General features: G+C 48.5%; 2 protein-coding genes, 1 long non-coding RNA gene and 3 pseudogenes across 3 annotated transcripts; 2 read left to right on the forward strand and 4 right to left on the reverse strand.

Moving 5' to 3' along the window:
• Nucleotides 1-5,220: 5,220 nt before the first annotated feature.
• On the reverse strand, nt 5,221-6,014 carry LOC147961881 (uncharacterized). Its single transcript, XR_015612401.1, has 3 exons — nt 5,678-6,014; nt 5,513-5,570; nt 5,221-5,427 (listed from the first exon to the last, which is right to left on the reverse strand). It is a non-coding gene; the product is annotated as an uncharacterized LOC147961881 (long non-coding RNA).
• An 11,974-nt stretch (nt 6,015-17,988) lies between these two features.
• Nucleotides 17,989-19,345, forward strand: LOC147961882 (uncharacterized; annotated as a pseudogene).
• Nucleotides 19,346-22,726: 3,381 nt separating this feature from the next.
• Nucleotides 22,727-25,340, reverse strand: LOC125519425 (uncharacterized). The gene is made up of 2 exons (XM_048684235.2): nt 24,071-25,340; nt 22,727-23,000 (listed from the first exon to the last, which is right to left on the reverse strand). Exon 1 carries the CDS (start codon nt 25,221-25,223, stop codon nt 24,075-24,077), a length of 1,149 nt encoding a protein of 382 aa, XP_048540192.1. The 5' UTR covers nt 25,224-25,340; the 3' UTR covers nt 22,727-23,000; nt 24,071-24,074.
• A 3,763-nt stretch (nt 25,341-29,103) lies between these two features.
• On the reverse strand, nt 29,104-33,547 carry LOC147961883 (uncharacterized; annotated as a pseudogene).
• A 20,208-nt stretch (nt 33,548-53,755) lies between these two features.
• On the forward strand, nt 53,756-56,370 carry LOC125522596 (hydroquinone glucosyltransferase-like; annotated as a pseudogene).
• Nucleotides 56,371-56,951: 581 nt separating this feature from the next.
• Nucleotides 56,952-58,348, reverse strand: LOC147961884 (zinc finger BED domain-containing protein RICESLEEPER 2-like). The gene is made up of 2 exons (XM_087537954.1): nt 57,127-58,348; nt 56,952-57,029 (listed from the first exon to the last, which is right to left on the reverse strand). Exons 1-2 carry the CDS (start codon nt 58,246-58,248, stop codon nt 56,952-56,954), a joined length of 1,200 nt encoding a protein of 399 aa, XP_087394080.1. The 5' UTR covers nt 58,249-58,348.
• Nucleotides 58,349-72,089: the final 13,741 nt, after the last annotated feature.

Genomic DNA, 72,089 nt, shown 5'->3' on the forward strand with positions numbered 1-72,089 from the left:
CATTTCTATATAACTAACATTTCTATAACATTTGACATTATATATATTATAACTAACATTTCTACATACTATTTGACATTAATCTAATCTAATTAATTAATTCATCTAAAACTTTGTATGAAAAACAGAAAAACAGAAAAAACTAAAAGCTAAAAACAGAAAAATTGTGTGTGTGTGCGCGTCTAGTGTGTGTGTAGTGTGTGTGTGTGTGTGTGCATGCATGTAGTGTGTGTGTGCGCGCGCGTGTGTGTGCGCACGGTCGGCGCCGGCGCCGGCGCCGGTGTGCGCTACGATCGATTGGAGGGAGGAGAGGGGCCGGGGGAGGGGCTCACAGCGCGCGCGGGCAAGGTCGAGGCGACGGCGACAGCGAGGGCGAGGTCGATCCAAAGGCGACGGCGACGGCGAAGCGAGGGGATCGGCGACCGGGACGGTGACGGGGGTGCCGCGGAGTCGACGGGGATAACGCGACGAGGACGGGGGCGTCGCGGAGTCGACGGGGACGGCGCGACGGGGGCGGCGACGGCGCCGGACGGGGCGGCGGCAGAGAGAAGTGGGAGATGAGAAACTGAAAATTTTCGAAGTGTTTCTTATATAGGGGACACCTTTAGTACCGGTTGGAGCCACCAACCGGTACTAAAAGCCTGTTTTGGCCAGGCCAAGCAGGGGGGAGCACCCCCCTTTAGTACCGGTTCCTGGCTCCAACCGGTACTAAAGGCCCCCCCTTTAGTACCGGTTGGCGCCATGACCCGGTACTAAAGGGGTTGCGCTGCCAGGCGAGGGGCGCAGAAGTTTAGTCCCACCTCGCTAGCCGAAGGGCGCTCACACCTGCTTATAAGCCCCGCCGCCGCTGCTGTCTCGAGCTCCTCTCTAAAGCAGGCCTTCTGGGCCTACCTCTGCTACTCTGCCCTGTGGGGCCTATTGGGCTTGCGGGCCTGCATCCTGGCCCAACAACAGGTTGGGTTTCTAGTCGTATGCAGGCCGCTGTGGCCCGGTAGGTGGGCTTTTTTCATTTAGTTTTTTCTTTTCTGCTTTATTTATTTTGTTTTATTTATTTTTAGTTGTTTTTTGCTGTATTTAGAGTTTCTTTGTGAATATTTTTGATAGTTTTTAGAAACTTTCAGTTAGTGCCGGTAGTTTTTAAATTTGAATAGTTTAAATTTTGAATTATTTGAAATTTGTGTGAATCACTAGTTTGTGAATAACTTAACTTTAAAAATACATTTTCCAGTGATTCTTTTTTATTATGTTTAATATTAGTGTGTTTTATCATTATATTCAATTTGGTAATGCTTAAGTTATTTAAAAATGAAATGCCTTTGTAACGGATGAGTTTTCGTCCGAAACCCTGATACTTCGAAACAGATTGTCCATTTTGTACACGAAGTGTATCCAGTTTTTGCGGTAACCCTCTCTACTTTTTTGCACATGCTATGTGGGTGAAATTATGATACCATGGCAACTTTCATCCTTTTCTGAGTTCATTTGAAATGCTTTTCAATTTCAGGGTCATTTAGCTGAAAAAATCAATAAATGCATGAAAGAATTTGCTTGCACATAAAATTTCTTCGCGTTTCAAATGCCAAAACACGTAACTAGCTACCCTAACTATTACAGAGATTCCCTCCTGGGTGTGAAACACAGAAGAAAGTGATGATAGCTAAGCCGATCACATCCCAGATCTTTGGGTGTGAAACTTTTTCTTCGCGTGTGTCCCTTTGCGTCATAGCCATGGAAAATCTTCATCATTTAACGGGATGCTCGGGTCAATATTCACTGTGAATGGAGCAATTTCATCAAACTTTTCATAATCTTCTGACTTGTCTGTCTTGTCATCCACTCCCACGATGTTTCTCTTCCCAGAAAGAACTATGTGCCGCTTTGACTCATCGTACGATGCATTCACTTCCTTATCTTTTCTTTTTCTTGGCTTGGTAGACATGTCCTTCACATAGAAAACCCGTGCCACATCATTGGCTAGGACGAATGGTTCGTCTGCATACGCAAGATTGTTGAGATCCACTGTTGTCATTCCGTACTGCGGGTCTTCCGTTACCCCGCCTCGTGTCATATTGACCCATTTGCACCGAAACAAAGGGACCTTCAAACCACGTCGATAGTCAAGTTCCCATATGTCCTGTATATAACCATAATATGTTTCCTTTCCCGTCCTGGTTTCTGCATCAAAGCGGACACCACTGTTTTGGTTGGTGCTCTTCTTATCTTGGGCGATCGTGTAAAATGTATTACCATTTATCTCGTACCCTTTGAAAGTCATTATATTCGAAGATGGTAACTGGGACAGCAAGTACAGGTCATCTTCAATAGAGGTGTCACGCATGGTACGTGCTTGCAACCAGCTGGCGAAACTCCTGGTTTGTTCACGTGTAATCCAGTCATCAGACCGCTCCGGGTGTTTGGAGCGTAGCAAATTCTTGTGTTCATCCATATACGGAGCCACCAAGGCGGAATTCTGTAGAACTGTGTAGTGTGCTTCAGTGAGAGAATGTCCGTCCATACATATTATTTGTTCCCCTCCTAGCGTGCCTTTTCCATCCAGTCTGCCCTTATGCCGCGATTCAAGAACACCAATCGGCTTAAGGTCAGGAATAAAGTCAATACAAAACTCAATTACCTCCTCATTTTGACGGCCCTTGGAGATGCTTCCTTCTGGCCTAGCACGGTTATGAACATATTTCTTTAAGACTCCCATGAACCTCTCAAAGGGGAACATATTGTGTAGAAATACAGGACCCAAAACGTTAATCTCTTCGCATAGGTGAACTAGGACGTGCGTCATGATGTTGAAGAAGGATGGTGGGAACACCAACTCGAAACTGACAAGACATTGCACCAAATCATTCTGTAACCTTGGTATGATTTCTGGATCGATTACCTTCTGAGAGATTGCATTGAGAAATGCACATAGCTTCACAATGGCTAATCGAACATTTTCCGGTAGAAGCCCCCTCAATGCAACCGGAAGCAGTTGCATCATAATCACGTGGCAGTCATGAGACTTTAGGTTCTGGAACTTTTTCTCTGCCATGTTTATAATTCCCTTTATATTCGACGAGAAGCCAGACGGTACCTTAATACTGAGCAGGCATTCAAAGAAGATTTCCTTCTCTTCTTTGGTAAGAGCGTATCTTGCATGACCCTGATGTATGCCGTCTTTTCCGTGCATACGTTGCTGGTCCTCCCGTGCCTCAAGTGTATCTTCTGTCTTCCCATACACGCCCAAGAAGCCAAGCAGGGTCACACAAAGATTCTTCGTCACGTGCATCACGTCGATTGCGGAGCGGACCTCGAGGTCTTTCCAATAGGGCAGGTCCCAAAATATAGATTTCTTCTTCCACATGGGTGCGCGTCCGTCAGCGTCATTCGGAACAGGTTGTCCACCAGGACCCTTTCCAAAGACCACCTTCAAATCCTTGGCCATATCATGTACATCAGTACCAGTACGGTGGCGAGGCTTCGTCCGGTGATCTGCCTCACCTTTGAAATGCTTGCCTTTCTTTCTTACGGGATGCCTGCTCGGAAGAAATTGACGATGTCCTAGGTACACATTCTTCTTACAATTAGCCAAATATATACTGTCGGTATCGTCCAAACAGTGCGTGCATGCGCGGTATCCCTTGTTTGTCTGTCCTGAAAGGTTACTGAGAGCAGGCCAATCATTTATGGTCACGAACAACAACGCCTTTAGGTCAAATTCTTCCCCCATGTGCTCATCCCACGCACGTACACCTGTTCCATTCCACAGTTGTAAGAGTTCTTCAACTAATGGCCTTAGGTACACATCAATGTCGTTGCCGGGTTGCTTAGGGCCTTGGATGAGCACTGGCATCATAATGAACTTCCGCTTCATGCACAACCAAGGAGGAAGCTTATACAAACATAGAGTCACAGGCCAGGTGCTATGGTTGCTGCTCTGCTCCCCAAAAGGATTAATGCCATCTGCGCTTAGACCAAACCATACGCTCCTTGCGTCATCTGCAAACTCCTTCCCGTACTTTCTTTCGATTTTTCTCCACTGCGACCCGTCAGCGGGTACTCTCAACTTTCCGTCTTTCTTACGGTCTTCTCTGTGCCATCGCATCGCCTTGGCATGCTCTTTGTTTTGGAACAAACGTTTCAACCGTGGTATTATAGGAGCATACCACATCACCTTGGCAGGAATCTTCTTCCTGGGGTGCCGGCCCTCGACATCACCAGGGTCATCGCGGCAGATCTTATAGCGCAATGCACCACATACCGGGCAAGCGTTCAAATCCTCGTACTCACCGCGGTAGAGGATGCAATCATTAGGGCATGCATGTATCTTCTGCACCTCTAACCCTAGAGGGCAGACAACCTTCTTTGCTTCGTACGTACTCTCGGGCAATTCGTTGTCCTCTGGAAGCATATCCTTTATCATTACCAGCAACTTTCCAAATCCCTTGTCAGATACACCATTCTCTGCCTTCCATTGCAGCAATTCCAGTGTGGTGCCCAGCTTTTTCTTGTCACCAACGCAATTCGGGTACAACAATTTTTTGTGATCCTCTAACATGCGCTGCAACTTCTTCTTCTCCAAATCACTTGCGCAGTTTCTCTTTGCATCGGCAATGGCCCGACCTAGATCATCAACGGGCTCATCTGATGCCTCTTCTTCAGCTTCTTCCCGCATTGCCGGCTCAGCTTCTTCCCACATTACCGGCTCAGCTTCTTCCCCCATTGTTGTATCATCGTATTCAGGGAACCCATGGCCAGGATAGCTGTCGTCGTCCTCTTCTTCTTCATTGTCTTCCATCATAACCCCTCTTTCTCCGTGCTTGGTCCAAACATTATAATGGGGCATGAAACCGGTCTTAAACAGGTGGACGTGAATGGTTCTTGACGTAGAGTAATTTTGACCATTCTTACAGCGAGCACATGGACAAGGCATAAAATCATCCGCCCGCTTGTTTGCCTCAGCCGCAAGCAGAAAAGTACGCACGCCCTCAACGAACTAGGGAGAGCATCGGTCATCGTACATCCATTGTCGGCTCATCTTCATTACACAACACCGAATAGACCAAATTAATACAAGTTCATACATAAAGTTCATACAACACTTAAATACAACAAACAAATAACTCTCTAGCTAAAGCATTTAAATGCAACAACAAATACGATCAAGATCGCAACTAAGGTAACAATGGATCCAACAGCATAATGATACCAAGCCTCATTATCGATGGCATATTTTCTAATCTTTCTAATCTTCAAGCGCATTTTCTCCATCTTGATCTTGTGATCATCGACGACATCAGCAACATGCAACTCCAATTCCATCTTCTCCCCCTCAATTCTTTTCAATTTTTCTTTCAAGTACTCGTTTTCTCTTTCAACTAAATTTAACCTCTCGGCAATAGGGTCGGTTGGAATTTCAGGTTCAGATACCTCCTAGAAAAAATTTCTATGTCAACTTGATGGGCATAATTTGTCATAAACACGAAATGCAACTAGTTTTAAAAGAGAATATACATACCACATCCGAATCATAACAAGGACTAGGGCCGACGGGGATGGATATCAAAACCATGGCACTATATGTATAACAAACAACGTACGGGTAAGATAATTATACGAGTAACTATATATCCAAATCACAAACATCAATTTTTATATAAAATTTCATGAACAAGAGGCTCACTACAAGGTGGTGCCGGCGACGGGACGGTGCGGGCGATCGACGGTGGCTACGATGGAGATTTAGAAGGCACTAAGTAAACCACACCTACATATGCAAACTAAGTGTTATTTTTGACCTCAAATTGCATATAAATCAAATACTAGCACATATATATATATATATCCTCCCAAATTACTAAACTCACAAATTAATCACTATATAAACCAATGCAAGAGCTAATCTAGCAATGAGAGATGAAAGGACAAAGTTGCTAACCTTTGTGATCATTTGAATGGATGAGGGCCTTCAAATCTTGACAAATTTTGGGCAAATTTTGTGATGAACTCGAGAGGAAGAAGGGAAGAATAGAGGAGAGGGCCGGAGAGGGGAAAGGGGGAAGAACAGAGTGCTGGTGGACGAAGGGTTTATATAGGACGACCTTTAGTACAGGTTCATGGCACGAACCGGTACTAAAGGTGCTGGAGGGGCCCCACTCTGGCAACATCCTGCCACCACTCTCATTAGTACCGGTTCGTGGCACGAACCGGTGCTAAAGGTTCTCCACAAACCGGTACTAATGAAAGCAGCCCGGCTAGCCATTGGAACCGGCACTAATGTATACATTAGTGCCGGCTCAAATACAAACCGGCACTAATGTGCTTCACGATTGACCCTTTTTCTACTAGTGACGCGCTCCCCACATACGCCATGGCTGCGATGGAGGTACCTCCGTCTGTCCTTCAGGCAATCGATGCCCTGCGGCGGTCTTTCCTGTGGACCGGTGCGGACAAAGCATCGGGGGCGCAGTGCCTTGTCGCTTGGGACCGTGTCACATGGACAAAGGAGGAGGGGGGTTGGGGGTGCGCGCCCTCCCAGTCCAGAACCAGTGCCTCCTGCTGAAGCTCCTCCATCGACTTCACTCTCGCCAGGACTCACCGTGGGCGCGTTGGGTTTGGGGCGAATTGGGTCGCTCTCTCCTAACCCCAGCGTCGGCCATGTCGCGCCCCGGACCACATTGGTCGTCCCTCGCCAAACTTATGCCTTTGTACCAGGCGCTCACCACTGTCTCCGTCGGAGACGGGCGCACGACGGCGTTCTGGCTCGACTCTTGGCTCCCTGGTGGCGCCTCTCCATCCAGATGAGCTCTCTCTTCTCCCTCGTCACCTCGCCGAACGTCTCAGTTGCCCACGTCGTCCAGCATGGGCTCGACGGGGAGCTTGTACCACGTCTAAACCACACTGGAGCGCGCAAGCGAGGAGTCCTCCTCCCCATCATCCAAGCGCTGGTTCTGTCCGAGGAGGCCGACGCTCGAGCTCTCCGCCCTGGCTGTGCCAAAGGGACCGACCTCTCCTCTGTCGGGGTTTACCAGCTATGCCACTGTGGTGGTGTGGGAGCACCTTTCGCCAACTTCATCTGGACGAGCTACGCCCCCAGCAGGGTCCGCTTCTTCGCCTGGCTCCTGGTCCAGGCTTGGATTCATACGAGAGATGTGCTTCTGCGTAAGCACATTGTTGAGGTGGCCGGGGCTGGCTGCCCTATTTGCTCGGCTCCGCTCGAGACGGCCGATCACCTCATCTTTGCTTGCCCCTTTGCCCAGCAGTTCTGGGCCTCTGTCGGGGCGTCCCCGACAGTCTCCACCGTCAAGCTGTTGCACCTTATGTCACCTCCGGGCTTGGTCCCTCCTCAGACGGAGCCAGCTTTCTTACTCCTTTGCTGCTGGCAACTTTGGAAGCACCGCAACGCGGTGGTCTTCCAGAACATGCCACCCTCGCTTCCCCGGCTACTGCAGCTTTGGATAGAGGATGCCGTGTTGTGGCGTGTCCGCCTCCCTGCGGCTCTCAAGGACGTTGCCGATGTGTGGATTCAGTGCATGACCGCCTAGTGTTGCACCCCCCCCCCCACTCCTCTATCTCCTTCCATGCTTGTAAAAAATGTAATGCTGTCCTGTTTACTCGGGCGGTCCGGCCCAGATATATGAAAATTCAGGTGGAGAAATCTCCACCCCCCCCCCCCGCCCCCGCGTGAAAATTTCAAAAAAAGTAAGCGATCCAATCAGGAGACGTACGGTGGGAAATTGCAAACCAGACGTGTACTAAGCTTAGCTTTCTCTTGTACAGAAATATTTTTTTTCAGTTTACTGTTCAAAGGCAAAGAAAAGGATTTGTTCGACTGGAAAGAAATAGTGAGCTTGCATCCAACTAATTTACTTTACCGAAAAAGGCTTTCGCCCCGCTTTATATATAAAACAAAGATCATCAACAAACCCGGTACAAACGCATGTCAACACAACACACACCCAAGGCAGGATACAAAGATGTTGAGCGCAGCAACCCCACCCTAGCACTACAAGAGTAACCGGAGATCTTAGCTGTGAACACGCCACCGCCAAGAGGTGAAGCCGCATATGGCGAACCGAGGGCTCCAAGGCGTCGCCTTCAGGAAGGGAACGACACCGGAGCGCCGCCACCGCCCGACACGAGGGTCAGGATTTCCCCTGGAGCAACCCGACGGGCAATGAAGGCCACGATGATGCCTTCAAGAAGGGAACGATTCGCCGCCGCCGCTCCGTCCGAAGATAGAGCAGGTCTTCACCCCGGTGAACAATCACCACCACCGAACGCCACACCCCGGCAACCATGCTGCCCACACGGCCATGGTCACGAGGCAGCACCAAGCCACGGGCTCTGCCCATGAGCACCACGCTACCACCTCCAGGGCCGCCGCCCTAGCATCCAAGACCTTGACACCACCTCACCCGAGACCGGCTGCTACTCCAACCAAAGAGATGAATGGAAAGATCCCGTCTTTCGCACCCCTGGGCGACCCCCATCGCCGAGACCTAAGAGGCCGGCCGAAACGGGCCTCCATCTCCTTGTCTTGCTGCACCGGGTGCTAGATGGGCTCGGTCCTGCTGCCGGGCGCGAGACGAGCTCCATCCTGCTGCCGGGTGCGAGATGAGCTCGGTCCTGCTGCCAGGCACGAGACGAGATCAGTCCCGCAGCACCGAGCGCGAGAAGGGTGATGGACTGCAGCTGGGAGAGGGCCAGCCCTTCGATGAAGGTATTGTCTGAACGACGAGGAGAGGAATCGAAGGCCAAAACAGGCCACTTTCCGACGAGCCGACGCCGGAGATGTCCGGCCGCCGCCGTGAAACGACCCAAACCACCGCTATGAGCCACCACCACGTCATGGCAGCCCACATCCGTGAAGTAACCCGACCAACCGCTACCAGCACCCCGGGCCGCCCGTCGGCACGCAGGGCCAGATCCGGCCAAATCTGACCATGCCGCAACAAGCACCAACCAGCCACGCCCTCAAGCTCCCCCTAGCCAATGAGCAGAGGAGGAATAAGGAGGGCGCCCACCTCTGTCGCGCCGCTACCCCAGCCAGCACGGGGCAACGGCAAGGGCAGCCGCTCGCGACCCGCGCCGCACACGGCCCGCACCCCTGGAGCCAGATCCGAACACCCGCCTCGACCTGCCACATCCGCCATCGGGGCTCCAGGGTAGACCACCTCGGCGTCGCCCGTCGCACCACCGCCCGGCCCCGGCGCCACTTGCACCGGCCCCGCATCATGCTGTTGCGCCCGACGCGGGCCGCAGCACCTAGGTGAGGCAGCCTCGGCCAGCGCCTCGGCCCCAAGCGCGAGGAGATGTGGAATCCCCGCCACCGTCGCCGCCGGCGGGGCTTCGCTCGGCCGCGCCCTTTGGCGACGTGATGTAGACTCGACTAGATGGCGAGTCGTCGACGGCCCGATCTTTCACGGTACTAGCAGCAGGAACAAGAAATTCCGGTTGAGCAAAGAGGCAAGACCGTAAGATCAGAAACTTGTGTCGAGTAGATTTGATCGACTCCACACGCAGCAGCAACAAAATCCCTTCGAATCAGCAACAAAGATATTTGGTGTCCCCCGACATGAGACGTTTTCTGTAGTTTTATTGAACTCACGACTAATAAAAAAATCTGCCTTTTACATCGGCCGTAGCCAGCCTTTTATATAGGCATCACACATGCGATCAAACCGGCCCACGAGCAAAGCAAAACTGATACGGACTCTCTTCCTAACCATAAACCGAACATGACTCCTAGTACTACTATGACTCCTCTAAATCTCACGCCTAAGGAAAAGTTCCTTTACCTAACAACCAAGAATTTACTAATTAACTATCCGACCACGCTGATCACTAGGAACCAAAATATACCTTAACCGTACTATAGCACCTTAGATTTAAAACGCTTCTGCACGTAAACCTCATGTGACCTGGACCGAAATAGCACCGACAATTATCCAGCTTGGCGTATGAAAATTAGGCTTGACTTCTTCAGGCTCTGGTTCTGGTGACGGTATTTTAAGTGCCATTGTACCCATCATCAAAATATTAGAATTTGTAATATGATCAGGTTTTGCTACGGCACTGACGGCCACATCATCCCCTCCTCCTTGAATCAAAACCGTCCTCGGTTTTGCAACAATTTTGCTGACCTTCTTCTTCTTCAAGGAAATATTTGTATTCACCTTGATTTCTTCCGCAAACATAGACTGGAGCACACGACGTCTTCCGACATCCCAAAAGGAGTAAGTGTTCGACCGACCCTCGTGTGTGGCACGACGGTCATATTGCCATGGTCTTCCCAACAACAAGTGACATGCATCCATTGGCAAGACATCACAAATTATTGTATCTTTATAATCACCTACTGAAAAATTCACACGCACCTTGTGAGTAACTTTCAGTTTACCAGACTGGTATAACCACTCAATGTAGTGTGGTTGTGGGTGCTTCCATGTAGGTAACTTCAAAGCTTCCACCAATCCCTTGCTAACCGCATTGGTGTAGCTTCCTCCATCTATAATCAATTTACAATTGGTGCTATTGACTTTGCACTGAGTCTGAAAAATACTCAATGCGATCCTCTTGCACTCGTTGCACCATTAGTGAAGGATATGACTCCGCAGCTTCAAAACTTGCAACAACATTTTCAGCATCCTTAGATTTTTCACTAGAAGTGTCAGAAACTGCCTCTTCATCACTAGCGGATGCATAGCCATCTCTCGTGAGCAACACTCTTTTCTCATTAGAACATTCACGCTTCATATGTCCCCTTCCTCCACATTTGAAACACTCTATGTCACTAGCGCATCTGGTCGACTGTGCACTAGAATCAACCATCGACAGTCCTGATTTTGAAACATCCTTTTGCACGGAACCATGAGAGCGATTTGATGATGTCGCCCTGGAGCTAGGACCGACATCCTCATTTTTATACTGTGAGCGTCGCCATGTGTTTAAAGTGGTACTGGGAACTGTGTTGACTTGGCGCCGCTTAATCTGTTGTTCCGCACGCATAGCTTGGTGCACAAGATCTTGTATGTTGTAGTAGACCACCATCTCAACATGATCCTGCACCTCGATATTTAGCCCGTTAAAGAAACGTGCCATGGTCGCCTCCGGATCCTCCGTTGTCCCTGTACGTATCATAAGCAATTCCATCTCCTTGTAATATTCATCAACACTCATATTACCTTGAGAGAGCCGCTGCAACTTGTTGTACATATCTCTTTTATAGTGCTCAGGAACAAAACGTCGCCTCATGAATTCTTTCATACCTCGCCAAGTCGTCGGGCGATGTCTTGAACGACAAATTTGATTCCACCAAATTAGCGCGTAACCAGTGAACTCAATTCCAGCAAGTTGAACTTTCTTCTCCTCGCTATAATGATGGGCATCAAAAATTTGATCAACACGCATCTCCCACTCCAAATAGCCTTCCGGTTCGCACTTGCCGGAGAACGAAGGAATTGAAATTTTTATGCGCCCAATTCCATCATCCAAAGGCACACGCACAGCTTGACCAACTCGGTCATGCACTCCACCATGAACGGAAGTTTCAGGACGAGGCTCATAGTGTCGTGGTCGTGGAGCGTACCCTGCCTGGTCAACGCCATCATCGAAACCATCATCTCCAGCATGAGGTTGTGCCGCCAAACGGCGATCATGTACGCCGGCATGTCCATCGCGAGCTGGTGGTGCATAATGCAGTGGAGCAGCCGGAGCAGTCTGTGGTGGTGCAGAATTCGTTGCCGGCATATTGACGATGTCTGCCAAACCATCGAACCGAGTGATCAGGACATCTATTCTTTTGCCTAGCGCATCATGACATTGCTTGATGTAGTTGCATGTGTGGTCAAAACCATCCTGAATATTTTGGGGAATATCATCCGCATACACTGGACGTACTATTTCCTCAGAATCAGCGGCAACCTCATCACCCTTGTTGACCGAGGTCGACATCTTGATCAACACAGTACCGTGAATAACCTTAGCTCTGAATACCACTTGATGTAGACTCGACTAGATGGCGAGTCGTCGACGGCCCGATCTTTCACGGTACTAGCAGCAGGAACAAGAAATTCCGGTCGAGCAAAGAGGCAAGACCGTAAGATCAGAAACTTGTGTCGAGTAGATTTGATCGACTCCACATGCAGCAGCAACAAAATCCCTTCGGATCAGCAACAAAGATATTTGGTGTCCCCCGACATGGGATGTTTTCTGTAGTTTTATTGAACTCACGACTAATACAAAAATCTGCCTTTTACATCGGCCGTAGCCAGCCTTTTATATAGGCATCACACATCCGATCAAACCGGCCCACGAGCAAAACAAAACTGATACGGACTCTCTTCCTAACCATAAACCGAACATGACTCCTAGTATTACTATGACTCCTCTAAATCTCACGCCTAAGGAAAAGTTCCTTTACCTAACAGCCAAGAATTTACTAATTAACTATCCGGCAACGCTGATCACTAGGAACCAAAATATACCTTAACCGTACTATAGCACCTTGGATTTAAAACGCTTCTGCACGTAAACCTCATGTGACCTGGACCGAAATAGCACCGACAATTATCCAGCTTGGCGTACGAAAATTAGGCTTGACTTCTTCAGGCTCTGGTTCTGGTGACAGTATTTTAAGTGCCATTGTACCCATCATCAAAATATTAGAATTTGTAATATGATCAGGTTTTGCTGCGGCACTGACGGCCACATCACGACGGCGAGGGAGGGAGAAGGGGAGGAGGGAACTCCGGCGGCGGCAGCGGTAGGGTTTCTCTCCCCTGCCGCCCGTGGGAGCGCCCGAGGACGGGGCGGCTTCGATGTTGATGTTGCCCGTGATCACTAATTTACTTTCAGAACAGAGAAGCCAACAGCTGAACAAAAAGAGGAAAGGATGAGCACACCAATAATACCGCTGCTCTGGAACTGGCAATGGCTTCATACCATTTCTTTCTGCGCCTCCGTAGAAACAAGTCTTGCATACCCCAAGCATTGTCTACTCTTAAGCTAGCTTTTTTTGACACCTCTAGTATGTTGTCATGTTTCAATTATGTTTATTCAACATGTTCTCTCTGCACTTGGGTTGGTCATCAGTTCAAATGTGAAACATATAGTCAGTATTGTTTGTCCGGGGGTTGGCCATCAGTTCTGTTGCAGAACTTTTTGTCACTTGTCAGATATTATAGCAACTCTCAAAGTCGAAAAAAAATCACGACTTTTAGGAAATAAATTTTCAGGCTAGCTTTCCCATAGTTACAGACTGATACGGACTCTTAATTTCATTGTCAAATTCATGGGCAGGGAACAGCCACATCGAAAGACTGCACTGACCGAAGATAGACTTAGTATGAAACAAGAACAACATAGACATAACCTCTCCAAGTGAATCTCTGTAGATTTTATTTTATTTTTGACGCAGAGGGCAGGAGCTCTGTAGATTGTCATTTGTCACCTCGTAGGGGCAAGGCAATCAAATCTGCGATAACTCCATCCTATTGATGTTGCATGACAACATCACTTCAAATTAAGAATGCGGATCTGATTAAGACTCCACTGAATCAGAGCAAACAACACAAAACTTCAGCCACCAACAAAGATTTAAATCAAACCGCTTGTATTCATAAACATATTGGAAACACAGCTGGACAGATTGGAAACACAACTGAGTCGTGAAAAACTTGAGCCATTCAGAATTGGCACCTAGCTGTTGTTGCAGGAGTTCCTATACGACCTCCAGGTAAGTGTTTTAAATAGCAGGCTATGGAAAATAGTGACGGGCCTCCAAATCAGCTATAGCAGAGCTTAGCGGGCTATTTATGAAGGCGACCATTTAGCGGCACTCTGCCGAAAAGGCTATAGCGGGCCGGCTATTTAAAACTATGGTAACTAGCAGTATAAAAACCTTAGACTAAAGAAAAGAAAGAAACTGTGGGTGTTGGTAACGAGATCCCAATACAAAAATGAAAGGAAAAAAAAACAGGGTGCCCCCTCTAATCCATCTTACAGAACTGCTAACACACAATCACCTAAAAGTTTCAGTTTCGGTCAATCATCTCGACCAAGATGATTTGCTTTGAGATTAGGAGAACAACCATGATATGAGGATATAAGAGTGGCGGAGATTGACTGTAATAATAAAGAATGGTTGCCTATGCAACTATAAGCACTCTCTGGATCTTAAGAGGTTTATTTCAGGCAAAACAGCTTGTGAGCGCAAGCTGTTCTTATTATTCAGAGCATTGACTCACGATATAGTTTCTGACTGTACTAGGTGCAGATTTATTAAAAAACAGATTTATTAAAAGGAGGGGGAATGGGGAAGGTACCTTGGGTGATGAAAATGCTCCGAATCCATCGGTGAAATCTCAAGAAAATGGAGTGGATCTAAGTGGGTTTGTGAGGGGGAGAGAAGCTGGCACGGGGAAGAAGGTGAGTGGGGAAGAAGAGTGGTGGTGGGGCCCACAAACCAGCCCCACCCCACCTTATCCACCACACAGCAGCCTACCGCCAGAGGGTCTGGCGGTAGGCTTCAGTACCCTACCGCCGTACCCCATGGCGGTAGGCCCTTTTCCACGTCAGCACGCGTCGACGGCCGTCAGTCGCCGTCAAGTGGCCTACCGCCACAGCTGATGGCGGTAGGACGTGCACACGGTAGGCAAAAGGGTCAGATTCCGAAATAAGTTCAAACGGGGTCATATCCTGAATTTCTTAGCAAAAAGGGTCAAAACACGAAATTTTGCCACCCATGGATGGAGAAAACGAGCGGAGCATTGGTGGGTCCCCCAGATCGGTGGCTCTTTCGGTGTGGCAGGCACCCATTCCAAGCCAGGCTTGCATCCTGTCGTCTGTCGGGCAGGCTCTAGGACGGCCCGTGTGGACCCCGCGCCATGCCAGAGCAAAAGGGGATGAGGCACGCACCCCAAGCAGGATCAGGGCGGGTTCCGTGGAGCTGCCCATCCCAGTGGGCGTGGACGGGCTCTCTCAGCCAGAACATGCTGGGAGTGGCCACCTGCTTTCCCAGGAACTGCTGCCCTCGGTCTGCTCGACCATTGATTCGGTAGCCATGGGAGTTTCTGCATGCACGATGACCTGCATGCGACAAGAGGACTCGGTGACCCCACCACATCACTTTGACTCTGCATTTTTCGCTATCAGCCTGTCGAGCCACTCCCAATCTACCACTCGGCCTTCAGATACTGGAGATAGGCCATGCACGCCATGCACCGGACTGGAGGTTCTTCATAGCGAGCTTGCTAAAGCCATTTCACCTATCCTCTCCAGGCTACCGGATAAGTGACCAAGCAATAACCAAGCGTCGGCCTCGCACGAAAAGATAGCTTGTCTCAAACCTAAGGAAAAGTGTCAGGATTGCCAGAGGCATTGGTCGTGGATTGAATGCTTCGAAACAACAAAATGTGCTAATCTGAAAATTGTGCCTGGCTAACGAGGGTGAGCAGATCAGTGATGAAGCTCTACAAGCCTATGTGAGGCTGTTTGACAGGCCGCTAGCAGACGGTGAAAAACGGGAATTCCTCCATGAGCTAGAGGAGATAAGGGACCTCCACGCGGGACCATGGCTAGTTGCCGGGGACTTCAACCTTCTTGTTAACCCGGAGGACAAAACTAACGACCGGATCAATAGGCGTATGATGGCAAGCTTTCGAACGTTGTTGAACTCGCTTGAGCTCAAGGAGCTATACTTAAATGGGCGTCGATACACTTGGTCGAATGAGTGGGCGCGGCCAACTTTCGAGAAGATAGATCATGTCTTTACCACCGTTTCTTGGGAGGAAATACACCCAACATCCTATCTCACGGCCCTCGGTTCTGCTATATCTGACCACTACCCACTCCTATTAGACCTAAATGTGGATGTGCGCGTCGGGCGTAGGTTCAAATTTGAATCCTTTTAGCCGAAGGCGGCGGGATTCTTCCACACGGTGGAGAGTGCATGGACATTAGTGCTAAATGAGGGGAACCCATTCGTGCTGCTGGACAACAAATTAAGAACCACGGCCCTGAAGAAATGGAGTGACCGGTGGATCGAAAATGTTAAACTGCAGATTGCCATCGCCCTCGAAGTGATAATACTGCTTGATGGTGCTATGGACAAAAGAGCCTTATCCCAACCGGAGAATGAGCTACGGAATCTTTTGAAAAAGAAGTTGCTTGGCCTTATCTCTTTGGAAAGAATGATTGTAAGGCAGCGATTGAGGCTATTGAGACTGGAGGAAGGGGATGCCAATACCAGTTTCTTTCACCAGCACGCGCGCTACCGTCAGCGTAGAAACATGATCACAACGCTGTGTCAGGGCACTTCCATCGCTACTAGCCAGGAGGAACTAGCCATCATGGTGGACTCATACTACGAAAACCTCCTTGGTGTGGCTCCGCCTAGAGAGCATACCATTGATTTGGACAAGCTCGAGCTACCTGTGTTAGGCACGTCGCAGCTGGAAGCTCCGTTCTCTACGGAGGAAGTGGAAATGGTGATCAAGGAAATGCCCCTGGATAAAGCCCTGGGACCAGATGGATTCACCGGACGTTTCTTCGCCACCTACTGGCACATTATAAAGGATGACCTCATGCGTGCATTTAACTTGTTTCACCAAGGGGACATGCGTGGGCTACCGGCTATCAACAAGGCTATCATCTCACTTCTGCCAAAGATTGATGGGGCAATGGAAGTCAAGGATTTCCGACCTATGAGCCTCATTCATGGGGGCATTAATTTTGTTGACAAGGTCTTGGCTAATAGGCTGGCAGTCAAGCTACCTAAGCTCGTAGGCGCACATCAATGTGCGTTTATTAAGGGAAGATCTATCCATGATAATTTCATGATGGTCCAATGCATGGCACGGCATTTGCACGCTCTCAAGGAGCAAACCGTGATGCTCAAGCTAGACATTTCAAAGCCGTTCGATACCGTGCAATGGCCCTTCCCGCTTGAGATCCTTAGGCGTATGGGCTCTGGTGCCAACTGGACCGAGTGGATCTCTGTCCTCCTAGCCAATTCTTCTACTCGCGTTATGGTAAATGGATGTCCGGGGAAGCCAATCTTCATCTGGCGAGGCATGTGGCAAGGCGCTCCCCTATCTCCCATGTTATTCCTGCTGATTATGGAGCCATTGCACAAGATGGTGGAGTTTGCGGCGAGCCAGGATCTGCTCTCGCCACTTCGCGAAACGGCTGCCAACAGGGAGTTTCTATGTTTGCCGACGATGTGATGTGTTATGACCGGTATATTAGGGGTTTAGCCCAGTGGGCTGTGGCCTAAGTTATCTTATCGTCATTAGGGGCTTAGCCCAATTATCTTATGTTATTAGGGTCGTTTGCTTAGGAGTCAAGTAAACCTCTCTATATAAGAAGAGGAGATGTATCAATCTGATCAAGCAAGAAGCAATCAGTATTTGCTCGGCTCCCCTTAGGGAGCCGGGAGACCTAACCCTAGCCGCCTCTTGCGCCGCCGCCGCCTCTTCTCCACCACGCAAGGACGGCGCCCAACCGCCGGCCGCCGCGCCCTCAACCTCATCTTCCTCCATCTTTCCCCTACAATCTCCGCCCTAGAACCGGCAGAACCCTAGCTCCTAACACCTTGGTATCAGGTAGCTCAGTTCCGATCATGTCTTTGCCGCCGCCCATCCCGTCGCTTCTGCTGCCGACCGTCACCACCGCGCCGCTGGCCTTCTTCACCATGCCGATGCCCTCCCCGTCCGCGCCGCTGGTCGCATCCTCCGGCCCCGCCACCATCCAGAAGACGATGCCCTCCATAGCGCCACCGGCCGCTGTCTACTCCCCGGCGGAGATCACCGGGGTCCTCAATGATCTCGTCACCGCCGTCCGGGGGATACAGCTAAACCTAGCCGGCCCCTACGGGCCGCCGGCCGCCGCGACCAGGCCAGCCGCCCTGCCATGGTATTCGGCACCCGCGGCGCCGACCGGGCCTCTACACCACCACTGGCCGCTTCAGCCGCCGCCCGCCACCGCACCCCAATGGCCGCAGTGGCCGGCGCCGGCCCACGCCGCGTCACCCACGCCACCCGGGTCCTCGCCGCCACCGCCCTGGCAGCCACCGCACCCCGGGGCCACCGCGACGCTGGTCGGGCCACTGCAGCTACAGCCAGCCCCCGCCCCCGCCCCGCCCCGATCTGGCCACAATGGCCGGCTGCGGCCATCGCAGCACTCTTCGCCTCCGCCGTTTCCAGGCAGAGGCAGCTGCCGCTGCCGGCGCCTCCGCCGCCCAGCACAGGGCTGACTACAAGCGCGCCGACGGGCGTGCCGATTTAGCAAGTGCGGTTCCCGCCCTCGCCGTCCCAGCTTCCGGCCTGGTTGGCCGGGACGTCACCGCCGCCAGTCTACACCATGGCCGCGGACCAGCCGGCGCCCTCCCTGCCGTACGACGGGCCTCTGGCTCCGCGGGTTTCCATGCTGGCTTCGACGGGCCACCGCTTTCCTGCGGACCACCTGTGCACACCGGACCAACGCCATCCTCTTCGCTGCTCTGTACCGCCGAGCTGTACACTCACGACGGTCATGCTCAAACACCGCCGCGCTTCGCCAAGCTCGCCTTCGCCACCTACGATGGCGCCGAGGACCCCCTCAACTGGCTCAACCAGTGCGAGCAGTTCTTCCGGGGGCAACGGACGCTCGCGTCGGACCGCACCTGGCTCGCCTCTTATCACCTCCGCGGCGCCGCAGAGACGTGGTACTACGCCCTTGAGCAGGACGAGGGCGGCACGCCCCCATGGGAGCGTTTTCGCGAGTTCTGCCTCCTTCGATTCGGACTGCCGATACGTGGGAGCCGGTTGGCGGAGTTGGGTCGCCTTCCCTTCACCTCTACGGTGCAGGACTACACCGACCGCTTTCAGTCCCTAGCGTGCCACGCGTCCGGCATGACAGTTCACTAGCGGGCCGAACTCTTCGTCGGCGGTCTGCCAGATCATATCCGCGTGGACGTCGAGCTGCAGGGGCCCCAGGACCTCCAGACGGCCATGTACTACGCCCGCGCGTTCGAGCGCCGCGTGGTGGCCATCCAGCAGGCATCACCGTCCCGGGCCGCTGGGCCGCCACCCTGGCCGGATGTTCCCGCGCAGGGTCGGCCTGCTCAGGCTTCCGTGGCACCCCTTGCCACGACCGCGGCGCACCCGTTCCGCCGGCTCACCTCGGCCGAGCTACTCGAGCGTCGCCGCCAAGGGTTGTGCTTCAACTGCAACGAGACCTACATGCCCGGCCACGTCTGCCCCCGACTCTTCTACCTGGAGGCTGCAGACTACATTCAGGAGGAGGACGTCGCCGCCGAGCTCGGCGACCTGGCCGCCCAGCTGTCGCGGAGGTGTTTGACGTTGGTTGATCACCTCGAGGAGTTCAGCAAGCGCTTCCCCGCCTTACAGCTCGAGGACGAGCTGTTTGTGCAGGCGGGGAGAAGTGTTATGACCGGCATATTAGGGGCTTAGCCCAATGGGTTGTAGCCCAAGTTATCTTATCATCATTAAGGGGCTTAGCCCAATTATCTTATCATTATTAGGGTCGTTTGCTTAGGAGTCAAGTAAACCTCTCTATATAAGAAGATGAGATGTATCAATCTAATCAAGCAAGAAGCAATCAGTATGTGCTCGACTTCCCTTAGGGAGCCGGGAGACCTAACCCTAGCCGCCTCTTGCGCCGCCGCCTCTTCTCCACCACGCAAGGACGGCGCCCAGCCGCTGGCCGCCGCGCCCTCGACCTCGTCTTCCTCCATCTTTCTCCTACAATCTCCGCCCTAGAACCGGCAGAACCCTAGCTCCTAACATGATGGTTTTCATCAAGACCAGAGAGCTTGAACTCCAAGTCTCAGCTGCAATCCTACAACTCTATGGTGAGGCGTCTGGCCTTCGCACCAACCTCACTAAGAGCGCCGCTCTGCCAATTCGGTGCAACGTGGAGACAATGGCTAGGGTTAGCCATGTGCTTGGATGCTCGACAGGCGCGTTCCCATGCAAGTACCTCGGACTTCCATATTAACCATCAGAAAGCAAAGTATGGCGCAACTACAGGGGCTCGTGGAGCAGCTGGCTGGGTGTGCTTGCCAAAGTGGAAAGCTTTTCCATGCCCGAGAGTGGTAGGTTGATCTTGGTTCAGTCCTTGCTATGTGTGATCCCAATTCATGCTATGCTAGTATTGGATATCCCCCAAAAAACTATTAAGGCGATGAACAAGATATGTCGAGGCTTTCTCTGGTGCACATTAGTGCAGGCGAATGGAGGACAATGCTTGGTAAATTGGGAGAAAGTTTGCTCTCCATAGTGGGCAGGCGGACTGGGCATTCCCAACCTCACATGGAGAGACATAGTGGTGCAGGCTCGCTGGCTGTGGCTGCAGCGTACTGACCGCCAATGAGCATGGGTAGAAATTGATATACCAGTACCTCATGAGGCGATACAACTTTTCCAGGCTGCCTCGCAGACGATGGTGGGGGATGGCACCTCGACCCTCTTCTGGGAAGACAGATGGTTTGAGGGTTCTAGAATTCAAGAAATTGCGCCGGCCCTTTATGGAAGAGTAAGCACTAGTATCAAGAACTCCCGCACGGTGCAACATGCAGTGACAGAGAGCATGTGGGTCTCCGATGTCGGGCCGGAGATGTTGGACCACAAGATTCAGGAATACCTTAGCCTCTGGGCAGCCATACAGCAGGTGGAGCTCAACCATAGCACCTCAGATTCGATAACCTGGGTTTGGGAGAAAGCCGGGACTTTCTCAGCTCGCTCGGCATATGCGGCGAAATTATGGGCAAGAGAGGTTAGCCCTACTGCCACGTTCACTTGGAGGTCGAAGGTACCCCTCCAATGCCGCTTCTTTGCTTGGCTTGCGCTCAAAAATAGATGTTGGACTTCGGATAGGCTTGCCAGGCTTGCGTCTTTGCGAGACAAATATGGAGCATCATATGCGTGGACATCAACAGAACGGATTGAGTCCGGGATCAGGAGCCCAAATTGCTACTATGGTGTGCAAACGTGCAAAATACTACGGCTTGCACGAAGGATGTGCGAGCAATGCTCCTACTTGTGCTCTGGGAATTGTGGAAGCGTAGGAACTCTATTGTGTTCGATGCTTGCTCTCCTTCTATGCCCAGGCTGGTGAGACAATCATATGCTACGGGCATTAGCTAGGTGGGTAGATAGGAGGAGTTAATCTTGTAGTTCGGACTTGGTGTGGAGTTGGTGTACATGTAATTTGTAACATCCAACGTGGAGGGATTTCTTTTCCCCACCCTCTCTTTAATATATAGTACGCACACTCATGTGTATTCGAGAAAAGAAGATTCTTGCAGAGTAGCATTGTCACATTGGTAATATTGATCTCAGTTGAATTTGAAATATCTGACTGCGAACACCCGCTTCAGTGCGCTTGCATTGAATTTCTAATACAAGTTGGAATAGATAGCCAGACAGAGGCAAGTCACCATAAAGAAAAGGGACATGAAAACTGAAGTAATACTGAATTGGTACATTTGTGCTGCAGTAGTCCTTATACTAGTAGTATATATAGCAATATAACAAACTTCTAACTTAAAAAGAAGAAAGAAACTCGAACGTATAGGTAGTGAGAACCAACATACTAGTTGCCATCTGCCATCCTAGTACAGAAACGACACAAAAAAGAAAAGGAGAAAAAACTGGGTGCCCTCTCAAATTCATCATTAGAGAAAAATCCTGAAGTTTCAGTGATTAATAACATTGTCACAATGGTAATATTGTTTATTTATCTCAACTAAACTCAAAACATGTGACTGCAAACACTCAGCTTTAGTGTGTTTAGAATTACAATTTGCAATACAAGTTGGAATCCATAGCCAGACAGAGGCACGTCAACATATAGAAACGAGTCTTGAAAAACTTAATTCCATCCTGGTACGAAATGATGCACAGAAAGGAATGGAAAAAAAACTGCCTGCTCCCTCCTATTCATCTGACAAAATTGCTAATGCACAGTCACCTGAAAACTCTTTAAGTTTCATTCAATCATCTCAAAATAATATGACTTGCTTTTATGTCAATTGATATGAAGATCTCAGAGTGGTGGAGATTGATTGTGATATAAAAGAATTTCAATTGCGTGGTGGAGTTAATTGCAGAAAACTTGTTCACAGCCGACTTGCGTGGTTGCGAGTTATCTGTCTGCAGACGATCGGTCGACAGAGAAACAAGGCTTAACTAAATTTGGCATTAAATCTGTAGACTCTGATGTGGTAGAACGGGAGTTCGATGTGCCAGTGATTATTGCTGGTGATGTCATGGACGCTACGCACCAACATGTTTCCTACTACTAATAAAGCTCTAGCTTCTAACTCAAAAAGGAAAAATAGGGGCACTCATTCATTTTTGATAGAATGCAAAGGCTTTTAGTGGTTGCACTCAGCGTGTATTGTATTTATCCTCCACAAGATCATAACTCTAATAAATAATAGAACTGCAAAAACGTCTTATACTATATAAATTGAACTGCAAAAACGTCTTATATATTGGTCTGGAGGGAGTACTTGAGAAAAAACGTGACATGGAAATATACTTCAGATAGCTAACTTTACGACGGTTGTCGATTGACTGAAGCTACATTAACTGAAGCTATAAGTACCATGCAAACAAGAACAAGTGCCTAGTATACTGTATTCTCCCTCAACGAGACCATAACTCTAATAGCTAAGAAAAAACTTGACATGGAAATATACTTCAGCCACATCTAATACCACAGTTGCGATTGATTGAAACTGTTAATTCCATTTGTCACATTCTAAGTCACGGAGGAGCACATTCATGTTACACGATGTTAACTGAATCTAGCTAGATGTAGAATGGAAACAATAACAACATAGATTGACATGACCACAGACAGATGAAATTCCATCGGTTGTCACGCGCCAACTTGTCGGCAAGGTAGGTGTTCAAATCTGTGAAGAGAGTCCACGCTATCAAAATCCAAGGTCTCTTCGAAAACATAAAGCTGATCTGATAACAACTCCCCTGAATCTGGACAAACGAGACAAAAAAAACTCAGACAACACAAGAACAATTTTCACTCAATTTGTGCATACTATTTCAACAGTTGTACTACCTTAAAGGAACAAATTTTGCGGACTTATATTAGGTAGGTAGTATCACAGGATGGGGCAGAATAGCATAATATTGATCTCGACTGAATCTGAAACATGTGACTGCAAACGCTTGGTTCAGTGAGCTTAGCATCACTAGAAGTTGGGATACACTGCTGGACAGAGGCACATGAATATAAATGAATTCATATCTAAAAATCTCATACAGAATTGGTTTTGCAGGAGTTCATTTACTGCCTAGGCACACTCTAGGAATGTTGGTAGAGCAAGAAACAATGCAACCACCTGAAAACTTCTTATGTTTCAGTCAATCATCTCAACCAATATGATTTTCTTGGATATTCAGAGCACACGCATGATACTGAGGATATAAGAGTAGTGGAGAGATTGGCTGCAATAAATAAAATTTACCGTTGCCCGTGCTGATAAGCACTACCATTGATCTTATGCACGTTTATCTCGAAACAGCAACGCAAGATAAAACTATTCATCTGAAGATGACTACAAGAGATGATGACTACAAGATAACTTTTTTGCCTCCCAACATCTATCAAAAGAAAAAGTGTACAAAATGAGCTGTCCTTGACTGGAATGAATTTTCTCGAGGTGAAATAATCCAAGGTAAACTGGATATAAATTTTTATCCCTTCTACATTTATCTTGACCATCAGAACTACTCCTCGAAAATAATATACTAATGACCTGGTGTTTTTAGTGATTCCATCAGGACTCATGCATAAGCAACTCATAGTGTAAAAGATCGTTCCTCTTACTAACTGCATTCTCTTAAAATGGCGATCGAAACAAACAAGACACGAAACACAATTATGCTCCCAAGCTTTCTTAGTTTTCCCAATGAGAACAGGAAATTAAACAGTACTAAATCAAACAAGAATTACCAATTGCCATAATGAACATGAAGCAATAGATTAGTCATGTGATAATTATGAAGAGAAGCAGATAACTTGGAGGCAATAGAAACTTTACCACTTCATATTCTCCTTGAAGACAACAATGATGGTGGGAAGTTGATATATGAATATGCCTCATTCATAAAATAGTGTTGTTTATGGTAAACCCTCTGAAGCTGCAACGTCTTGACATCGATTGAGAAATATCCAACAAGTTCATTATAAAAAGATGGGGCTTCTCTCCTCGTTAAGAACAAGTACCTCCGTGTTGCATCTTTGATAAAATATTTGTATCTAGAATCTAGTGAGATTGTCTTCTCCATCTGCCATTGTGTGGGACTCTCGCCTTTGTTCCGTGCAACGGTATAGCTGAGATCGGATGGAGTTTCACAGTGGAAACCAAAGATCCCAAGCCTGCCTCCCCCTGCCTCCACAATGGCTATACCTTCATAGGTCCATTCTCCCGGCGGGAGGTCGGCTGTGGAGAACTCCATCTTCCTGGTGTCAAGCAAGAGCAACTTTTTCATCCGAAAATTCACCCAGTCCCAGTAGAAACAGCCATAAGCATAATGGCGCCTGTGAATATTGCCCTTGCCAAAGGCCAAATCATTTAAATCCTTGGGTACAGCAGCTTGCCATTGATCGGTGCTCGAGGAGAAGTTGAAGGCAGCCAGACTGGTTTTGCAAATCAAGATGACTCTGAATGTTGTCTCTCCAGCCACTACCTCCTCCTCGCCGAGGGGAACGAGGAAGCGCTTCCAGCAGGCCTCGCTTACCGGGTGCTCAAGCGAAGCAGCTAGGTCGTGAGGTAGCGGGGGGAGCAGGACATAGCGCCGGTGCAAGGGGTCGCACACCACGAGATCTCTGAAGACCGGGGGCTGCCCATGTTCTCCGATGTTGCGGGCCAAGAGGACAAGGCCATCACGGAAGTCCTGCACGGTCCAGCGGCGGTGGGAGGGGAGGAAGGAGAAGGTGAAATCGGCGGCGGCGGCGAGCGCGCGGACGGCGGGAGTGGAGGGCATGGCTGGGTGGAAGCCGTCGAGGTCGAGGAATCCGAGAAGTGATGGTGCGTGGAGGCAGCGGAAGCTGCGGAGGAACGACCTGTCGGTGGAGATTCGGCGGAAGGTGACGCAGGCGGCGGAGACGCGGGTGAGGTCCTGTGGGGTGGGCAGCCGGAGGAAGATCTCGGTCAGGAGCTGGTCAGGGATGTCCGTTATAGAAGACGCCATTTTCTTCTCGCTGGTCGCCGGGAGTCGTGTGAGGATCGTGGATTGAACGCCGGCCACGAGCAGGCAGCCGCCTGGTAACTCTCGACGAGATTTCGTTTTTGTTTTTTTGAGCGTAGGATTAGGAAACCCTCGAGGAGATGGGAGGAGCCGTCGGTGTGTCCGATCGTGTGGGAGTTGGAAAGCCATTCAACATAGACCTCGGTGATTGATTTTCCTTCCTGGGCTCGCTATTACCGGCCAAGCCCCCAATTTGTCAGGCCCAACATAGACCGCCAGCTTAGCCAAAAAGAAATACAAAAAAAGTGGTTCAACCTTGACCTGCATTCTTTATTTTATTCTAAAGAAAATTAACATTATTCAGCTTCGTTTAGGATTTGTACTGAGCCTCCTCTACACCTGTGTACGCGTTCGGTTTGACAATGGGAGCAACTCTTAGACGTGTATGTTTGAAAGCCACCCCTTTTTTGTACTCAGTAGTGTAATTTCATTCTGTATCGATAATTCGACAACTGTAATATAAAATATATGTTAAAAATATAGAATGAGAAACTTCAAATGTTATAGGTTCTAATGGTATAATTTTTATATCCAATTCATATTACATTGCTAAAGCTGACAATTTGGGGTACGCACAGTACCTATAAACTGAAAAGGAGGGCATATCTAACAACTGGTGCCAATTTTCTTCCTCGTTCATCACTGTCTACAATATATTCTTATAATTTGGATCACTTTGCCCCCCCCCCCCCTCTCCCCCCCCCCAAAAAAAATCTCCAACAAATGCCCTATAGGTGTATGGTGCCCAAATTATTTTTCATGCCTAAAATTTTGCTACAAATGATGCAAATATACATCACCTCTACCTGCTGGCCTAAAACCAAACATGCCTCGGTGGGAATCTAACCGCCACTCCGCCGCTAACCGTCGCCATCCACACCGATTCGCCGCCCACCCTCTAGATCTCGCTTTAGGAGTACATAAATTGGTGACTGTCAGCAGAACATGCTAAGCTTTGCAAAGTAGCGTAAACAAGCAATGGAAACCGGCCCAGCCGAACCAAAAGGGGTAACGTTTTCAGTAAGCGATGTAATCAAGAGACATACAGCGGAAAATTGCAAACCAGACGCTTCCTAAACATAGCTTTCTCTTGTACAAAAACTTTGTTTTTCAGTTTGCTATTCAAAGGAAAAGGAAAGGATTTATTCGACTAGGAAGAAACTGTGAGCTTGCATCAAACAAATTTACTTCAAGCCAACAGCTAAACAAAAAGAGGAATAAATGAGCACACCAATAATACCGCTGCTCTGGAACTGGCAATGGCTTCATACCATTTCTTTCTGCGCCTCCCTGGAAACAAGTCTTGCAGGCCCCAAGCATTGTCTACTCTTAAGCTAGCCTTTTTTGACACCTCTAGTATGTTGTCATGTTTCAATTATGTTTATCCAACATGTTCTCTGCACGTGCGCACTTGGGCTGGTCATCAGTTCAAGTGTGAAACATATAGTCAGTATTGCTTGTCTTGGGGTTGCCATGAGTTCCGTTGCGAAGCTTTTTGTCACTTGTCAGATATTATAGCAACTCTCAAAGTTAAGAAAAAAAATATGACTTGGAAATATATCTTCAGAACTAAATTTCATTGTCAAATTCATGGTCAAGGAACAGCCACATCTAAAAGACTACACTGACGAGAACGACACAGACATAACCACCGCCAAGTGAAGCTCTGTAGATTTTATTTTATTCTTGACGCAAAGAGCATGAGCTCCGTAGATTCTCATTTGTCAGCTTGTAGGCGCAAGGCAATCACATCTGCGAGATCTCCATGCTATTGACATCACCATGACTAGATCACTTCGAATTAATAGTGCCGATCTGATTAAGGCTCCGCCGAATCTGAACAGGCGAGGCAAAGGTTCAGACAAAAGATGATTTAAATCAAACAACTTGCAAGCACTAGCTGCTCTTGCTGTTCAGAGCAGTGAATCAGGCACTTATCTGCAAACGTACTAGTTGTGCAGATTTATTTAGAAACAAAAACAAGAGATAAATTTGTAGATGTGGAGATGACCAAACCAAAACTATTCAAGTTTCTCATACTTTATAACTATCAAAAGAAAAACAGACAAGAGTCGTGCTTGACTTTAATGAATTTTCCAGTGGTGGAACAATCCATAGGTAAATTGTATCCATATGTTCTCCAAATTAAAACAACAACCTGACAATAATTGATGTTGTCTAGTGTCGGTTTTGTAATTTCACCAGGCCTGGAAAATAGATGATGCATAAGCTACTTTGCATGATCATTTGTCTTGCTTATCTATTATCATCAAACGGCAACTGGAACAGACAAGACAATGAATCGCAACTAAATTCACTTGATTAGTTTTTCGGCAAGAACAAGAAAAATGGCCACTACTAGATCGTGTAAACACGAACTACCAGTTGCACTGTTAATTTCATTGTCAGATTCACTTATTTGGCAGGGAGCAGCCACATCCATCTCCCACTAACATCACTGCAAATAGGTTTACTCCACGCCTACAAGTAACATAAAAACAAGACGTGACCACTGCCAGGAGGAATTCTGGAGATTGTCAGCAAGATAATCACATCTGCAAGGACTCCATGCTATCGAAACCGCGGTCGCTTTGAACTCGGAGAGCTGATCTGGTGACGACTCCACAGAACCTGGACAAACAAAACCAAAATACAACTCAGACATACTGAAGATTTTGTGGACAATTGGTGAGTACTAAATCAATAGTTTAACGAGCTTAAAGGAACAAAGTTTTAGGTACTTAGGTAGTATCACAGAATAGCATAATATTGATCTCAACTGAACTTAAAACGTGTGACTGCAGACAGACACTCACTTCAGTATGGGCACCATTGTAAGTTGGGATACATGGCCAGACAGAGGCACGTGAACCCCTAAAGGAATCAGTCCTGAAAAACTCGTGTAAAACTGGTACCTCTATTTTGCAGGAGTTCATTTACTGCCTAGGCACACTCTAGCATTATAACAAATTTCTACTAAAGAAAAGAAAGAAACTGAGGTGCTGGTAGCGAGAATCAATACAATCACCTGAAAACTCTATTTCAGTCAATCATCTCAACCAGTATGATTTGCTTTGAGATTAGGAGCACAACCATGACATGAATATCTAAGAGTGATGGAGAGATTGACTGCAACATTGAGCAATTTCAGTTGCCCACATGCTGATAAGCACTCCATTGATCTTATGAGATTGATTTCAGATAAAACAACATCATGGGTTAAAATCTCAGTTGCCTGTGAGAACAAGCTCTTCTTATTTAGAGCAGTGACTCGAGATCTTATTTGTGAGCATTCCAGCTATGCAGGTTTATCTCAAAACAACACTGCACGATAAAATTATACATCTGAAGATGACTAAAAGAGAACTTTTCTGCCTCCCTACATCTATCAAAAGAAAAAGTGTGCAAAGTGAGCTGTCCTTGACAGGAATGAATTTTCTCGAGGTGAAATAATCCACGGTAAACTGGATATAAAGTTGTATTCCTTATACTTTATCTTGATCATCAAAACTACTACTCGAAAAAAATTATAATGACCTGGTATTTTTAGCGATTCCATCTGAACTTATGCATAAGCTACTCAGTGTACAGGATCATTTCTCTTACTAACCCCATTGTCTTAAAAAGGCAATCGAAACTAAAAAGACAAGAAACACCATTATGTTCCTGAGCTTTCTTAGTGTTCCCATGAGCCCAAGAAATTAAACTCTACTAAATAAAATAAGAATTACCAATTGCCATAACGAATATGAAGCAAGAGACAAGTCATGTGATAATTATGAAGGGAAGGAGATAACTTGGAAGCAATAGAAACTTTACCACTTCATATTCTCTTTGAAGACAATAATGATGGCGGGAAGTTGATATATGTGTGTGTTTCATACTCAAGATACTGCGGTACGTCACAAACCCTCTGAAGCTGCATTGTCTTGACATCCATTGAGAAATATCCAACAAGCGGATTCTCTACGGATGAGGCTTCTATCTTTGTCAAGAGCAAGTACCTCTGTGTTGCATCTCTGATAAAATATTTGTACCCAGAATCTAGTGAAATTGTTTTTTCTGTCTGCCACTGGCTGGGATTCTTGCCTTTGTTTCGTGCAACCATATAGCTGAGATCGGATGAAGTTTCACTGTGGAAACCAAAGATCCCAAGCATGCCTTCCCCTGCCTCCACAATGGCTATACCAACCTTGCTCCATTTTCTGCGCGGGAGGTCAGCAATGGAGAACTCCATCTTCCTGCTCCTGGTGTCAAGTAAGAGCAACTTTTTCCTCCCGAACTCCACCCAGTCCCAGTAGAAGCAGCCATAAGCATAATGGCGGCTGAGAATAAAAGGGTGGACCCGTGACATCTCGGCCATGTCGCGCTCGCCAAGGCCCAAATCACTCCAACGCTTGGATGCAGCGGCTTGCCATTGTCATGTGCTCGAAGAGAAGACGAACACAGCCAGACTAGTTAAAGTTATGCAATGTGCCACCAAGATCACCCTGAATGCCGTCTCTCCCGCTGTTGCCTCCTCCTCGCTGAGGGGAACGAGGAAGGGCTTGCACCGGGCGGGGCGTACCATGGGGAACAGGTGCTCAAGCGAATCGGCTAGATCGTCAGTCACCGGGGGAAGCAGGACGTACCGCCGGTGCGAGGGGTCGCACACCGCGAGATCTCGGAAGACCGGTGCAAGGGCCTGCTCTTCTTGCCGGAGGTCACGGGTGAGGAGGACGCGGCCATGTTGGGAGTAACCACGCCTCCAGGCGATGACTGGCCTGTGCGCGGGTATGCGCTCCAGGTTTGGCTCGTAAGGCAGCGGCCGTTGGCGAGAGTGGAGGGCTGGTGCGTTGGTTCGTTAGGACATCTCCAGCCGTAGAGCCCCCCAGAGGCATTTTTATCGCCCCTTGGGGGGCTGCCGGCGAATTTTTTTGCCTGTGATCGAGAAAATATCCACTCGTTCCGCCCCCCACACACTGTCTCCAGCACCATCGAGGACGCCCGCCACCGTCCGCCACGCACCACCAGCCCTCCGTCCTCGTGCCCTCCGTCCAGCTCCCTCCTCCACGCGAGCCAGCTCCGCCACGGCCATGCGCGCTCTCCGCTCCGCGCCAGCCATGCGTGCTCCGCTCCAACTTCGCGCGAGCGCGAGCTCGAGCTCCGCGCCGGGCACGCGCGAGCGCGAGCTCCGCGCCGGGCACGCGAAGCGCCGGCCTTGTTGCGGTCAGCTTCGGCCTTGACGGAGATGTCGTCTGCGACCCGGAGTAGGGCAGCTCCCAAGCGGACGGGCGCGGCCGAGCTCCGCCACGCACAGGCGGGCGCGGGTACGGGCCGCCCCGGCCACGCACAGGCGGGCGCGGGTGTGCTCCGCCCCGGCCACGCGCGGCGACTGCGAGCTCCGGCCACGGCTCCTCCCCGTGCAGCTCGGCTTGCAGAGGAGGCTGGTCCCGAGGCGGAGGCAAAGAGGGAGAGCCAAGCGACGAGCGGCGTGCCGAGGAGGATGAGCCCGACGGGCACCATCCAGAGCTGCTCCCCCGCCGAGTGGAACGCCACCGCCCACCACACCAGCACGCCGGCGCCCGCCAACCCCACCGCCGGCATGCACGCCGCCACGACGCAGCACGCCCACGACCAGGCCCGCCAGACCTCCGCCCCCGTCGACTACCGCCCTCCTGGTCCTCGGCCCGCCGTCTCCATGGCCTCCGCCTTCGTCGATGCGCGGCTAGCTGAGAGGAGAGAGAAGAGGGTGGGCAGAAGGAAAAAAGAAAGAGAGGAGAGAGAGGAGGAGAGGAGAGAGAGAGGGGGTGGGTGGCTGACGTGGTGGAAAAAGATTGGTTAAGCAAAAGCGTCGGTGCTCCCAGACGCCCCCAATAGCCTGGGTGTGGGCTGCGCTCGCCGACGGTGTTTTTCGTCAAATCCGGCGAAAAGTAAGGTCCTGGGAGGCCGAGTGGAGCGTTTTTTGTCCGTCGGCACTCAAAAAGTGGCCTGGGGGGCATCCAGGGGGCGCTAGTGGAGATGCCCTTAGCTAGCCCGCATGGCCGGGTCTCCTGTGTACGCGCATGCATTGTAGTTAGCAGGTTAGTTGGTTAGTGCATGCATGCATCATGGATATGGTCGCCGTACATGTAGCTGACTTAGTGAGTTTGTTAGTTAGACTAGTGCGTGCGTGCGTGGAGTTAGTCGCCGGTGTGGTGGCCGGATGCTGTGTGTGCAGCCGGGTATAAAAGGCCCCCTGATGTATTGATCGAGGGGAGCCAGTGTTGTAGCCATGTAGCCACCGTAAAGAAGAAAAAGATTGGGGCGTTCGTCCGCCCGTGGCGGTGTTCATGCGTCGGCCCGGAATTTTTTGTGTCTTGTGTCTTCTTCTACCTCTAGCCGAGAGTGAGAGAGAACTGCGGTTCCAATAATTGGTATCAAAGCTTGGTGTCTTGGGCGTGCTTGCCGTGCCTGAGGCATGGCAGCGATGGCGGCGCTCGCCGGCAGCTGCGCGACGGAGCTCCGGGCCGTATGTCGGCCCATGGAGGCGGGCGGCGCTGTGGCTGTCATGGCGCGTGGCGGAGGCGGCGGACGGTGACGTCGTACGTGCGGCGACCGCGGAGGCTGCCGAGGCGCTGCGTGGTGGCGCGGCGGCACGGCGGCGCAGCACGGCATGGCGGCGTGGAGGCACTGGATGGCGGCATGGAGGCCGCGGCGGTGCAGGGCAATAAGCCGCGGGGGCTAGCCGGGCGTGACCGGTGCGTGTTATGGGTGCGCACTGGACGCGTCGGGACCGCAGGCGCACGTACGAGCGTGCGTTTGACGTTGGGAGGAGGCGTATGTCGCCGTTGTGCTCGAGTTCGGCTACATCCTTCCGGCATTTGTCGCTGGCGGATGCCATGGCGGACGCGGAGGCGGCGCGCTGAGCGTTTGGTGCAGTCGGGCTCGTCGGGCGCGTCGGGTGCGCGCGGGACGTGCGGGACGCACTGATGCGGTCGGGCTCGTTGGGCGCGTTGGGTGCGCGCGGGACGTGTGGGGTACAGAGAGACGCCAGGCGTGTGTCGCCGGCGGAGAAGGAGCTCGGGCTATGTCGCCGGGGTCGTGACGGAGCACGGTGCGAGCGGCGTCAGTGCGCCAGGTCAGGTCCGCAAGCTAGGTCACGACCATGATGACAACAATGACGGGAGCTACAACAACTCCAGCGATGACGAGGTCGTGGTTTAGGAGAAGTGTGTTGGGAGTAAACCACGCCTCCAGGCGATGACCGGCGTGCGCGCGGGTATGCGCTCCAGGTTTGGCTCGTAAGGCAACGGCCGTTGGCGAGAGTAGAGGGCTGGTGCGTTGGTTGGTTAGCTAGCCCGCATGGCCGGGTCTCCTGTGTACGCGCTGTAGTTAGTAGGTTAGTTGGTTAGTGCATGCATGCATCATGGATATGGTCGCCCTACATGTAGCTGGCTTAATGAGTTTGTTAGTTAGACTAGTGCGTGCGTGTGTGGAGTTAGTCGCCGGTGTGGTGGCCGGATGCTGTGTGTGCAGCCGGTATAAAAGGCCCCCTGATGTATTGATCGAGGGGAGTCGGTGTTGTAGCCATGTAGCCATCGTAAAGAAGAAAAGGATTGGGGCGTTCGTGCGCCCGTGGCGGCGTTTATGCGTCGGCCCGGAATTTTTTATGTCTTGTGTCTTTTTCTATCTCTAGCCAAGAGTGAGAGAGAACTACGGTTCCAATAGGCCATCGTGAATGTCCTGCACAGTCCAGTGGCAACGGGAGGGGATGAAGGAGAAGTAGAAGTCGGCGGCCTGGGCAAGTGCTTGGGCGGCGGGCGCGGAGGGGTGAGGCGGCATGGTGGGACGGAACATGCTGCCTTCCTGGAGGAATCCGAGTACTGATGATGCGTGGAGGCGGCGGAATCTGCGGAGGAAGGAGTCGTCAGTGACGAGTCGGTAGAAGGAGACGCAGGCGGCGGATGCGTGGATGAGGTCTTCCGGCTCGGGCAGCCGGAGGAATACCTCGGCCAGCAGGTGGTCGGGTATCTCCGTCAGAGGCGACGCCATCTCCTGACCGGCCGGCAGAACAGGTGGCCGCCGGGAACCCTCGAGGAGATGGGAAGAGGAGGGCTGGCGGCGGCGGCGGCTGAGTACTGCTGCGTGCTTGACTTGGGTTTTTTTTCCTTTGTGCTGCCGAAATGGACTTTACTCGGCAAGACTGCGTAACGGGCCCTTCTTGTGCCAAAATAAGGCACAAAAGGCTAGACCAAGGAAAGAAAAACACCAGTGTTTCAATTGAAAAGTGAAAATCATCCAAACTAGAGCAGTATTTAGGATTTCAAGTTTTCAACACATCTCCGCTTGTTCTCCTCCTCGAGAAATTACCATGCATCCATTAAACCAACTGTCTCCATTCAACACACGCCCGTGTAAACAACGAAAAACATCAGAGAAAGGACACTTGTCCAAAAACATTTGTAGAAATACTCTCAAAAAATAAAATTACAATGAAACACGTATGACGTTTTGCAACTGTAATCACCATCGCCTGTTGTCATCCAACATAAGGGCTTTGTGAATCAAAGAAGATGCATGTATGCGGCGGAGCCAATGTCGATGTAGCACGTCAACCAAGGATCATCACCATGTTACTTTGAACCCCAAACTCATCGCATGTGGTCAACATCACCAAGGGCAGACCGCCCGATCCGGCACCCTCAACCCACTATACATGTGTTGGACCATCATCATCCCTCATGCACAGATGACTCGATCGGAGATAGTAAACATCACACTATTTACAAAAACCATATATGTCGCGCAAGGGGGGCGTCTGAGGATGAATCCCACTTGATATAATTACTCCAACAAGTTTTTAAAATAAATTTTATCACTGCCAGGTGAAGAGCTATAGATTTTCATGTGCCCCTTGAAGGCAAGGCGATCACGGGGCGGGAGAACTACATCTATTAAAGTCACAAAACCAGCCGAAAAAGAGAAAGAAGGACACCTAGCGACCTCCAAACAACATCTAGCTTACGCCGCCTGGCTCTCGCTGCGACTTCGCCTTCGGCTTTCAACTTGCCATTTTGTGTTTTGAACAGCATAGCAGAATGGTCCTCTTGATCCCCTCACGTGTCGTTCCTCTCGAAAAAGGCATCCATTCGCTGCAAAATAGATGGGCGTCACAAACAGTAATCGGAGGGATAGTCGGTGAATATTTTGTTCAGAAACCATATACTTACGCATCTTACATAAAGCCCAGAATTAAGCATTAAGAACTCCCGGCAACCACCTGAATCAAGCACAAAGGTCATCTCTGCCCAGTGGCGCCAAGTTCAAGTGTAACTTCTCTCCCAGCAACTCCACATGAATCTGGCAGCAATACATCAAAAGGACATTTTATCTGCCTCTTCGGGGTCATCACACATACTATTGTCAGGCCTTCTTCTTTTTCACAATTGGAACCTCGAAGGCAACTTGTCAAGCAGCAGTTCCCACATGACTCCCCTTGTATGATGATTTTTTTGTATATGAACCAATAGTAAAAACTCTAGATTCATAACAAGGTGTCGCACCACCTCATCCGCCCCTAGTACAAGGTGTGCATTTCCAGCTTCAGTTATATAGGAGAATTCTAAAGCTCACGGACATTCCTCCACACCAAAATTTCTCCTGGAAGAGATCATCACCCACCCTCCGTTGCAATAACTTTCGAAAACTTTAATGTCTAGATCACCACATTCACTAAAGAGAGCAGTGAAACCAATGCAAAAAGGTGCATTGTCAGACCAGAAACAGTTCCAAGAAATTGTCCTCTCCCCGTTTTAAAAGCCCCGCCAAATGGTTTCTGCAACAATGAATAGGCAAGTTTCTGCGGTTCAATCATTTACCGCACATAAGACAGTTGCAAAGGTGAAGCCTATATTTTCTTTCTCCCTAGCAAGCAAGACGGTTAGACCAGCAGGCCAGGGTGCATGGGAGCCAGCACAAGGTGGCAGACACAGAAGAAATGGTAGCAGAAGAACACAAAATCATTCAGTGGTTGCTAGTAAAGCCCCCGGCCTGTTAACTTGTGATGTATGTATGTACTCGTTCGGTAAGTGTAACCCTTGTATTTCGGATCTGAGCCACGCCCGGGCCTGCGTGCCACTTCTATCGGGCTTGTAGTTATGGCTCCCGTGTATATCTTGTACTGTGGTGGATGGAATCAACACAGAGAGCATTTTCACTCTTCTGCTTGGTATCAGAGCCCAGGCGAACCCATGGCCGAGAACTCCTCCTCCGCCACCTCCCCGGCCACTAGCTCCGCTACCTCGCCGGGCGCCCTTTCTTCCTCGACCACGAACGGTGGCATGGATAGGAAGATGGGTACCATTGCCAACAACAATGCTAGAGAAAGGATGCTTTAAAGAAGAACTCGAGAGGGTGAGGTTACCAGAGTGGCCGGTGACGTGGGAGGCGGCGCCGTTGTCGAGGTACCACTCGGAAGGAGCGGCGCTGTTGTTGGGGAAGCCAGAGGCGCTGTAGGTGGCTTGGAGCATGGCGAGGTGATCCCACGAGGGCTGCTGCTGTGGAGGCGCGGGGTAGCCGGAGAACTGCATCTGGTACGCCTGGGCGTGAGATCCAGGCCGAGGGCCGAGCACGCCGGCAGCGTTCGGAGGGCCCCAACCGGGCCGCGGGTTGGGCAGGGCCATGCCGTAGGGGGCGAAGAAGCCCATGTACGGGTTGTAGGACATGGGAGGAGCGGCGCCCCGGCCGCCCTGATCACCACACTCCATCCCCACAACTTTCATCTTCGTGATGTGTTATTTTCTCCTCACGTAGTCACGAGCCTTATTTCCGTACACCAGTTCACAAAAGACAACTCATGCTCTATTGAATTTTACCCCTTTGGCTTTCTTGTGAAGGATCTTCGCACGAGGAAGGTACTCATGATCTCCGCTAGCTCCGGCGACCTCTATCTGTTCTCCAAGCCACGGTGCACTGCTCTTTCTGCCACCGTCTCCACTGCCGACGTGTGGCATCGCCGACTCGGCCACCCCAGTCCACAGACCCTGTCTTCTTTAGCTATGCACAACTTTCTTCCTTCATGTAATAACCATGCGCACACCCCATGTACTGCGTGCCAACTTGGTCGATAGTCGCGCCTTCCCTTTCCTTCTTCTAGTAGCCGTACTTATGCTCCTTTTGAGCTTATTCATTGTGATCTATGGACAAGCCCTGTTGTAAGCTTCTCTGGTTATCAATACTATTTGGTTATACTTGATGATTACACACACTTCTCGTGGACATTTCCCCTCCACAACAAGTCGGACACTTCTTCCACTCTCCTTCGCTTTTTCTCCTTCGTTCGTACACAATATAATGTAATCATTAAGGCTCTCCAATGCGACAACGGCGGCGAGTTCATCAACTCCACCTTTTTCTCCACCAACGGCATCACATACCGATTCTCTTGTCCCCACACTTCGCCACAAAATGGGATGGCCGAACGCTTAATCCGTACTACCAATGACATCGTCCGTACTCTCCTCCTCCAAGCTCATTTACCTCCACCATTCTGGGTCGAAGCCCTACACACCGCCACCTATCTCTTAAACCGACGACCTTCACGTGCCATTCATAACCACACTCCTTATTACATGCTTCATGGCATCTTCCCCACTTATGACCACCTACGCGTTTTCGGATGTCTCTGTTTCCCTAATCTCTGCGCCACCTCCCCTCACAAGCTTGCTCCACGCTCCACCCGCTGCGTCTTCTTAGGTTACCCACTTGAGCACAAAGGGTATAGATGCTACGACCTCACTACGCGTCGAGTCATAGTGTCGCGACACGTCATTTTTGACGTAAGTATTTTTCCTTACGCCCCAGGCACACCGCCGCTCCCACCTTCCCCAGCCACACAAAATCCCGCACGGATCCCCTCGCCTGGCACCCTAGATTCTCTGCCCAACTCGCCACCAACCACGCCTCCGGCCCCACCGAATCCACCTGATGCGGCCCCCCCATGCACGCCAATCCCAGCTCGCCGGCCTCCAACCAGCCCAGCCCCACCCCCCACGTGCCCCACGCCCACGCGCTCCCCTGCCTCCACTCCCCCACGCTCCTCCTCGGGTCACACACCTATCGCACCCACCCCGCCTGCTCCCTCGGATCACGCGCCCGTCCCGCCCGTTCCCTCGGATCGCGCCTCCACCAGCTCTGACCGCGGATCCTCCTTGGATCACGCGCCCGCCAGTCCCACCCCGGACCCCATGCAATCCTCCTCTCATTCCGCGCCTACCACTCTCGTTCAGCCACGTCTACCTGCACACGCCCAACCAATTAAACCTCCACACAACTCACATAAAATGCTGACTAGAGCCAAATCTGGTTTCTGTCAGCCCAAACGACTTTTCCTTTCAACCACACCCCCTCCTATCTCCCCTATTCCTCCAACTTATCGCCCCGCCCTCAAAGACCACAATTGGCAACGTGCAATGTTAGATGAATATGATGCTTTAATCAAAAATTCGACTTGGTCTTTGGTTCCAAATGATGGGTAACGTAGCAGAATTTTAAAATTTTCTACGCATCACCAAGATCAATCTATGGAGTCATCTAGCAACGAGGGAGAGAGGAGTGCATCTACATACCCTTGTAGATCGTGCGCAGAAGCGTTCAAGAGAACGGGGTTGATGGAGTCGTACTCGACGTGATCCAAATCACCGATGACCTAGTGCCGAACGGACGGCACCTCCGCGTTCAACACACGTACGGTTGGGAACACGTCTCCTCCAACTTGATCCAGCAAGGGGAAAGGAGAGGTTAATGAAGATCCAGTAGCACGACGGCGTGGTGGTGGATGCAGCAGGATCCCGGCAGGGCTTCGCCAAGCGCAAGCAGGGAGGAGAGGTGTTACGGAGGGAGAGGGAGGCGCCAAGAGCAAGGTCGCGGCTGCCCTCCATCCCCCCTCTTTATATAGGGGCCTTGGGGGGCGCCGGCCCTAGGAGATGAATCTCCAAGGGGGCGGCGGCCAAGGGGTGGCTTCCCCCCCCCCCCAAGCCAAGTGGGGGGCGCCCCCATCCCTAGGGTTTCCCAACCCTAGGCGCAGGGGAGGCCCAAGGGGGGCGCACCAGCCCACTAGGGGCTGGTTCCCCTCCCAATTCAGCCCATGGGGCCCTCCGGGATAGGTGGCCCCACCCGGTGGACCCCCGGGACCCTTCTGGTGGTCCCGGTACAATACCAGCGACCCCCGAAACCTTCCCGATGGCCGAAACTGGACTTCCTATATATAAATCTTTACCTCCGGACTATTCCGGAACTCCTCGTGACATCCGGGATCTCATCCGGGACTCCGAAAAACTTTCGGGTTACTGCATACTAATATCTCTAAAACCCTAGCGTCACCGAACCTTAAGTGTGTAGACCCTACGGGTTCGGGAGACATGCAGACATTACCGAGACGCCTCTCCGGTCAATAACCAACAGCGGGATCTGGATACCCATGTTGGCTCCCACATGCTCCACGATGATCTCATCGGATGAACCATGATGTCGAGGATTCAATCAATCCGTATACAATTCCATTTGTCAATCGGTACGTTACTTGCCCGAGACTCGATCGTCGGTATCCCAATACCTCGTTCAATCTTGTTACCGGCAAGTCATTTTACTCGTGCCGTAATGCATGATCCCGTGATCAACCACTTGGTCACACTGAGCTCATTATGATGATGCATTACCGAGTGGGCCCAGAGATACCTCTTCGTCATACGGAGTGAAAAATCCCAGTCTTGATTCGTGCCAACTCAACAGACACTTTCGGAGATACATGTAGTGTACATTTATAGTCACCCAGTTACGTTGTGACGTTTGGCACACCCAAGGCACTCCTACGGTATCCGGGAGTTGCACAATCTCATGGTCTAAGGAAATGATACTTGACATTTGGAAAAGCTACAGCAAACGAACTACATGATCTTTGAGCTATGCTTAGGATTGGGTCTTGTCGATCACATCATTCTCCTAATGATGTGATCCCGTTATCAATGACATCCAATGTCCATAGTCAGGAAACCATGACTATCTTTTGATCAACGATCTAGTCAACTAGAGGCTCACTAGGGACGTGTTGTGGTCCATGTATTCACACATGTATTACGATTTTCGGATAACACAATTATAGCATGAACAATAGACAATTATCATGAACAAAGAAATATAATAATAACCATTTTATTATTGCCTCTAGGGCATATTTCCAACAGTCTCCCACTTGCACTAGAGTCAATATTCTAGTTACATTGTGATGAATCGAACACCCATGCAGTTCTGGTGTTGATCATGTTTTGCTCTAGGGAGAGGTTTAGTCAACGGATCTGCCACATTCAGGTCCGTATGTACTTTACAAATCTCTATGTCTCCATTTTGAACACTTTCACAAATGGAGTTGAAGCGACGCTTGATATGCCTGGTCTTCCTGTGAAACCTGGGCTCCTTGGCAAGGGCAATAGCTCTAGTGTTGTCACAAAAGAGAGTCATCGGGCCCGACGCATTGGGTATGACTCCTAGGTCGGTAATGAACTCCTTCACCCAGACTGCTTCTTGTGCTGCCTCCGAGGCTGCCATGTACTCCGCTTCACATGTAGATCCCGCCACAACGCTTTGCTTGCAACTGCACCAGCTTACTGCCCCACCATTCAAAATATATACGTATCCGGTTTGTGACTTAGAGTCATCCAGATCTGTGTCGAAGCTAGCATCGACGTAACCCTTTACGACGAGCTCTTCGTCACCTCCATAAACGAGAAACATATCCTTAGTCCTTTTCAGGTACTTCAGGATATTCTTGACCGCTGTCCAGTGTTCCATGCCGGGATTACTTTGGTACCTTCCTACCAAACTTACGGCAAGGTTTACATCAGGTCTGGTACACAACATAGCATACATGATAGACCCTATGGCCGAGGCATAGGGGACGACACTCATCTTTTCTCTATCTTCTGCCGTGGTCAGGCATTGAGCATGCTCAATCTCGTACCTTGCAATACAGGCAAGAACCCCTTCTTTGACTGATCCATTTTGAACTTCTTCAATATCTTGTCAAGGTCCGTACTCTGTGATAGACCAATGAGGCATCTCGATCTATCTCTATAGATCTTGATGCCTAATATATAAGCAGCTTCTCCAAGATCCTTCATTGAAAACCACTTGTTCAAGTAGGCCTTTATGCTTTCCAAGAATTCTATATCATTTCCCATCAACAGTATGTCATCCACATACAATATGAGAAATGATACAGAGCTCCCACTCACTTTCTTGTAAATGCAGGCTTCTCCATAAGTCTGCGTAAACCCAAACGCTTTGATCATCTCATCAAAATGAATGTTCCAACTCCGAGATGCTTGCACCAGCCCATAAATTGAGTGTTGGAGCTTGCACACCTTGTCAGCATTCTTAGGATCGACAAAACCTTCCGGCTGCATCATATACAATTCTTCCTTAAGGAAACCATTACGGAATGCCGTTTAGACGTTCGTTTGCCATATCTCATAATCATAGAATGCGGTAATTGCTAACATGATTCGGACGGACTTCAGCTTCGCTACGGGTGAGAAAGTCTCATCGTAGTCAACCCCTTGAACTTGTCGATAAACCTTAGCGACAAGCCGAGCTTTATAGATGGTTACGTTACCATCCGCGTCTGTCTTCTTCTTAAAGATCCATTTATTTTCTATGGCTCGCCGATCATCGGGCAAGTCAGTCAAAGTCCATACTTCGTTTTCATACATGGATCCTATCTCGGATTTCATGGCTTCCAGCCATTTATCGGAATCTGGGCCCGCCATCGCTTCTTCATAGTTCGAAGGTTCATCGTTGTCTAACAACATGATTTCCAAGACAGGGTTGCCGTACCACTCTGGTGCGGAACGTGTCCTTGTGGACCTACGAAGTTCAGTAGCAACTTGATCTGAAGTTTCATGATCATCATCATCAACTTCCTCTCTAGTCGGTGCAGGCACCTCAGGAACATTTTCTTGAGCTGCGCCACTAACCGGTTCAAGAGGTAATACTTCATCAAGTTCTACTTTTCTCCCACTTATTTCTTTCGAAAGAAACTCTTTCTCTAGAAAGGACCCATTCTTGGCAACAAAGATCTTGCCTTCGGATCTGAGGTAGAAGGTATACCCAATAGTTTCTTTAGGGTATCCTATGAAAACACATTTTTCCGATTTGGGTTCGAGCTTTTCAGGTTGAAGTTTCTTGACATAAGCATCGCATCCCCAAACTTTTAGAAACGACAGCTTAGGTTTCTTTCCAAACCATAATCCATATGGTGTCGTCTCAACGGATTTCGACGGAGCCCTATTTAAAGTGAATGCAGAAGTCTCTAAAGCATAGCCCTAAAATGATAGCGGTAGATCGGTAAGAGACATCATAGATCGCACCATATCCAATAGAGTGCGATTACGACGTTCAGACACACCATTACGCTGAGGTGTTCCAGGCGGCGTGAGTTGTGAAACTATTCCACATTTTCTTAAGTGTGTGCCAAATTTGTGACTCAAGTATTCTCCCCCACGATCTGATCGCAAGAACTTGATTTTTCTGTCACGTTGATTCTCAACCTCGCTCTGAAATTCTTTGAACTTTTCAAAGGTCTCAGACTTGTGTTTCATTAAGTAGACATATCTACTCAAGTCATCAGTGAGGGTGAGAACATAACGATAGACACCACGAGCCTCAACACTCATTGGACCGCACACATCAGTATGTATAATTTCCAACAAGTTGGTTGCTTGCTCCATCGTTCCTGAGAACGGAGTCTTGGTCATTTTACCCATGAGGCATGGTTCGCACGTGTCAAATGATTCGTAATCAAGAGACTCCAAAAGTCCATCTGCATGGAGCTTCTTCATGCGTTTGACACCTATGTGACCAAGGCGGCAGTGCCACAAGTATGTGGGACTATCATTATCAACCTTACATCTTTTGGTATTCACACTATAAATATGTGTAACATTACGCTCGAGATTCATTAAGAATAAACCATTCACCAACGGAGCATGACCATAAAACATATCTCTCATATAAATAGAACAACCATTATTCTTGGATTTAAATGAGTAGCCATCTCGAATCAAACGAGATCCTGATACAATGTTCATGCTCAAAGCTGACACTAAATAACAATTATTGAGGTTTAAAACTAATCCCGTAGGTAAATGTAGAGGTAGCGTCCCAACAGCGATCACATCGACCTTGGAACCATTCCCGACGCGCATCGTCACCTCGTCCTTCGCCAGTCTCCGTTTATTCCCAGCTCCAGCTTTGAGTTACAAATGTGAGCAACCGCACCGGTATCAAATACCCAGGAGCTACTACGAGTACTGGTAAGGTACACATCAGTTACATGTATATCACATATACCTTTAGTGTTGCCGGCCTTCTTGTCCGCTAAGTATTTGGGGCAGTTCCGCTTCCAGTGACCACTTCCCTTGCAATAAAAACACTGTCTCAGGCTTGGCTTCATTCTTTGGCTTCTTCCCGGCAGCTTGCTTACCGGGCGCGGCAACTCCCTTGCCGTCCTTCTTGAAGTTCTTCTTACCCTTGCCTTTCTTGAACTTAGTGGTTTTATTCACCATCAAACACTTGATGTTCCTTTTTGATTTCCACCTCTGCTGATTTCAGCATTGAATATACCTCAGAAATGATCTTTTCCATCCCATGCATATTGAAGTTCATCACAAAGCTCTTGTAGCTCGATGGAAGCGACTGAAGGATTCTATCAATGACCGCGTCATCCGGGAGATTAACTCCCAGCTGAGTCAAGCGGTTATGCAACCCAGACATTTTGAGTATGTGCTCACTGACAGAACTATTTTCCTCCATCTTACAGCTGAAGAACTTGTCGGAGACTTCATATCTCTCGACCCGGGCATGAGCTTGGAAAACCATTTTCAGCTCTTCGAACATCTCATATGCTCCGTGTCTCTCAAAACGCTTTTGGAGCCCCGGTTCTAAGCTGTAAAGCATGCTGCACTGAACGAGGGAGTAATCATCAGCACGTGACTGCCAAGCGTTCGTAACGTCTTGGTTCTCTGGGACAGGTGCGTTACCTAGCGGTGCTTCTATGACATAATCTTTCTTGGCAGCTATGAGGATGATCCTCAGGTTCCAGACCCAGTCCGTATAGTTGCTGCCATCACCTTTCAGCTTGGTTTTCTCTAGGAACGCGTTGAAGTTGAGGCCAACGTGGGCCATTTGATCTACAAGACATATTGTATAGATTTTAGACTAAGTTCATGATAATTAAGTTCATCTAATCAAATTATTCAATGAACTCCCACTCAGATAGACATCCCTCCGGTCATCTAAGTGTAACATGATCTGAGTTAACTAGGCCGTGTCCGATCATCACGTGAGACGGACTAGTCAACATCGGTGAACATCTTCATGTTGATCGTATCTTCTATACGACTCATGCTCGACCTTTCGGTCTTTTGTGTTCCGAGGCCATGTCTGTACATGCTAGGCTCGTCAAGTCAACCTAAGTGTATTGCGTGTGTAAATCTGGCTTACACCCATTGTATTCAATGTTAGAATCTACCACACCCGATCATCACGTGGTGCTTCGAAACAACGATCCTTCGCAACGGTGCACAGTTAGGGGGAACACTTTCTTGAAATTATTACGAGGGATCATCTTATTTAAGCTACCGTCGTTCTAAGCAAATAAGATGTAAAACATGATAAACATCACATGCAATCAAATAGTGACATGATATGGCCAATATCATTTGCTCCTTTTGATCTCCATCTTCGGGGCTCCATGATCATCGTTGTCACTGGCATGACACCATGATCTCCATCATCATGATCTCCATCATCGTGTCTTCTTGAAGTTGTCTCGTCATCTATTACTTCTACTACTATGGCTAACGCTTTAGCAATAACGTAAAGTAATTACATGACGTTTATGTTGACACGCAGGTCATAAATAAATAAAGACAACTCCTATGGCTCCTGCCGGTTGTCATACTCATCGACATGCAAGTCGTGATTCCTATTACAAGAACATGATCAATCTCATACATCACATATATCATTCATCACATCTTTTTCTCCATATCACATCACAGGGCACATGCTGCAAAAACAAGTTAGACGTCCTCTAATTGTTGTTGCAAGTTTTTACATGGCTGCTATAGGTTTCTAGCAAGAACGTTTCTTACCTACGCCAAAACCACAACGTGATATGCCAATTTCTATTTACCCTTCATAAGGACCCTTTTCATCGAATCCGATCCGACTAAAGTGGGAGAGACAGACACCCGCCAGCCACCTTATGCAACTAGTGCATGTCAATCGGTGGAACCAGTGTCATGTAAGCGTACGTGTAAGGTCGGTCCGGGCCGCTTCATCACACGATGCCGCCGAATCAAGATAAGACTAGTAACGGCAAGAAAATTGACAATATCGACGCCCACAACTGCTTTGTGTTCTACTCGTGCATAGGAACTACGCATAGACCTAGCTCATGATGCCACTGATGGGTAACGTAGCAGAATTTTAAAATTTTCTACGCATCACCAAGATCAATCTATGGAGTCATCTAGCAACCAGGGAGAGAGGAGTGCATCTACATACCCTTGTAGATCGCGCGCAGAAGCGTTCAAGAGAACGGGGTTGATGGAGTCGTACTCGACATGATGCAAATCACTGATGACCTAGTGCCGAACGGATGGCACCTCCGCGTTCAACACACGTTCAGTTGGGAAGACGTCTCCTCCAACTGATCTAGCAAGGGGAAAGGAGAGGTTGATGAAGATCCAGCAACACGACGGCGTGGTGGTGGATGCAGCAGGATCCCGGCAGGGCTTCGCCAAGCGCAAGAGGGGAGGAGAGGTGTTACGGAGGGAGAGGGAGGCGCCAAGAGCAAGGTTGCAGCTGCCCTCCCTCCCCCCTCCTTATATAGGGGCCTTGGGGGGGGGCGCCGGCCCTAGGAGATGAATCTCCAAGGGGGCGGCAGCCAAGGGGTGGCTTCCCCCCCAAGCCAAGTGGGGGGCGCCCCCACCCCTAGGGTTTCCCAACCCTAGGCACATGGGAGGCCCAAGGGGGGGTGCACCAGCCCACTAGGGGCTGGTTCCCCTCCCAATTCAGCCCATGGGGCCCTCCGGGATAGGTGGCCCCACCCGGTGGACCCCCGGGACCCTTCTGGTGGTCCCGGTACAATACCGGCGACCCCTGAAACCTTCCCGATGGTCGAAACTGGACTTCCTATATATAAATCGTTACCTCCGGACTATTCCGGAACTCCTCGTGACGTCCAGGATCTCATCCGGGACTCCGAACAACTTTCGGGTTACTGCATACTAATATCCCTACAACCCTAGCGTCACCAAACCTTAAGTGTGTAGACCCTACGGGTTCGGGAGACATGCAGACATGACCGAGACGCCTCTCCGGTCAATAACCAACAGCGGGATCTGGATACTCATGTTGGCTCCCACATGCTCCATGATGATCTCATCGGATGAACCACGATGTCGAGGATTCAATCAATCCGTATACAATTCCATTTGTCAATCGGTACGTTACTTGCCTGAGACTCGATCGTCGGTATCCCAATACCTCGTTCACTCTTGTTACCGGCAAGTCACTTTACTCGTGCCGTAATGCATGATCCCGTGATCAACCACTTGGTCACATTGAGTTCATTATGATGATGCATTACCGAGTGGGCCCAGAGATACCTCTCCGTCATACGGAGTGACAAATCCCAGTCTTGATTCGTGCTAACTCAACAGACACTTTCGGAGATACATGTAGTGTACCTTTATAGTCACCCAGTTACGTTGTGACGTTTGGCACACCCAAGGCACTCCTACGGTATCCGGGAGTTGCACAATCTCATGGTCTAAGGAAATGATACTTGACATTCGGAAAAGCTACAGTAAACGAACTACACGATCTTTGAGCTATGCTTAGGATTGGGTCTTGTCCATCACATCATTCTCCTAATGATGTGATCCCGTTATCAATGACATCCAATGTCCATAGTCAGGAAACCATGACTATCTTTTGATCAACGAGCTAGTCAACTAGAGGCTCACTAGGGACGTGTTGTGGTCCATGTATTCACACATGTATTACGATTTCCGGATAACACAATTATAGCATGAACAATAGACAATTATCATGAACAAAGAAATATAATAATAACCATTTTATTATTGCCTCTAGGGCATATTTCCAACACCAAAGCCTGCAGGTGTCAACATGGTGACCGACAAGTGGATAATTCGCCACAAGTTCAATCCAGATGGCTCCTTGGCGCTGTACAAGGCACGGTGGGTGGTACGTGGCTTCACACAAAAGGAGGGAGTCGACTATGATGAGACGTTCAGTCCGGTCGTCAAACCGGCCACTATTCAGGTTGTGCTCAGTCTTGCCACCATCCTAATCATGGCTCATCCACCAACTCGATGTCAAGAATGCATTTCTCCATGGCGATCTCAAGGAGACAGTGTATTGTGCTCAACCAGCCGGATTTGTAGACCCCACTCGGCCGGATCATGTGTGTCTCCTTCATAAGTCCCTCTATGGGTTGAAGCAAGCCCCTCGCACCTGGTTCCACCGTTTTCGGTCATTCCTCTTGTCCCTTGGCTTCCACGCCTCCAAGAGTGACTCTTCTCTCTTCATCCTTCACCAAGGTGCTTCGGTTGCTTACTTACTAGTGTACGTTGATGACATTATACTCACCGCTAGTACCACCCATGCCCTCAACTACATCATCCACTCTCTCAAACGAGAGTTCTCCATGACCGATCTAGGTGAGCTTCATCATTTTCTAGGCATCAATGTCACACCCAACCATCGTGGATTGTTCTTGTGCCAACAACAATACGCCCTAGAAATTCTGGACCGTGCCAAAATGCTCAACTGCAAGCCTGTCTCCACACCCATCGACACCCACTCCAAGATTTCCGCTCTAGATGGGCGTCTCTTGGAAAATCCCACCACCTACCGGAGTCTTGCCGGCGCTCTCCAATATCTCACACTTACTCGACCGGACATCTCTTATGCGGTTCAGCAAGTGTGCCTCTTCATGCATGCCCCTCGCGACTCTCACATGCAGCTCGTCAAGCACATTCTTCGGTACTTGCGAGGCACCACTCACTATGGCTTGCAACTCTACAAGTCCACCTCTCATGAGCTCGTGGCTTACACCGATGCGGATTGGGCAGGATGCCCGGACACCCGCAAGTCTACATCCGGTTTTTGTGTCTTCCTCGGTCGCAACTTGTTGTCATGGTCCTCCAAGCGACAAGCCACCGTCTCTCGATCGAGTGCGGAGGCTGAATACCGTGGCGTCGCCAACTATGTAGCCGAGTCGTGTTGGCTACGCCAACTCCTTCATGAACTCCGGCGCCCACCTTCTTGCGCCACCATTGTCTATTGTGACAACATTAGGGCCTCCTATATTGCTTCCAACCCAGTCCAACATCAACGTACGAAGCATATAGAGATCGATCTCCATTTTGTCCGCGACCGAGTGGCACTTGGTGAAGCCCGTATCCTCCACGTTCCATCCAGCTCACAGTTCGCCGACTTATTCACCACAGGGCTCCCATCACAAGTATTTCATGAGTTCAGAGACAGCCTGAACGTCCATCCCAATGGAGTTCCGGCTGAGGGGGGGGGGGGTGTTAACTTGTGATGTATGTATGTACTCGTTCTGTACGTGTAACCCTTGTATTTCGGATCTGAGCCACGCCCGAGCCTGCGTGCCACTTCTATCGGGCTTGTACTGTGGTGGATGGAATCAACACAGAGAGCATTTTCACTCTTCTGCTCGGCCATGTAGATTTTAGGACTTGTTTTCTCTTCCTATATATTTGCTTTCTGCTCAGACGAAAAGAAAATATGCATTGTTCGCCAAAAACAGCGAGTAAACTTGCATTCGTATAATTACTTCAGCATTGCGTGACGAACAAATGAAGGAAAAGAGGAAAGGAAAAACCTATAACACGACTAATATATACCGTTGCCATGTAACTTGCTTAATGCCATTTGTTTCTGCATCTCCGCATAAACAAATCACTATCAGCCATGCACAGGCTATCCCAAATCATTGTGTACTCTTACCTTGCTTGAGACCTATACTATATGTTAGTATAGTAGTCTTGCCATTTCTCATATTTCACTTGTTATTATAACAAACTATAATAGTTAAGAAAAAGATGTGGCTCGTAAATATAGAGAAACTAGCTTAATCCACAGTTGTAAATTGAGTGAAACTGTTACTTTCACTGTCACATTCATAGGCAGGGAGCAGCCACATCCATGTTACAGCAACCCAAGGTAGACATAGCATGAAAATAAGAACACCATAGACATGACGACAACATCAGGATTTAATTCGACAGATCTTGGATAGGGGGTCCCTAATAAGGATATTTCCTTTTCCCGTGTACAACTGGACATGCTTTCGACTTCAAATTGAAGCGAGGATGACCTCAGGACGGCGGCGTGAGGATGTGCTACAGGTCATGAGAGCAGAGCTAGTGCTGGAATGCTGCTGAACATGCCCTAAGTCAGTGATGCTTGAACTAGAAACCATAGTTTGCCTAATGTATGAAAAAGAAGACTTGGACCTATGAAATCTTGAAGTATCATGTGATTTTTTTTCCTGTTGCAACGCACGGTCACGTTCGCTAGTATAGCTAAACTATAAAAAATCCATCTCTCATGACAACTGAATTAATTAAGGTTGGGGTTTAATTACTAGCAAGCCTTCACACCCATACAAACAGGGTGAAGAAATCCATAGTACTGCTGGAAATACTCACTCCTATATCACTTGTCAATTTACGATATGTGTCGAAAATGTGTGAGGAAGCGTGTGTAGAACGGTAATCGTCGTTGTTATCTCCATTAAGTCTTGAACGGCTAAAGATATGAGAGCTTGATGGTGCATCATCCATGTCAATTCATTAAGTCTGTGTAGATAGTGACACGAGAGGATGTGGAAATAAGAAGATGATAATAGTGTTCTAAGCAAAGAAACGAACTATTTATATGCAGAAAATGAGTGGAGGGAAGCGTGTGCAAAATAGTATTTGTCGTCGTATAGTGTCTTGAGTAGATATAACGTGAGAGGGAAGCGTGTGCACCTCATTCAGTTTGCAGCATGCACGTATGTGCTTTGCAACAGCGGGGCCTCCTCCACTGCATCTCCGCTCCTCACTCAATAATGACAGGGTGAACACCTAGATTGCAGATCTAGACGATGGGATTGCCGGAGGAGTTATGGTCAGTGATGAGGTTTCTAGATGCTGGGATGGGTGGGGCCCCGTGCATGGGGCACGTAGTACGTGTCAGACCAAGTGTGGTGGCCGACACGAGGGTGATTGGAATCGTTTACCTCACGATTTTCTTTCCTGTTGCTCGTACTATCCGTCTGTTTATAAGCAGTATGCAAGAGCAATGCTAGACGTACAGGCATTTTACAGGGGATTTACAGGGCTGAGGGGTTGTGATTGGCAGAGATTAAATTAGGATGGCAGGCCCATCACTGAAAATCAGGGGGGGCCAATTCGATGAAGCCACGTGGTACGAACCTTTACAGGCAGACGACGTGGCCTCATCTAATTGCCCCCCCCCCTCCCCCCTGATTTTCAGTGGTGGGCCTGTCCTCCTAATTTAATCTCTGCCAATTACAACCCCTCAGCCCTGTAAACCCCCTGTAAAATGCCCGTAGGTCTAGCATTGCTCAGCGGGAGAACTACATCTATTGAAAGAGGTAATAGCACCCCAGATCCTAGAACTTGCACAAAATATGATGATTTGGTCCAGAACTTGCAAAACTCAACTCCACCCTCCTAGAACTTGCAGCAGATGTGATGATTTAGTCCTAGGTCAATCACCGCGCCAAGTGACCGGACCGGTCGCCGCCTGCACTTTTTCACATAACCTCCTGCTGTTTTCTATATTCAATTCGCAGGACCAGCTAATCCTCCTTCGCAGCCCCCAGCTCTGTCTATATAGAGAAGGCAGCGAGCGAGCGAGCGACCATGTCCATGGCCATGTCGAGCTTGCTCCACGCCCTGGCTGCCCCAGCCCTGCTCCCCCTCCCCCCCCCCCCCCCCCCCCACCCTCTCGGGACGAGTGGGGCCGTGCGCCCGTCGCCGGCGCCTAGGGAAATTTACGATATGTGTGGAGGAAGCGTTTGTAGAACACTAACGGCCGTCGTTATCTCCATTAAGTCTTGAACATCTAAAGATATGAGAGCTTGATGGTGCACCATCCATGTAAATTCATTAAGTCTGAGTAGATAGTGACACGAGAGGATGTGGAAATAAAAAAAATTACCTCCGTCCCAAAAAGTTTGTCTTAGATTTGTCTAGATACCGGATTCGAGGTAGTAATAGTGTTCTAAGCAAGAAAACAAACGATTTATATGCGGAAAATGAGTCGAAGGAAGCATGTGCAAAACAGTATTTGTCGTTGTTAGTGTCTTGAGTAGATATATAATGTGAGATGGTGGATGTGCACCTCATTCAGCTTGCAGCATCGCGCTTCACGCGTCGCATCTTGCACGTATGTGCTTTGCAACAGTCGGCCTCCTCCACTCAACTTTGATTTGTTCAGCACTGCAGCGTCTAATGTAACATTTTTATGAATCAATATAAATCAAGTGTTTAGTATACGTTCACTTTAGTTTTCTATCAAAATGTAATTCAGTATGAATCAGTGTAATTAACAAGTGAGATGAACACCCCGCAACAAAAAAACAAGTGAGATGAACAATTTAATTTCATTCCATCTCTCAAACCAAACATCAAAATGTAACCATTCCATTCATCGCAATTGCTCCTACCAACACTACGGTTTTTTTAAGCCAAGTACCCAATACACACGGCTTATGCTGATTTGCACTCTGTTTATATATAAGCCGCGTGTTTTCCCCGGCTTACACGACACGGCTTACTAAGGACCAGCTTATTAGGGGTAAGCCGAGAGCCACGTGAAAAACACTCAGTTTATATATAAGCCGAGTACTTCTATGTAAGCCGAGGGCCAACTAAACACACGGTTTACCTATGACGACAGTTAGGCATCAACTACATGGCCACGTGTCCGTCTATGTAAGTCGAGGGCCAACGGCACACACGGTTTATATATAAACCAGGGGCCATGGCGGGCCGCACGGTTTATATATAAACCAAGGGCCCTCCTCCCGGCTTACATTTAGCAGGGTCGTGGCATAAAATGGCTTATAACCAGGGTGCTAGTCCGTGGGACACACAACTTACCATGTTTGAGCACATGCCTTCACAAGATTCCTTCCCGGCGGCGCTAAGTGCGGCACCAGCATCGTAGGTGCAGAACCTTCCCGCGGGATTGTCGTGCAGTAGGTATTTAACCATCGCACCACCATTTCATACATATATTTGGGTCATATGTAGGTGGGTGTGCTCTTCCTACCCTCCCTCGTGCGGTTTTCGAAAATTGAGGGCATCGAAAATAAATCCATGAAAACTAGTCGGTAGAAAACGAGTGAGAAGACAGTGAAAGAAATAATATTGAACCAGTAAACATAAATGCAATAGAAATCATTTTAAAAGCATTTTTGCATTAAAATATAGACTTGCAAAACTATGCAAAAACTTAAACCGAGTGCATTCATAGGGCACATGGCTTATATGCCAAGCCGAGTGTTTCCACATGGCGCACGGCTTATATGCCATGTAACCCGAGTTTTTCTGTAGATGACGTGTACATCATGTAAACCGATCGAGGACTTCTTAGGACCACTTCTTAGGACCATCGGCTTACAGGATACCATAAGCAGGATCAGTTTGTTTACCAGGTATTTTTTTCCTCTGCATTCGGCTTAGAGGAACATAAGTCCAGTCCCCAAAAAATAACTCACGATTTATAGACTAACACACGGTAAAACTGGATTTTGCTGTAGTGTAAATACAAAGATGGAATCGACCTGTTCCGATGAAATGGAATCATCGCATTTCATTCTACTTCATTTTTGAACTAAACACACCCTACACTGCAGATCTTGAGGATGGGGTTGCCGGAGGAGTAATATATGGGCTGCGCGATGAGGTTTCTAGCTAGATGCTACTGGATGCTGGGATGTGTGGGGTTATGATAGAGCAAGAACGCCGGCAGCGCGGAGCCCCCCATTCTTTTTTTTTAGAAAAGGAGGATGACCCCCGGCCTCTGCATCTGGTAGATGCATACGGCCACTTTATTGATTATTCTCGAGGACCTTATAAAGTGTTACAACAATAAGCCTGAATCCACCAACTAGGCAACATATGCCGCTACTTCTATCCATATGATGAAGGGGTGCTAGCTGGACCACTACCCAGGCCACTCACCTAAACCTAACATCAAAAGCCGGAATCCCCAGCCTAGCCACATACCGGGTCTGGGGCATAAACCGGTCTGACGCACTCACAGGTGTCGTCTTCACCATCTTCCACGGGTCCATCTCCAAGCAGATTGAGGTGCCAACCTTGGCAGGCCCTCCGCCATTAACGCCACCATGACGCCAAATGACGACCACCCCCTACGGTAGAACATCACCAAGCAGATGGAGCGCTACCACAAGATGAAGATCAGCGGTAGAATAGATAAATCGCCGCACACATTGCCGCCGCCAAACACCTCACACGCACCACGAAGCGCCCACCGTGCTTCCGGGGACCCCAGGCGACGCCTTCAAGAAGGAGCGCGACGAAGGTACGACGCCGTCGCCCGCAAGGGGAACTAGAGCTTTCGCCCAAATGAAGAACACAGTGAGAGACGGGATAGGACCTCGACAAGGCCTCCAAGAAGGGAACCGACGCCCACAAGGTGCCACCATTGTCGTGGCCTCCGCCGACGGCCAAGGGTTTCCCCCGATCCCGCCCCCGTCCCAACCACCCAGTCGAAGACCTGGCCAGGGGAGCGCCCGCAGCCGGAGAAGGCGTCGGACTTCATCGAAGTAGGCACGCCGGGTGACGGGGCACCCCGACCCACCGTAGTAGACGTCCACCAAGACCTCGCCGCCCGCACAGCCGAAGTCGCGGACCACCAGCTCCCACGGCCGTCGCCCGTCGAGAGGCCACGCCGTCCACACCGTCCGAGGCCGCCGCTCCGGCACCCACCCACCATTCATGGCTGCATGGGGCACGTAGTACGTGTCAGACCGGCGTGTGGTGGCCGACAGGAGCGTACAACCACCAGATTGGAAACGCAAAAATGCTAGACGTATGGATTGTGTTTACAGGAAGTAACACACCAACCCTTCTCCCCTCACTAATTCCCTGATTTTTACGGTGGGGCTCGCCTCATCTAATCACCAATTAAAACAACCCACCTCAGCTTTGCCTGTAAAAGTCGTGTAAAACACTTTTCTTCTTTGTAGCTCGTAGTACGATCCTTCTGCTTATAAGCAGTATGCGTACGTGTTTCCTGCCGAATAAACGCAGGGTGACATACAACTTGCTAACATACTAACTCCTTTTGACATGGCAGCGGCGCCGCACGTCGTCATCCTCACGAGCTCCGGCTTGGGCCACGTCCCCAGCGTCCGAGCTGGCGAAGCACCTCGCCGTGCACCACGGCTTCACCGTCACCATCGTCACTTACGCCAGCCTGTCCTCGTTCGGCCACTCCTCGCCGCTGGCCTCGCTCCCGCCGGGCGTCTCCGTCGCCGCGCTGCCGGAGGTGTCCCTCGACGACCTCCCCGCCGACGCGCACTTGGTGACTCGCATCCTCACCGTCATCAGACGCTCCCTGCCACAGCTACGCGACCTACTACGCTCCCTCCTCGACCTCCCGGCGGGGATCACCGCCTTCGTGACCGACATGCTCTGCCCCGCCCAGGCGCTTCAGGGGCCTCCAAATTTATACGCAACAGTATATATACTAAGTTAAAAAAAATGTAACCTTTTGGGCCTCTTGGCCTGGTGTCCTGGACCTGGAGCAGCCCCGACTAGTCTACGCCTCATCCAACGATAAGATCGATCCGATGAAAAAGAAAAAAAAAATCAGCTATTGATCGTCATCGACACGAGCGAAGCGACGAGGTGTCTCTTCGTCTATTCGTTTGGCACTGGCGGCAGGTTAGGGTTCCTCTGATCCTTCCTTTCCTTCCTCACAAATCTCATGATTCCGTCCTAACTTCCAACACTGTAGGTCCTTTTCAGGATTCAAGAGGACAGTAGCAGCAGGAACGGCCGGACAACAGCCGACAGGGAGGACCTGAACTGAATCACCTGAAAGGCAAAGGAAGTTCAGGCCAATCTCCCGATCTTCGTTTTTTAAACGTCGTCGCGTCAATACCTAGTAATCCTGTGAGCCCTTTACTTTGAATTTTGATTTCTGCCAGCTGTTTGATTCTTCCAAATCTTACAGTTAATTTTAATATTGTTTTCATCTATTAGGTGTCTAGTATTGCAAGATCCAAGTCATGTCTGCATTTAGAAAACATGAATCTGGTTACAAAAAGCGTTTGAAGAAACAAAAAATAGAGGATTTAACTCTGTCTCAAAAAGGAGATATGGATAATTTTGTCATAAAAAAACCACAAGTGTCCTCCCATAATCAGTCACTTGATAGAGAGCATGCTCCGGATAATAATGTTGACAATGATCCTAGCCCTAGAGATGTCCAGACAGAGATAGAAAATAATGTTGAGAGTGAAGAAAATTGTGATGACATTGGGGCTAGTAATACTGATGGTAACTTGAATACTTCACCTACTGCAGACGTTGGTGATTCTTTTCAGTTTGACATATTTGATCCAAGAAATTGGGATTCCCTTAATTCTAAGCAAATTGATATTTTAGCACAAAAGGGCCCTCAAAGGGACACGTCATTTAGAAAAAGGTCGTAAGGGTAAATATAAAAGGAGGTTTCTGCACTATTCTACACTAGAATTCTATCGAATGGAGAGCATTGCGATAGGGATTGGCTTGTCTAATCTGAGGAACTCGATAAAGTATTTTGCTTTGGTTGTACTGTTTATGTACTTGTTTTCCTTAGTGAGATAAGGCCCATTTTAGAGTTTCGCACAGGGTCTTCGATTTTGCCGGCTCGGCCCTGGCCCCGCCGCGCTCACTGTCGCCAAGGAAATGGGTCTGCCTGGGTACGTCCTCTACACCTCCAACCTCATGTCGCTGTTATCGTTTCTCTACATCCCAGAGCTCGCGAGGACCACCACCTACGAGTGCCGCGACCTCCCGGAGCCTGTGCTGCTCCCGGGGTGCGTGCCGCTACACGGCGCCGATCTCCTCGAGCCCCTCCAGAACCGCTCCAACCCCGTGTACCAGCTCATGATCGACCTCGGGCGCAACTACCTCCTCGCGGAAGGCTTCATCGTCAACACCATGGATGCGTTGGAGCACGAGACGCTGGTGGCGTTCAAAGAGCTTTCTGACAAGGGCGTGTACCCGCCGGCGTACGCTGTGGGTCCATTCATCCGGCGGCGGTGCCCCGACTCCGACGAGGTCAAGCACAGCTGCTTACGGTGGCTGGACAACCAGCCGGACGGCTCTGTCTTGTACGTGTCCTTCGGCAGCGGCGGCACGCTGTCCACGGCGCAGACGGCCGAGCTGGCGGCTGGGCTGGAGGCGAGCGGGCAGAGGTTCCTCTTGGTGGTGCACCACCCCAACGACAAGGACAGCAGCGCGGCCTACCTCGGCACTGCCGCTACCGATGCCGACCCGCTGAGATATCTGCCCGACGGGTTCGTCGAGAGGATGAACGGTACAGGGCTCCTTGTGCCACTGTGGGCGCCGCAGGTGGAGATCCTTAACCATGTCGCCGTGGGAGGGTTCATGTCTCATGGCGGATGGAACTGCACGCTGGAGAGCGTGGCGGCGGGCGTGCCGATGGTGGCGTGGCCGCTGTACGCCGAGCAGAGGATGAACGCGGTTATACCTGGACGCGAGCCGAGCCGAGCCGAGCTCGGGCCGAGCCAGCCATTAGCTCGCCCAGCACGAGCCGAGCCAGCCCGAGCTAACTGCTCAGGCGAGCCTAAGTAGCAGGCTTGACCCGAGCTGTGTGCTGGCTCGGTCCAACTCGGCAGCTCATGTGCACTGCACATCAACGTGCAGACTACTCCCTCTCTTCCTAATATAGTTGTATTTATATGTGCTAAGTGCTAACTTTGACAGCAAATACACCCAAGTGCTAACTTTGGACAGCATCAACACTGAAAGCCTGAAACTTTGACAGCATGTACACCCAAGTTTGGACAGCATCAACACTGAATGTCTGAAACTATTGACAGAAAAATACACACAGGTTTGGACAGCAAGTACACTGAAATTTGGACATCAAATGCACCCAAGTTTGGACGACACTGAAGAAATTGAGATGAACATAAACCATTCATGAGTTTAGCAAAATAAGATGACATATGTCACATCCATAGTTCAAAGTTCAATGACAACATAAACTTAATAGTCCAAGGTTGAGAAGTTGACATATGTCACATCTAAAGTTCAGGCAACATAAGCCATGCAAGAACTCCATCATTCAAGGGTGACGACCAATATAGATCCATTGCTTGATTTACTTCCATGTGCAAATTTAACAAATGCATCTTGATGGTATTCTCCCTACAATGTATCCTACATGTAACAATGGTTATTGTAAATAAGAAAAGCCTACAAGTAACAAAAGTAAACTAAAAAAATCTTACAAGTAACATACTTACTAGTAGTTGCAATCTTCCACACTTTTAGGCAATTTGACCTTCTCCACATCCTCCTCATCATCATCTTCTTCCACATCCTAGTTTTGTGCAAGTTAGCCATTAGATTTTTAGTTTATGGCAATAACATGATGCATATTGAAATCATACGACATAAAACATAGATCGAAATCATACCAACACATTTAAGTCTTTGTGAGCACCCTTGATATAGCTTCCGCCACACACCAATGCCTCCACCATGTATGGTTTTAGAGAGCTTCGATAATCATCCAGAATTCTTCCACCGGTGCTAAAAGTGGATTCAGAAGACACCGAGCTAGCAGGGATAGTTAAGAATCTTCTTGCCATGTTTGCCAAAACAGGATACCTAAGTGCATTCACCTTCCACCACTCTAGCAGATTGAAAGTGGCAACCATACCCTCATTTGCATCATCCATATAGTTTCTCAATTCACTCTTAGATCGTTTTGTAGAAGTGGATGATAAGAATGAGAGAAACTCAGAATCTGCAGGTGGCATTGAGGTACTTGTATTGCAAGTATTCTTGCATTGAGGTTCCGCTTGCCTCTTTTGAGAATCAAATTTCTCATACAACTTGTCCAAATCTTTCTTGAATGCAGACAACTCAGTTTCAGCCTTATCCTCATCATAGATCTGCCCAAAGCACCAATCCACGTACTTCATTTTGTACCTTGGATCCAGGGAAGTGGCAAGAACCATGACATTGTTTGGTTCTTCCCAATATTTGTTGAACTTGTCCATCATAGCATGTCCCATAGCATTGTAGGTTTTGTCCTTATGAATCATGGCTTTTCTCAAAGCAATTTTGATACTCACAATGTGGGGGTAAAATATGTTGGCGGTGGGATAGGATTGACCTGAAAAGGCTGTAGTCACTCTAGCAAAAGCAAACAACAATGGTTCAATAAGCTGAAACATATCCCATTCTTTGTTTGTAGGCTTCCACTTGTAGTTGGCATCCGAATCAGCATAAGACACCAAGGCTTGCCTATATGGTCGGCCAATTTCCAACATCTTGTATGTAGAACTCCACCTCGTGCAAACATCTAGGGTCAAATGCGCTCCAATTTTAAGGCCTAAACTCCTGCAAATCTCAACAAATTTGTGCAGCCGGGAAGGGGACTTCTTGAAGTACTTCACTGTCTCCCTTAGGTTCGTTACCAAAGTGCTCATGCAGGCTGTCCCATCCTGCACTACCAAGTTGACAATGTGAGCACAACACCGGACATGGAAATATTTGGCTTCAAAGTCTGTCCCTCTTCGAACAGAAAACATTGCCTTCAAATCTCTAACAGCTGAATCATTGTTTGATGCATTGTCTAGTGTGATGGACACTATCTTGTTTTCTATCTTCCATTCAGTCACAAATTCAAACAACGCAACAGCCATGACGTTTCCACTGTGAGGGGGTCCAACTCCATGAACGCAAGAACACGAGTCTGCATCCTCCAATGTTTATCTATATAGTGTGCCACTACACACATATAAGAAATGGTTTGGTTACTTGTCCACATATCTGTAGTGAGACTAATGTGGTCCACATTCTTCAGGGCTGCCTTAAGGACTTCCTTCTCTTTATTGAAAACCCTCAAATACTCAGCTCTTATTGCCTTCCTACCAATTTCTTGATATAGCGGGTTCGAGTACTTCATCACAATATTGAACCACTCATGTTCCACCATCCTGAATGAGTAGTTATGGACAGCCACCATTTTTGCAATCAACTCCTTCATAGTTGTGTGCTCATACCCATTGGATGGCACACCTAGAGGAAGACCGGATTCACCTCTAACATTGGACGGCTTGTACCCAAGCCGTGATTGTATAAGTTTCGTCGCAACCTTGTTCTTGAAGATCTTACACTTCTTCATATGCCTATTAAGTGTTGTGGTGCTTGAACCTTGAACATATATGTATAAATTGTGGCAATGCATGCACTTTGCCTTCAACTCTTCAACCTTAGGATCCTTTTCTGATTTCACCTTCACCTTCTCAAAAAAAGTCCAACAATCTGAACTCTCCCTGCTAGTACTGGACTTGCTACTGCCCTTGGTAGTGACCTTGCGCTTGAATTTCACCCCTTTCTTGCGTTTCTCTCCTGTTCTTGCATTGTCTTCTTCTGAACTAACAACAAACACATCAGTCTCACCTCCAGGGGACTGAACAATATCCATTTCATCCTCTGACATGTCATCTCTAAGATCATACGAGTTCTCTTCTTCCCCAGACTCGGACTCATCAGCAGGCACATACACATTCTCATCCTTCTCTTCCTCATCCTGCTCCTGGACACGATCCTCTTCCGGCTCATGTTCCTGTTCAAACAATGATATTTTGAAGGAAAATCCACTAAATATTTGTACGGCAAGTATACTGAGATTAGGACAGCAAGAATGAAGTTAAACATATGCATCCATCTATAGTTTCTACAACAAAACAATTGAGCCCTCAATAAACAGGGGCATTACATGGGCATAAATACTCACTTTTTAGACAGTATATACACTCAAATGCACCCAATGTTGTACAACATATACATTCAAACGCGCCCAATGAACAACCAAATAATAACTTGATTCCTCCTACACAAAGCTAGCTAGGCTAGCAGACTGAATAATAACTTGCTACATCAGAAATAGACAATCATGTTACAGACTGTAAAATATTATGCAATTGCTACAAAATATCTGCAGGCGCAAAACTGGAGGACTCTGGTTGCGTTAGACTTAGTCATATGCAAATCTTCAGGAAACAATCAATTACTTAAGCACAACTGATTATAATGGACAATAGCAGATGGGCATAAATCAAGTGGAAACAATAGGAAATTTACTACTTCTTTTGTTGTTCTCTGGCTTATCCCTATGCATCACACAACAAGCTCACAAGCTTTATTTATATCCAGAGGAAAGAAGAGCAGGCCACTGCTTTGTGCTTACCCAGGACTCAGCTTCAGCCGGAGAAGTAGGCGTGATGGAGTGTTCGCGGAGCCGGTCCAGCCGGATGCAACAGCAGCTGCCGCCCGCGCGCCGATACCTTTGTTGTCAGGTAGACGCCGAGGTGGAGGTGGGGGTGGCACTGCTCGCGCCTGCTGCTTTGCCCTCACAAGCGGGTCAACAAGGACGATGCTTGGATTGGCCTTGGAACGAACGGACGGCTCGATGCCGGCGTCCATGGAGCTGGAGGTCTTGCTTCTGCCCTTCTTCTTTTTTCCAATCGCTGGCTCCTTCCCAAGAATGGAGGTCAATGACCTCTCTTTCTTCTTCTCCATGGCTCCTTAGGCGATCTGGACAAGCGGCGTGTGTGTCATCGGCGACACAAGGAACTGCAATGGCGGCGGCCGGCGGAGGCTGGCTAACCTAGTGCTGGGGGGAAAGAGGATGAGTGCTGCTCGGGGTGAGGTAGAGCGCTAGGTCAAGTGACTGGTGCTGGGCCACTTTGGGCTGCAGAGTTGGACGAGCTCACGGGCTGGCTCGAGCCGAGCTGGGCTCGGCCCGAGGCCGAAACAAGCCCAATAACGCAGCTCGGCTCGGCCTTTTTGTTTCTCGGGCCGAGCCTGGGTGAGCCCGAGCCGAGCCTGAAAGCTCGAGTTCGACGTCCAGATTTAGCGGTGATGCTGTCATCGGATCGGGTGGGCCTGGCTTTGTGGGAGAGGCCTCCCCTCGGTAAAGACGGAGCAATTGTCCTGCGAGAGGAGGTGGCGGCGCTGGTGAGAGAGCTTGTGGAAGGGGAGAAGGGCGGCATGGCGCGGAAAAAGGCCGATCACCTCCGGGATGAGGCCGAGATTGCTTCGGCGGCAGGTGGGTCGCAGGATCGAGCTCTCGCGGTAGTGGCTGGCATGGTTTCCTTGCATCGGAAGAGCCAGGGTGACTAAAGAGGATGCTCCCTAGTCTCCCTAGTTGCTCCCTAAGGTAACTGAATAAGAAGCATGGTGGCTGAAGTTGTTTCTTGATTTATGTTGTATCGATTGCTATATGTGTATTTTACATTTAAATATAGAATAATACTTTGTTCTTTGAAGATATTATTATCACATATTGTAAAGATGGAAGCAATTTTCAAATTATCCTAAGGGAAAAGAAGTGGGAGGATCTAAAATTACTTGTGTCATAAAATCATAATTGAAATGATTAAGGTCAGTGATCAGGTGAGTAATCAAATCTAAGCCAGCAATAGCGAAGGGAGAGAATTTGACATCAGAAATGACAGTTATTTTACATAGATCTTTTTATATTATCAACCTACATATTTCAATATTTTCTATGTGCCCTTAATAAATCAGCATAAACAAAATGCAGAAATACCAAATCTAATTACACTCTAGATGTTCAGATTACATGTGAGACCATAGGTGAAATAGGCTAACAGAATGGCAGACGAATTGAAAAGGGCATTTATTCTAGAAAAATAATACTCACTCTGTTCACTTTTGTAAGACCACTAGTACAGAACCGGGCTTTAGCGCCGGTTCGTAGGGGCCAGAACCGGCACTAAAGAGTGGGGACTAAAGGTCCCCCCCCCCTTAGTACCGGTTCATCACGAACCGGCGCTAAAGTGGCACCACGTGGCACGAGCCAGGCCCGGGTGCGTGTAGGACATTAGTACCGGTTGATAACACCAACCGGCACTAAATGTTTGGGGTGGTTTTGGTTTTATTTTTTATTTTTCCATTAATTTTGTGTTTTCCATTTAATTTTTTTTGTTTGCTGGTATTTTATGATACTACGTATTGTACATGTTATGTACATATATATAAATAGTATGTATATATATCATTGAATGTCTCACACCCATCATTAATTATTCACAGATACACATGTGTGTGTATATACACACACACACACACACAATTTCTCCTACATGTTGCCTTGGTGCCTTCGGAGCACGATGACAAGTGGTCCATGGGGCGGTAGCGGGTAATAGTATTCTCCTTTGGGATCTATGACCTGGCCGAGCAAAAATCCCGCTATTTCCTCTTGAAGTGCTAGTATGCGCTCTGTTGCTAGGAGCTTCTCCCACACCTCTTTGAACTGTTAAGAAGGAGATCAATATGTATGTGTATTAGTTGTGTGACTAGATATCCATAATGATGTAAATATTATGAATAGTGTTCTGGCAAACGCACCCATTCCTGTCTTTGAGATTTGCTCCTTTCGAACGCCATCATGCGAATGTTCTCACAAACGTAGTATGCACACAAATTAGTCCCCGGAGACTACCTCAGGACCTTTACGAGAGTGAAATTTAATCAGATAATAATTAATCAAGCATGATAATTAATTAATGGTATTGAAACAAGAATTAAAGAGATGGTAAGCTAGCTAGTAATACTTAATTACTTACCTTGGGTCGAAACCAAAGCAGCTTTTGTCGCCATTTGCCTGGAGTCACCTTGATGAACTTTGCCCAAGCCCTGCCCCCCAGCAAAGAAAATGAATAAAGGGGTTATTAAATAGTTGATATCAGGAAATGACGAACTAATTAAATAGGCCGAGATATAGTTAATAATGATTGAAATTACCTGCCGACTATCCCCTTCAAGATGGCGAAGTCACTTTCTTCCTTAAGTTGTGAGTCCAATACTTCAACTGTTCCTTTATCAACTTTAATGATTAACAAGATCCAGTGAAAACTGCATGCGCACATGTTTGCATGTCTTAATTAAGCGAGTGTGTGCACAACACTAATCAACTAGCCTAAACCCTATGCACTTAATTATTAACATCTAGCTAGCTAGTAAGCAAAAACAGAATTTGTAGTACAAGACAGTGTGACTCATAGGAAATTGTGAGGAAGTAGTATATCTTCATTGCTATTGAGTCGCTTGAAGAACTCTAGCATGCTTTCCTCTAAACTTTCTCGACAACTTGGAATATTTCATGTGTACTCATTAACGGTATTAGGGTCAATGAACCCAATGCCATAGCGTCCAGATTTTTTCATTTCATACATCTTCATCCTGCATAATACCACAAAAAAGAATATAGTGAGGATAATTATAGGTAATGATTGATCAAAATGATCACTACACCTAGCTTGAGACTTAAATTATAGAAAGAAATCACTTACATACAATAGCAACTGACGAAAGATTTGTCGAGTGCGTCTTGATTGAATAATTGAAACAGTTCTGTATACTCAACGGCCAAAGCTTTTTCATGGAAGTAATGCTCCGCCTTGACATTCACCATGAGGGACTCTCGATTGGAAATCTTGGTAATGTTCATGTACCATTGATGCAATTCATACATTCTCGTTGGGAGGTTCTTGACCTCCTCGTGCTTGACCAAAGGTTGGCCGCGGATATATTGCCATTTTATTTCCTCCTCTCTAAGCGGAGACATGGGCTTGATGTCGAGGAGTTGTCCAACACTGATACCAAGCATTTTAGCATTCCTTATATGCTCCTCAGTTATTACCAGATTGTTCAGCTGGGGAACGGTTTGCCCACAATAATATACGGTGCGCGTACTCTCATGTGTTGTTGGCACAACAAGTGGGGGGTCGATTGCGCCGCCTGTTCTCCCAGCTGGGGAACGGTTTTCCCACATTTTTTGGCAGCTGCTTGTTGGCTCGAGCTCGATCTCGCTTCCCTCTATAGTCGTGCTCGATGTGCCTTCCTAAGTTGGCGCTCATAGTCAGAGTCAACATGCTTGGGAGCTGGTGGTCTAGCCATATGAATGAAGTGGTCAATCTTTTCCTCAGGCACTTTCTCCCTTGGTGACGGTGCCGGTTTCGGTCCAAAATGGGCGTCCACTAGGGCCTTCACTATGGCTTCGTATGCTCCTCGGTCATGTCGTAAGGCCTCTGAGGAAGAGGAGCGAGGCTGCTTGGACCATATTTATATCGCTTGGCTCCGCCTGTACCTCCTGTACTACCTCGACTCGTACCGCTACGCACCATAGCTGCGGCGTGTCTCTTCTACGATTGCTGAGGCGGCGGAGAAGGCTGACGTGGCTGAGTTGGAGCAGGAGTCTTCTCACGCATTGGTGGACTTGGAGGAGCGGGAGTCTGCTGACATGGTGGCGGACTTCGAGGAGGAGTCAGCTCACGCATTTGTGAACTTGGAGGAGCGGGAGTCTGCAGACACGGTGGCGGACTTCGAGGAGGAGTCGGCTCACGCGTTCGTGGACTTGGAGGAGCGGGAGTCTGCAAACACGGTGGCGGACTTCGAGGAGGAGTCGGCTCATGCGTTCGTGGACTTGTAGGAGCAGGAGTCCCCTGACTCGGTGGCGGACTTCGAGGAGGAGTCGGCTGACGCGGTGTCGGTGGCCTTCGAAAGATGATGCAATCCTTTCTCCATAGGATGATACGATGTATGGCCTCTCCCAGTGTGTGCTCGTCGTCACCTCCAGGAATGTCAAGCTCTGGCCCTGAATATTGGTCCACCACCTCATCAACCAAGACACGAGCATAGCCCGCTGGAATCGGGGGGCAATGGAAGGTTGCTTCGGGGGTATTTTTAAAAGCAAGGGCGTCTACCACCTTCATGGATATGTTCTTCATTTTGAAGTGTAGCTCATAGTTAGTGTTCTCTATAATGTCATCCACAGGGTATGTATCCAGCAGTGCGTCGCACGGGGCGGAACCAATGCTGCTTCTCGGCATGGATGGGATGGTGCTATCCAATGCTGGAGGATCATCCGCTTGCTGCTGCCGCTGCTGAGACCCCCTTTCCTGGCTAAGTGAGTCGATCTGCTGCTGTTGCTGCTGGAATTTGAGTGCCAAGTCCGCGTGCCTTGCTTCTAGTCCTTGAAGGCGTTCTGCGTCCCGCTTCCTCTGCTTCTCCTCCAGCTTCCTCTTCTTCTCCTCCTCCCTCTTCTTTCTTGCACGGCTCCTGTAGTCGTCATTCCATTCCGAAAATCCCTCGTACCAGGGAATAACGCCCTTGCCTCGTGTTCTTCTCGGGTGTTCAGGATTTCCCAGGGCGCGCGTAAGCTCGTCGTTCTCTCTGTTGGGCGCGAACACCCCCTTTCTAGCATCTTCTATTGCGTCAATTAACTTTTGTTCGGCTCCTTTTAGACTTGCCTTCTTCGAAACCTCGCCTTTCTTTGGGTCCAACTCCCCCCCATGCGCATAGAACCAAGTTCTGCACCTGGGGGGCCAGCTCCTAGTAACCGGAGTGACCCCTGCATCCTCCATATCTTGCTCAGACTTATCCCACTTAGGCATTGCCACCACGTAGCCACCTGGCCCCAGCCTATGGAACTGCGTCTTTTTTGCGGCATTGGCCTTGTTTTTTCTCGTCTGTTCCTTAGATAATTCCTATTCCTTGAATTCCACGAAAGCGGGCCAGTGTTCTCTTTGCTTCTCCAGTGTTCCCGTGAATTCAGGAGTCTTTTTGTCTGCAGCGAGGTAGTTGGCCCATAGAGTTTTCTTGTGGGTGTTGAATGCAATTGCCATCTTCTTAAGAGTAGCGTCCTTGACTTTCAGCACATCTGCATCAGTGAAATAATCTGGTAGGGTGAAATGTTCCATCAGAGATTCCCAAAGATTGTCTTTTGCTCTGTCGTCGACCCAAGTAACATCTGGACGTTTAGTTTTTGGCTCTTTCCATTCTTGAATGGAGATCGGGAGTTGGTCCTTCACAAGAACTCCGCATTGACGAACGAACTTGTTCGCAATGTTCTTAGGCGAAAGGGGTTCGCCAGAAGCTTTGATGGAATCGATGTTGTACTTTACACCCTCCTTCAACTCTTTGCTCGGGCCTCGCTTTCTCCTGATGTCTGTAGAAACAGTTTTGCTCGATCCGGAGGGCTGAAAGAAGAAAGATCGATTCGTTAATATATCTTCAAATAAAAAAAACATGTGATGATCACTAGATGCCTGCTTATATAAATATACCTCGCCGGTAGTCTTTGTTATTTCAAGATAAACATTGTCTGTGTCATCATAATCATAATCATAGTTCATGACTTCATCAGTTCGGTTGTCCTGATCGAATATCTTATCATCACCCTCCCCGGTATTGTTCAGATATTGGGAGCCGTCATGAGCTTCATTCAGATCATCTGGCCTGGTAGGGGGCGGCGTATGATCTCGAACATGGCCTCTTCTCCCTCTCTGCCGGTATTGTCCGCCATATCTTTTATTTAACACTAATCTAGAAGAAATATAAAACAATTTAGTATTCAAATTACAATGCATGGATGCAATCAATAAGGAAAAACTGAATCATATAGTACATAATATGCATCGTCTCGAATAATATATAATCTCGAATACATCATCTCGAATAATATATAATCTCGAATACATCATCTCGAATAATATATAATCTCGAATACATCGTCTCGAATAATCACTGGCTAGGTAGATAATAAATATCGAATACTACAGAAGAATCACGTGAACACCCAAAGAGAAGGAACCATCACAGGATCATATCTCCGGTCATCTGTCCAAAGAACCTGCTAGGTATTGGAGAACCTGACGTCCATAGCAGCCATGTAGCTATGGACGTGCTTGTCCTCCTCCCTGACACGGCGACGCACCACCTCCGGCGGGGCCGGCTCCCTCTGCACCGAATGTGGCCCACGTGAACGCCACCAAAGGAGATCAGGGTCAATGACGGGACCCGGGTTCCTCACCAAGCGGCGAGCCCCTGAAGGTAGCACCTCCCAGTGCTAACCCGGCGGAGCCCAGTCCCGGACATGGGTCCTCTGAAGCAGGACATCGTCGCGAACGGGTCGACGGCGAGGATGCGGGCCGGGCATCATCGAGAAAAAAAATACTATATGCCGCAAAAGTAACATTTTTTAAATTATTGGACTGTGATTTCTTATATACAAATTTAAAAAATGCTATCATACTAAATAAGAAATTCTATATGCAATTTCATACTAATTAAGCATCTAACACTAAAAACAGAAAAAAAACACATCCATTAAAAAACAGAAAAATAACATTATATAAAAAATACATACTAATTAAACACTAATTATATCCATCTAACATGCATTCATACATATATACTAGTGAAAAAATAATAATCTAAAACATGTAAACTAATTAAACATACCAAAATACGTATATACTAATTAACTTAAGGAAATGTGTGTGTGTGTGTGTGTGTTCATCATGCTTGTGTGTGTATGGGCTCGGGGAGGCGTGGCGCCCATGCTGGCCGCCGGGGGCGAGGGAGAGGGGATAGAGGGGGGAGAGCTCACAGCGGGGCGATGACGAGGCGACGGCCGGGGGCGGCGACGCGGGGTCGGGCTGGAGGCGGCGACGGGGACGGGGGCGGCGACGGCAACGGCGCGCGACGGGAGTGGCGACGGGGATGGCGCGGGACGGGGGTGGCGACGGTGTCGATCGATCGGGGTAGGCGGTGCTTCGATGGGGAAACAGAGAGAGAATGAAATTTTTTCAAGTGCTGCTTATATAGAAGGCACCTTTAGTACCGGTTGGAGCCACCAACCGGTACTAAAGGTCTGTTTTGGCCAAGCGAACTGGCGGGAACCGCAACCCTTTAGTACCGGGTGGTGGCACCAACCGGTACTAAAGCCCCCCCCCTTTAGTACCGGTTGGAGCCACGACCCGGTACTAAAGGGGGTGCGCTGGCGCAGGTGCGGTGGAGCAAGTTTAGTCCCACCTTGCTAGTCGAGGGGCGTCCGCACAGGTTTATAAGCCCGAGTGCGGCAGCTCCCTCGAGCTCCTCTCCAAAGCAGGCCTACTGGGCCTATCAGTTCTCTGGTGCCCTGTGGGCCTACTGGGCCTTTGCGGGCCTGCATCCTGGCCCAATAACACATTGGGTTTCTAGTCGTATGCATGCCGCTCTGCCCAGTAGGCGGGCTTGTTTATTTTCTTATTTTTTTTGCTTTATTTATTTTTGAGTTGTTTTTTGCTGTATTTAGAGTTTCTTTGTGAATATTTTTGCTTTAGGTACAAAAATTACTAACTTTATGTTAGTGCCGGTAGTTTTCAAATTTGAATAGTTTAAATTTTGAATTATTTGAAATTTGTGTGAATCACTAGTTTATGAATAACTTAACTTTGAAAATAGATTTTTCAGTGATTCTTTTCTCTTATGTTTAATATTAGTGTGTTTTATCATTATATTCAATTTGGTAATGCTTAGGTTATTTAAAAAGTGAAATGCCTTTGTAACAGATGAGTTTTCGTCCGAAACCCTGATACTTCGAAAGAGATTGTCCATTTTGTACACGAAGTGCATCCAGTTTTTGCGGTAACCCTCTCTAATTTTTTGCACATGCTATGTGGGTGAAATTATGATACCATGCCAACTTTCAACTTTTCTGAGTTCATTTGAAGTGATTTTCAATTTCAGGGTCATTTAGCTGAAAAAATCAGTAAATGCATGAAAGAATTTGTTCGCACATAAAATTTCTTCGTGTTTGAAATGCCAAAACACGTAACTACCCTAACTATTACAGAGATTCCCTCCTGGGTGTGAAACATAGAAGAAAGTGATGATAGTGAAGCCGATCACATCCCAGATCTTTGGGTGTGAAACTTTTTCTTCGCGTGTGTCCCTTTGCGCCGTAGCCATGGAAAATCTTCAACATTTAACGGGATGCTTGGGTCAATATTCACTATGAATGGAGCAATTTCTTCAAACTTTTCATAATCTTCTGACATGTCTGTCTTGTCATCCACTCCCACGATGTTTCTCTTCCCAGAAAGAACTATGTGGCGCTTTGGCTCATCGTATGATGCATTCGCTTCCTTATCTTTTCTTTTTATCGGCTTGGTAGACATGTCCATCACATAGAAAACCTGTGCCACATCATTGGCTAGGACGAATGGTTCGTCTGCATACGCAAGATTGTTGAGATCCACTATTGTCATTCCGTACGCGGGTCTTCTGTTACCCCGCCTCGTGTCATATTGACCCATTTGCACCGAAACAAAGGGACCTTCAAACCACGTCCATAGTCAAGTTCCCATATGTCCTCTATGTAACCATAATATGTTTCCTTTCCTGTCTTGGTTGTTGCATCAAAGCGGACACCACTGTTTTGGTTGGTGCTCTTCTTATCTTGGGCAATCGTGTAAAATGTTTTACCATTTATCTCGTACCCTTTGAAAGCCATTATATTAGAAGATGGTAACTGGGATAGCGAGTAAAGGTCATCTTCAATAGAGGCGTCATGCACGGTACGTGTCTGCAACCAGCCGGCGAAACTCCTGGTCTATTCACGTGTAATCCAGTCATCAGACCGCTCCGGGTGTTTGGAGCGTAGAAAATTCTTGTGTTCGTCCATATACGGAGCCACCAAGGCGGAATTCTATAGAACTGTGTAGTGTGCTTCAGTGAGAGAATGTCCGTCCATACATATTATTTGATTCCCTTCTAGCGTGCCTTTTCCATGCAGTCTGCCCTTATGCCGCGATTCAGGAACACCAATCGGCTTAAGGTCAGGAATAAAGTCAATACAAAACTCAATGAACTCTTCATTTTCATGGCCCTTGGAGATGCTTCCTTTTGGCCTAGCACGGTTATGAACATATTTATTTAAGACTCCCATGAACCTCTCAAAGGGGAACATATTGTGTGGAAATACAGGACCCAAAATGTTAATCTCTTCGCATAGGTGAACTAGGACGTGCGTCATGATGTTGAAGAAGGATGGTGGGAACACCAACTCGAAATTGACAAGACATTGCACCAAATCATTCTCTAACCTGGGTATGATTTCGGGATCGATTACCTTCTGAGAGATTGCATTGAGGAATGCACATAGCTTCACAATGGCTAATCGAACATTATCCGGTAGAAGCCCCCTCAATGCAACCGGAAGCAGTTGCGTCATAATCACATGGCAGTCATGAGACTTTAGGTTCTGGAACTTTTTCTCTGCCATGTTTATTATTCCCTTTATATTCGACGAGAAGCCAGACGGTACCCTAATACTGAGCACGCATTCAAAGAAGATTTCCATATCTTCTTTGGTAAGAGCGTAGCTGGCATGACCCTGATGTATGCCATCTTTTCTGTGCATACGTTGCTGGTCCTCCCGTGCCTCAGGTGTATCTTTTGTCTTTCCATACATGCCCAAGAAGCCAAGCAGGGTCACGCAAAGATTCTTCGTCACGTGCATCACGTCGATTGCGGAGCGGACCTCTAGGTCTTTCCAATAGGGAAGGTCCCAGAATATAGATTTCTTCTTCCACATGGGTGCGCGTCCGTCGGCGTTATTCGGAACAGGTTGTCGACCAGGACCCTTTTCAAAGACTACCTTCAAATCCTTGACCATATCATGTACATCACCACAAGTACGGTGGCGAGGCTTCGTCCGGTGATCCGCCTCACCTTTGAAATGCTTGCCTTTCTTTCTTACGGGATGCCTGCTCGGAAGAAATCGACGATGTCCCAGGTACACATTCTTCCTACAATTATCCAAATATATACTGTCGGTATCATCCAAACAGTGTGTGCATGCGTGGTATCCCTTGTTTTTCTGTCCCAAAAGGTTACTAAGAGCAGACCAATCATTGATGGTCACGAACAGCAACGCCTTTAGGTCAAATTCTTCTCAAATGTGCTCATCCCATGTGCGTACACCTGTTCCATTCCATAGCTGTAAGAGTTCTTCAACTAATGGCCTTAGGTACACATCAATGTCGTTGCCGGGTTGCTTAGGGCCTTGGATGAGCACTGGCATCATAATGAACTTCCGCTTCATTCACAACCAAGGAGGAAGGTTATACAAACATAGAGTCACAAGCCAGGTGCTATGGTTGCTGCTCTGCTCCCCAAAAGGATTAATTCCTTCTGCGCTTAGACCAAACCATACGTTCCTTGCGTCACCTGCAAACTCCTTCTCGTACTTTCTCTCGATTTTTCTCCACTGCGACCCGTCAGCGGGTACTCTCAACATTCCGTCTTTCTTACGGTATTCTCTATGCCATCGCATCGCCTTGGCATGCTCTTTGTTTTGGAACAAACGTTTCAACCATGGTATTATAGGAGCATACCACATCACCTTGGCGGGAATCTTCTTCCTGGGCGCTCGCCCTCGACATCACCAGGGTCATCACGGCTGATCTTATAGCGCAATGCACCGCATACCGGACAAGCGTTCAAATCCTCATACTGATCACCGCGGTAGAGGATGCAGTCATTAGGGCATGCATGTATCTTCTGCACCTCTAACCCTAGAGGGCAGACAACCTTCTTTGCTTCGTACGTACTCTCGGGCAATTCGTTGTCCTTTGGAAGCATATTCTTTATCATTACCAGCAACTTTCCAAATCCCTTGTCAGATACATCATTCTCTGCCTTCCATTGCAGCAATTCCAGTGTGGTGCCCAACTTTTTCTTGTCAGCTTCACAATTTAGGTACAATAATTTCTTGTGATCCTCTAACATGCGCTGCAACTTGTTCTTCTCCAAATCACTTGCGCAGTTTCTCTTTGCATCGGCAATGGCCCGACCTAGATCATCAGCAGGCTCATCTGATGCCTCTTCTTCTGCTTCTTCCCGCATTGCCGGCTCAGCTTCTTCCCCCATTGTTGTATCATCGTATTCAGGGAACCCATCATGGCCAAGATAGCTGTCGTCGGCCTCTTCTTCTTCATTGTCTTCCATCATAACCCCTCTTTCTCCGTGCTTGGTCCAAACATTATAGCGGGGCATGAAACCGGACTTAAACAGGTGGACGTGAATGGTTCTTGACTTAGAGTAATTGTTATCATTCTTACAGCCAGTACATGGACAAGGCATAAAACTATCCGCCCGCTTGTTTGCCTCAGCTGCAAGCAGAAAAGTTCGCACGCCATTAATGAACTCAGGAGAGCATCGGTCATCGTACATCCATTGTCGGCTCATCTTCATTACACAACACCGAAAAGACCAAATTAATACAAGTTCATACATAAAATTCATACATAAAGTTCATACAACACTTAAATGCAACAAACAAATAACTCTCTAGCTAAAGAATTTAAATGCAACAACAAATGCGATCAAGATTGCAACTAAGTTAACAATTGATCCAACAACATAATGATACCAAGCCTCACTATGAATGACATATTTTCTAATCTTTCTAATCTTCAAGCGCATTTTCTCCATCTTAATCTTGTGATCATCGATGACATTGGCAACATGCAACTCCAATTCCATCTTCTCCCCCTCAATTCTTTTCAAT

The sequence above is a fragment of the Triticum urartu genome, chromosome 7A (assembly GCF_056163025.1).
Source record: "Triticum urartu cultivar PI428250 chromosome 7A, HENAU_Tu73, whole genome shotgun sequence".
NCBI classification, from domain to species: domain Eukaryota; kingdom Viridiplantae; phylum Streptophyta; class Magnoliopsida; order Poales; family Poaceae; genus Triticum; species Triticum urartu.

Coding starts and splice junctions, on each gene's coding strand:
- LOC125519425 (XM_048684235.2), bottom strand. CDS start 25,223: ATGGCGTCTTCTATAACGGACATCCCTGACCAGCTCCTGACCGAGATC.
- LOC147961884 (XM_087537954.1), bottom strand. CDS start 58,248: ATGTTTTCTGTTCGAAGAGGGACAGACTTTGAAGCCAAATATTTCCAT. Junction 57,030..57,126: donor ACAAAGACTTAAATGTGTTG/GTATGATTTCGA, acceptor GCACAAAACTAG/GATGTGGAAGAAGATGATGA.